The sequence below is a fragment of the Podarcis raffonei genome, chromosome 8, assembly GCF_027172205.1.
Source record: "Podarcis raffonei isolate rPodRaf1 chromosome 8, rPodRaf1.pri, whole genome shotgun sequence".
NCBI classification, from domain to species: Eukaryota; Metazoa; Chordata; class Lepidosauria; order Squamata; family Lacertidae; genus Podarcis; species Podarcis raffonei.
In genome coordinates, this window is record NC_070609.1 from 91,694,270 (window position 1) to 91,764,888 (window position 70,619).

The 70,619-nt window shown below is 44.2% G+C and overlaps 2 protein-coding genes and 1 long non-coding RNA gene across 8 annotated transcripts; 2 read left to right on the forward strand and 1 right to left on the reverse strand.

The window, feature by feature from the left end:
* Positions 1-9,588: 9,588 nt before the first annotated feature.
* VDAC3 (voltage dependent anion channel 3) lies at positions 9,589-27,132 on the forward strand. Of its 3 annotated transcripts, none has more exons than XM_053401611.1 (10): positions 9,589-9,685; positions 16,962-17,085; positions 17,984-18,055; positions 19,188-19,237; positions 22,275-22,427; positions 23,194-23,246; positions 23,559-23,786; positions 24,673-24,823; positions 26,149-26,206; positions 26,606-27,132. In XM_053401611.1, exons 2-10 carry the CDS (start codon positions 17,055-17,057, stop codon positions 26,695-26,697), a joined length of 888 nt encoding a protein of 295 aa, XP_053257586.1. In that variant the 5' UTR covers positions 9,589-9,685; positions 16,962-17,054; the 3' UTR covers positions 26,698-27,132. The 3 variants fall into 3 exon arrangements, with proteins under 3 accessions (XP_053257586.1, XP_053257588.1, XP_053257587.1); XM_053401612.1 differs by lacking the exon at positions 9,589-9,685 and adding an exon at positions 12,686-14,215; XM_053401613.1 differs by lacking the exon at positions 16,962-17,085 and having other exon boundaries at positions 9,590-9,685.
* A 2,293-nt stretch (positions 27,133-29,425) lies between these two features.
* Positions 29,426-53,808, reverse strand: IKBKB (inhibitor of nuclear factor kappa B kinase subunit beta). Of its 4 annotated transcripts, none has more exons than XM_053401585.1 (21): positions 53,658-53,807; positions 52,055-52,149; positions 51,133-51,250; positions 48,517-48,586; positions 47,186-47,274; positions 46,444-46,533; positions 45,523-45,647; positions 43,710-43,817; positions 42,603-42,732; positions 41,097-41,291; positions 40,452-40,566; positions 38,671-38,794; positions 37,662-37,813; positions 36,692-36,753; positions 34,527-34,636; positions 33,144-33,193; positions 32,325-32,424; positions 31,991-32,138; positions 31,458-31,501; positions 30,004-30,094; positions 29,426-29,665 (listed from the first exon to the last, which is right to left on the reverse strand). In XM_053401585.1, the coding sequence occupies exons 1-21, from the start codon at positions 53,757-53,759 to the stop codon at positions 29,594-29,596; spliced, it is 2,190 nt and encodes a 729-aa protein (XP_053257560.1). In that variant the 5' UTR covers positions 53,760-53,807; the 3' UTR covers positions 29,426-29,593. The 4 variants fall into 4 exon arrangements, with proteins under 4 accessions (XP_053257560.1, XP_053257559.1, XP_053257558.1 ...); XM_053401584.1 differs by having other exon boundaries at positions 31,458-31,585; XM_053401583.1 differs by lacking the exon at positions 29,426-29,665 and having other exon boundaries at positions 29,740-30,094; positions 31,458-31,585; positions 53,658-53,808.
* LOC128420133 (uncharacterized) lies at positions 35,774-37,660 on the forward strand. Its single transcript, XR_008331976.1, has 2 exons — positions 35,774-36,273; positions 37,403-37,660. It is a non-coding gene; the product is annotated as an uncharacterized LOC128420133 (long non-coding RNA).
* Positions 53,809-70,619: the final 16,811 nt, after the last annotated feature.

The following is a 70,619-nucleotide window of genomic DNA, read 5'->3' on the forward strand; positions in this document are numbered from 1 at the left end:
TGGTAGGCTTGACGTGTCCGGTCCGATTCAGAATGAGTTTTCCACCACTTGCTCCTTAGCCATCTCAGCGATTGTTTCATTGCCCTCTGCTCTGGGGAAAACCACGGGGCTGTCCAGGCGCCATGCAATCAGAAAGGGCACTTTGGAGCCAGACAGTTGATAACCCTGGTTAACTCCACATTCCAGCGGGCCACCAGGGAATCAGCTGAAAGGCCATCAGCATGGGATAAAACATCTACTACTCTCTGGAAACCATTTGGATCCATTAAGTGGCAGGGGTGGACCATCCAAATCAGTTCCACCTCCATCCCAGAGGGGAAGGGTTGTGGAGAAGTCCAGTTGCACCAGGAAGTGATCCAACCATGGCACTTCATTTGTTTTGCTTTTACTTAGTGTCAGATCACCCACATCCATAGAGGTGAACACCAGGTCTATGGCATGTCTGCGCCTATGAGTTGGGCCAAACTTATTCAGGAACAGCCCCATGGAGGCCATGCTTTCCACGAAGTCCTGAGCGGCCCCTTGTAAGGTTGTGTTGGCGTGGATGTTAAAATCCCCTAGAACAACCAAGCTAGGTGTCTCTAGGAAAACATCCACCATGACCTGAAGCAGCTCGGGCAGGGAATCCTTGGTGCAGCAGGGAGGTTGATACACCAAAAAGAATCCTGTAATGCCCCTATTGCCCAACTTCTAGAACTTGCACTCAGAAAATTGGGTCTTCCCAGTAGGATGCCTGGTGCAAGCGAATGACTTCCTAAAAATCACTGCAAACCCCTCCCCCGCCCATATGACGGGTTGCTGTGCGTAAGAGAAGGCTGGCAGACAAGCAGTGGCAAGATAGGCCCATCTACTTCATCCAACCAAGTCTGTTACACATGCCAGGTCAAGTCCTCCATCCACGATCAAGTCGTCCCCCCCCCAACAAAGACATCACTCTGGAGAGGCCCTGTGTATATATAAAGGTTTCACAAGAGCAGAATATAATAGTAGGTACAGAGTTCAGATTCCTGAGTGTCTCAGCTTTCTGCTTTTAATAAACAAGTTTCTAGACCTCATAGCTGTGAAAATTGCTTGAAAATATGGGTCATGCCTGCTGAAATCTCTGAAGCCACAGAGAAGGTTTAAAATTTGTTCTTGCATTTCCCATAACTAGCAAAATCAAAATAAATAATGCAAAATAGTAAACATTGCAGAAGAAATGTCGACGAATACATTGTGCAGATTTGTGAGACTACAGAATGGATAGCAGACTTCAACTTTAGGAGGCTGGTGCTTGCATCACTTTCCTTTACATGTGCAGCATTAGGGTTGCCACCTATAAATCTGACAAATTACAGAGCTTTCAAATCTGATAAAAGCAGGAAGTCAAAAAGGGGTCATTGCAGCAGCCATTATCTAGAGCCATGTCATTTTAAACTACTAAACAAAAACAAGACAACTGCTCTCTGTTGCCTAACCCTCCTACTTTCCATACAAAGCAATTCCAGTTTCCAGAGATCAACAAAACAACTTCATAATATTTCTGCACAGTGGTTGCTGGTCTGTTTGGGCAAATGGGACACAGCCCCAAGAACCTCAGTCTGGGGGAGCACTGTTGCACTCAGGTCCTGCTTGTGGCCCCTGTGGGGATGGCATGCTGGAGGAGATGGGCCTGATGCACTCTTCGGCAGCAAGGAGCAGGGGCACAAAACTAAGTTGGCTCTGCCTCTCCTTGGCTGATTCCATCTACCATTTCCCTATCCCCAAAATCTCTATTGTTCCTTTGCCCATAAAATCATAGACACAGATATATTCCTAAATGATGGTGACATGACAGACACACCTCTCAGAATACCCTTTGGATGCCTGTTCTATAAATGAGGTGATTGGACCGAAGTGTTGGGTGGGCTATACCACTTCAGACTGCTAAAATGGCTTAGGCTGGTAAGATAGTCGGAGCCATTCCTGGATTGGGATAGTTTGGACACAACTGTCCATGCATTGGATTGGATTACTGTACAGTAATGTGTTCTATATGGGGCTACTCTTTGAGGTTGGGCAGGAGGCTTCAGCCAGGATACAAGGTAAGGTAAAGGTAAATGACCCCTAGACGGTTAGGTCCAGTCCACAGACAGTTTTCTGAGTTGTGACCAGCATGACTAAACCGCTTCTGGCACAATGGGATACTGTGACAGAAACCAGAGTGCATGGAAATGCCGTTTACCTTCCCGCTGCAGCGGTACCTATTTATCTACTTGCACTTTTGGGCGTACCTTCGAACTGCTAGGTCGGCAGCAGCTGGGACAGAGCAATGGGAACTCACCCCATTGCATGGATTTAAACCAACCTTCCAATCGGCAAGCCCAAGAGGCTCAGTGGTTTAGACCACAGTGCCACCCACTCCCTCCTGCCAGGATATTAAACCATGCTTTCAGGATTTGCACTGCCTGCCAATCTGCTGCTGGCCCATGTATAGGGTGTTGGTATTAACATACAAAGCACTAGCAGCTCAGGAAGTTTCGTCCAGTGAGGAAAACAAAAACACAAAATTAGACAAATCAAAGTAATGGGCCTTCTTAAATAAGAACTAACAGATCACTAGGTCTGGATGGCAAGCCCCCAAGAATTCTTAAATAACAGAAATGTGCAATTGCTGATCTTCTAACAAAAATATTTTTTTATTATTTTTTGATAAGATATTTATTAAGATTTTTTATAATATTACAATAAACTGAAAAAAGAAAAAACAGAATAACAAAAATACAGAATAAAGAAACTTTTAAAAAAAGAAAAACACACATACATTTTCAATTACTTATTTTCTTTTAACTTGTTTCCCGGACCTCCTCATACCTCCCTTTTTTGTATTCCACCCCAAAATGTTAGTTCAGCAAATCCTTACCATTATATTATTACCTATTTATAATCCTTTTTTTCATATCTCTTAAAGCATTACAGCTGGAAACCACTTAATTTCAATCCAACATCATTCTAACACTCATTAATTTTACAATATTTCTGTAAATAATCTTTAAATTTCTTCCAATCTTCTTCCACCGACTCTTCTCCCTGGTCTCGGATTCTGGCAGTCATTTCTGCCAATCCCATATAGTCTATCACCTTCATCTGCCATTCTTCCAAAGTGGGTAGTTCTTGTGTCTTCCAATACTTTGCAATAAGTATTCTTGCTGCTGTTGTGGCATACATAAAAAATGTTCTATCCTTCTTTGGCACCAATTGGCCAACAATGCCCAGAAGGAAGGCCTCTGGTTTCTTCAGAAAAGTATATTTAAATACCTTTTTCATTTCATTGTAGATCATTTCCCAGAAAGCCTTAATTCTTGGGCACGTCCATCAAAGGTGAAAGAATGTACCTTCAGTTTCTTTACATTTCCAACATTTATTGTCGGGCAAGTGATATATTTTTGCAAGCTTGACTGGGGTCATGTACCACCTGTATATCATTTTCATAATATTCTCGCTTAAGGCATTGCATGCCGTGAATTTCATACCTGTGGTCCACAACTGTTCCCAGTCAGCAAACATAATGTTATGTCCAACATCTTGTGCCCATTTAATCATAGCAGATTTCACCGTTTCATCCTGAGTATTCCATTTCAACAGCAAGTTATACATCTTTGACAAAATCTTAGTTTTGGGTTCTAACAGTTCTGTTTCTAATTTTGATTTTTCCACCTGGAAGCCAATTTTCTTGTCCAAATTATATGCCTCCATTATCTGATAATAATGTAGCCAATCTCGCACTTTGTTTTTTAGTTTCTCAAAGCTCTGCAGTTTTAGTCTATCTCCCTCCTGTTCCAAAATTTCCCAATATTTCGGCCATTTGGCCTCCATATTGAGCTTTTTCTGAGCCTTCGCTTCCATTGGTGACAACCACCTTGGGGTTTTATTTTCCAGTAAATCTTTGTATCTTATCCAAACATTAAACAATGCTTTCCTGACAATATGGTTTTTAAATACTTTATGTGCTTTAACCTTGTCGTACCACAAATATGCATGCCAACCAAAAACGTTGTTAAAACCTTCTAAGTCCAAAATGTCTGTGTTCTCAAGAAGCAGCCAATCTTTTAGCCAGCAGAATGCTGCTGATTCATAGTAAAGTTTAAAGTCTGGCAGGGCAAATCCACCTCTTTCCTTTGCATCAGTTAATATCTTAAATTTTATTCTGGGCTTCTTGCCCTGCCAGACAAATCTAGAAATATCTTTCTGCCACTTCTTGAAACAATCCATTTTGTCCACAATCTGCAATGTTTGAAACAGAAACAACATTCTAGGCAAAACATTCATCTTTATAGCTGCAATTCGAGCCAACAAGGAAAGCTTCAGATTTGACCAAATTTCTAAATCTTTTTTCACTTCCGTCCAACATTTTTCATAATTATCTTTAAATAACTTCCCATTTTTTGCTGTCATATTAATCCCCAAGTATTTCACTTTCTTGACCACAGTTAAACCTGTCTCATTCTGAAACCTCTCTCTTTCAATCGATGTTAAGTTTTTCTCTAAAACCTTAGTTTTTGACTTGTTAAGTTTAAATCCTGCCACGTGACCAAATTCTTGAATTAGTTCTAAAACCCTTTTAGTACTAGATTCTGGCTCCTGTAACGTCAGTACTAAATCATCTGCAAATGCTCTCAATTTGTACTGTTTGGCTCCGACCTGTATACCTTTAACCAACCGGTCCCTTCTAATCATGTATATATCCAGGACCGATATAAAAAGCAATGGAGAGATTGGGCACCCCTGTCGTGTCCTTTTTTCTATCTTAAATTCTTCCGACATCACATTGTTTACAATTAATTTTGCCTTTTGTTCAGAATATATTGCACCTATACCATTTTCAAAGCCTTGGCCTACCCCCATCCCCTGTAGGTTCTTCTTCATAAAGCTCCAAGAGATGTTGTCAAAAGCTTTCTCCGCGTCCACAAATATCAAAACTGCTTTAGTATTTATATTCACTTCTAACTTTTCCAATATATCAATTATATTCCTCAAATTATCAGACAAATGTCTTCCCGGGAGAAAACCCGCTTGATCTTTATGAATCTCTTCCATCAATACTTTTTTCAATCTCTTGGCCAGAATGTCAGCAAAAATTTTGTAATCCACATTAAGTAACGATATAGGGCGGTAGTTCTTGAGCTGAGTCTTTTCAGTCTCTGTTTTCGGTATAAGTGTAATATACGCCTCTTTCCACGACTCTGGTGCCCTTTTCCCTTCCAAAATTTCATTGCAGACTTCCTTCAAAGGTTGTAATAGCCACTCTTTCAAAGATCTATAATATCTAGAAGTCAGCCCATCTGGTCCTGGAGATTTGCCCAATTGCATATTTTGGATGGCACCTTCTACTTCCTGTTCAGATATTTTATGGTTCAACATTAATTTACTTTCTTGAGAAATTTTTTGTAATCCATTTGTTTTCAAAAATCGGTCTATATCCATTTCTTTCTCAGGCCCTTGTGAATATAATTGTTTAAAGTACTTCTGGAAGCAGTTTCTAATCTCGGTTGGGTTATGTATGTTCTTTCCTTCTCCTTCTAAATTTGTAAAAGTATTTAATTTTTGTCTTTTTTTTTCATTTGCCAAGCCAGCAGTTTCCCACATTTGTTGGCTGATTCAAATGTCTTTTGTCTCATTTGTTTGATTTTCCATTCTATTTCCTGATTCATCATTTCCATATATTGTACTTGGTATAATTTTATTTCTCTCAAAATCTCCTGTGACTTTGGTTTTGCCCTCAATTTCTTCTCACTTTCTTTTATTTTCTCCAAAATTTTGTCTTCTCATTTTGACTTCTCTTCTTTATTGCATTCTGTTGTATCAGAAACCCTCTCATAACAGCTTTGCTTGCGTCCCAGATTACTCTTTTTTCTACGTTGGTGTTTATGTTTATTTCAAAATAGTCTCTCAAAGTTTTTTGGGCCTTTTTATAGACTTCTTCATCTCCAAATAAGGTGTCATTCATCCTCCATCTGAAGGAGCCGGATGATATTTGCTTCATCTCCATCCTTAAAGCGTTATGGTCGGAGCAAGTTTTTGGGCAGATTTCCACTTTCCTTATCTTTGGTGCCATTCCTCTAGTTACCCATATTTGGTCAATTCTAGTCCATGTCATCTTGGCTTCAGAAAAGAAGGTTCCCTCTCTTCCCAAGGGATTCTTTGTTCTCCAAATGTCCACTAAATCCATATTGTCTGTCATCTCAAAAAAGGTTTTAGGTAGTCTCCCATCCTTGGTGACTACCTGCCTTTGTGCCTTGTCCATGTTTGTAGATACTACTCCATTCATGTCCCCCATCAAAATCGTGTTATAATCCAAATAGTCCAATAAAATCTCATGCAACTTTTTAAAGAATTCAGATTTCCCCTCATTCGGTGCATAAATTCCTACGATCAAAAATTTCTCTCCTTGAACTTGAATTTCAATTGCCAAAAATCTTCCTTGTTCATCTTTAAAAATTAATTTCAGTAATAGTCTCTCCTTTGCATATATCACAACTCCTCTTTTTTTAACTTTATCCGATGAAATAAACTCCTGTCCCAATCTCTTGTTAATGGGTATTTTCCTGTGTAGCCTTGTTACATGGGTTTCTTGTAGGCAAATCAAGTCCAATTGTTCCTTTTTTAATAGGTGAAAAACACTTTTTCTCTTCCGAGGGGAGTTAAGACCATTACAATTCCAACTTAAAAGTTGCAGAGCCATGATGGTGTTACTTCACTTTACCTCCAACTGCTCCGAGTGTCTGTTCTTGTTCTGTCGGTGGTGTCTCTTTCTCTGGGCCGTGTAATCCAAAGGATAAGTTTGCTATGTCTAGTATTCCTTTTTCCAGTGCTCTTGGCTCTTCTCCGACTTCCGCTTCTTTCTGTAAATCTTCTTCGTGGTCTTTCAAAAACCTGTCTTTGTCGTTGACTGATCTTATTTTTATCTTTCTTCCTTTATATTTAAAGGATAGTCCTTGAGGAAATTCCCACCTAAAAAGAACTCTGTTACTTCTCAGCAGGGCAACTAGGTCACTGTAGTTAAGCCTTAAATCCAGAAGATGTTTTGGGATATCCTTGAATATCTCCACTCTTGAGTCATCAATCTCCAAAGTCCTTTGATAGTGCAAATTCAAAATTTTGTCTCCTCCTTTGATCGGAAAGTAATCAAACAGTCTCTCACCTTGTTCCTCCTTTGTCCTCTTCCAAGTCTAAATGCACTCACTATCTTAAATTCTTCCTTGCCCAAGTCCTGTTGCCAAAAATCTGTAAATTCCTGTGTAAGAAAGTCAGCCAAATTGTCTTTCTCACGTTCTGGTACCGCCCTAATTCTTAAATTCTTCTGTTTATCTTTCAATTCAATCATAGACAATGTCAAACCGTGGTCCTCCAATTGCTTATATACTGGTGGTATCTTCTCTTGAGTAGCAGTTGCTATGTCTTTTGCTTCTTCAGCAATCTTTCTGGTTGAAGCAGATTCCTGCAATAATTTTTCAATAGATTGTGTATTGGTAGTAACCTTCTGTCCCAAATTATTAATGCTTGTAGTATTCAGATCAATTTTAACTGATGCTTCAGATACTTGTTTATTTGTCTCAGCTACTTGCTTGGCTAAATTTTCCAAAGATTCATTAATTTTTCCAAGTGCATGTGCTAAAACATCTTCAGATGACATAACTTTTGGTTTAACCTGTGGGGGAGCAACCCCTGGTATTCCAGATGCACCAGATGTTGAGGCCCTTCGCTGTTGTGCAGTGTCTGTTCGGTATTGCCTGCCAGACCTAGTAGTCTTTTCTTGCACCGGCTCTAATTTTGCTTTTCCGTCTGCCATAACACTCTCATGAGAATCCAAGGTCGGTCCCACGGTTTGAAAGGTTGTTTTGAAAAGGAATTTTCCAACCCAGTTGTTATTGTAACAATGTCAACCTCCTCTAGGGGGACACAATAGCCAGAACTTGAAACTTTTAAAGTACAAATATAGTCCTAATAAGTCCCCCAATTCACTTAAAGAAAAAATAACAGTTTCAGTCCACTTAAAAAGTTACTTTAAAACCAGGAGAAGTCCAGAAACACTGTATCTCTTTTGCAGAGCTAGCTGTCAAAAGTCCTCTGCTTACCGATAGGCTTTCCACTGAGCGGCTTTCCTTATCTAGGGGCAGTCCGTTCCCAGGTTTAAGGCAGCGGATTTTAGCTTCCCTTTCCTCTTATTTTGCAGGTAATTAAGCCACAGACTTTCCCCCCTCCACTCCTGCAATTTGGAGGGGAGACCACTTTCTTGATGTTAGGATTTGAGCCTTTTTTAAAATGTCTTTCCAGGCTTCCGCTTTACAGTCTCTTTGCTTTGATCTATTTACAAGAAAGGAAGGCAGACTTCCTGTTTATACCTTCCCGCTTCGGTCTCAAATTAGCTTATTTTAGTCCTTTTAAATCCAATTTTTGGTCCTACTCACGAGTAGTTACTTTGAAATCCAATTGTCCCAGGAAAAAGTCAGCGCTCTCCGATCACGGCTGTGCGGCTTCGCTCCGCGGAAGAAGCAGTCGACTCTCAGCACCGTGCTGCTCCCGTCCCGCTCCGGAGCCCCTAAAGGGGTTCTTTTGCAGATTGGGGGTGAGCAAATGGTGCCCGCCGAGTCCCCACGTTCACAGGCTTCCCCCGCCTGTGATTTTTAAAGGGTCCCCGCTTCGCCGCAGCGGCAAGACCCGATCCCACGGAGCTAGTCCCTCCGAGACTCAGAGGGAATCCGCCATTAATCGATGGCGCTGACCCGGAAGTCCTAACAAAAATATTTAACCTGTTGCTAAGAACAGCCTCCATCTCTGAGGACTGGAAAGCAGTCAAGGGAACACCATTTTAAAAAAGCAATCCAGGAGCTTTTTGCTGGAAATTACAGGTTGGTTGGTTGGTTAATTTAATGTCTGTTCCAAGAAAACTGGTGTAAAGTATTGTTAAAGATAGAACTACCAAGCATATAGAAGAAAAACTAGTATAACTTCTGTAAGAGTTTACTATGTCTTGTTAACTTGAGCTTTTTAAGAGTGTCAACATGTGTATAAAGGTGATCCAGTGGACACTGTACACAGACTCTCAAATTTTTTGGACAAAGTAACTCACCAAAAACTCCTAAGCTTAGAAGTCATAGAACAACAGTTCTCTTGTGACTCAGTAATTGGTTAAGAAACGAGACAAAGCAGAGCAGGAATAAATGAACAAATGTTGTTATTGTTGGTATTATCTTTACTGTTCTCCTTTTTTATCTCTAATTTATTTGTAACTGAAAATCAAAAACAAAAAACGGGGGCAGCCCAGTCTGTGGAGCGTGAGACTCTTAATCTCCTGGTTGTGGGTTCGAGCCCCACGTGGAGCCAACGTTTCCTGCCTCGCAGGGGGTTGGACTAGATGACCCGCGGGTCCCTCCCCCTTCGGCGATTCCGCGAACAGCAGGCGGCCAGGGATCCCCACCTTGCGCCTCGGAAGGAATCTGTGCGCTTGCGCAGAGATGACGCGAGAGAAAGAGAGGCGGGGCAAAGGCTGGTGCCGCGCCTGCGCCTTGAGACGCAAGCTCCGGCAAGGGGGCGGGGCCAGAGCCGGGCCCCGAGCGTTACGCCTGCGCAGTGCGCGGAGACGGAGACCTTCAGCTTGACAAGGAGGCACGGACTGACGGAGGAGGCGGAGGCGGCAGCGGCGGGCTGAGCGGCGGCGGCCCTTGAGGTGCGCGGCGAGGGAAGGCGGGCGAGGGAAGGCGGCTCGCGGCTGGAGGAGCCCGGCGACGCCCTCGCAACGGCGAGCGGGGCCGCCTGAGGCTTCGGGCGGAGGGCGTGGAGAGGGCCCGGCTTGGCCTGGGGCGCCGAGGGCCTGTGGGGAAGCGCTGCCCCCTCGCCGCCGCCGCCGCCCTCCCGGGCTGCCCAGCGAGGGGCTCCTCTGAGGGCGGCCTCCAGGCCCCCGCCCGCCTGCCCTCCCGCCCGCCGCCTGAGGGCTGTTGCCAAGGCCGCGCTCGCAAGGGGGGAGGGGGCGGCGGCGGCGTCTTATGTATTTGGCGGTGTGAAGCGCCCTGCGATCTTCGGCATACAAAATGAGCAGAATAAACACCAATGAAGAAATTGAGGCAGCAGAACCCAAAGGGAGAAGCTGGCAGGCGGGGCGGGAAGGTTCAAGGGCAACATCTGAACATTTCAGTGTAGTATGATATATTATGGCATCAAAGTATTTTGTGTGTGGTGTAGTGGTTAAGAGCGGTAGATTCGTAATCTGGGGAACCGGGTTCGCGTCTCTGCTCCTCCACATGCAGCTGCTGGGTGACCTTGGGCCAGTCACACTTCTCTGAAGTCTCTCAGCCCCACTCACCTCACAGAGTGTTTGTTGTGGGGGAGGAAGGGAAAGGAGAATGTGAGCCGCTTTGATGCTCCTTCGGATAGTGATAAAGCGGGATATCAAATCCAAACTACTACTCTTCTTCTTCTTCTTTCTAAAAAAATTACTTGCGGAATATGAATAGTTTCAGTATGAGATCAAGACTGTCAAGTGTCAAGATACCGAGGGCACTGCTAATCGTGCTTTCCAATGTATTTCTCATCGATAAAAAAATTGGTGTGGTGCCAGCAAATTTTTATTCTGCAAGTGCGTTCCAGAGAAAAAAACTTTGAGGTTCAAATCTCTGCTCACTGGATGGCTTTGGGGATTCCCACCCCCACCCCCCATCTCTCTGCATAGGCTGCTTCACAGGGTTGTTGTCAGGTTAAAGCGTGCAGGCTTGTCTGCCATCTCAAGCTCTTTAGAGGTAGTGTCAGAAACTCAGATATATAAGCTAGGCACCAAATGGCTCATTAAACCAAGGTTATAGCCACCAGAACAGAACATCTGGTTTCCATTTTGGGGCAAGACTGTTCTAAAGTCTTTATTTTTCAAATGATGGATTGATCATGATTGATTATCAGTTAAACATCTGGCTAACAGATGACAACTTTGAGCCAGGTCAGGCTTCCTCAGCCTCGGCCCTCCAGATATTTTTTGAGACTACATTTCCCATCATCCCTGACCACTGGTCTTGCTAGCTAGGGATCATGGGAGTTGTAGGCCAAAAACACCTGGAGGGCCGAGGTTGAGGAAGCCTGAGCTAGGTTAAGAACTTTGAGAGCTTAAAGAAGAAAAGTCACTTTATCCAGGGACAGCCCACATATTCTAGGGTTGCCATACGTCCAGAATTTCCTGGACTACTGTAGTTGGAAGCACTGTCCCAGCGGAAATCAGCAAAATGTCTGGGAGAATCCAGATGTATGGTAAGCCATGTCAGCAGTGTCGTTTTTGCTGATCTCCCAAAAAAATAGCTCAAAAGTGGTATTTTTTGTGTGTCCGGATTTTCACTTTTTGAAATACAGCAGCTGTAGCCTATTCCAACCTGTTTTTCATAATGGTAACAGACCATTCGTAACATAAGAATATTATTCACAACTGTGAACTGTGGGTTGGGGTAAGTGAAGACAAGCAACAATTCACTATAACATTGTTCACTGCTCCTTCTCAGGCTGCACAGAAAAAGCATATTGGTTCCTGAAATTCATTCTGATTGTGCAGATAAAATGTAACTGATAGAATTCTGCAAGATGTGGCATTAGTGTGTGAAAACAGTTAAGACCCCAAGATTCCCAGGTATGCACTTCCAGATGGTGGTGATGTCAGGCACCATCCTGGCAGTGCCCAAGCAGCTTCACTTGGTCACAAGTGGCCAGTAGTCTGGCGCCTGGCTAATTTTGAACACTGTTTAGAGAACAAGTAGTGATGGTGGGGTGATAAAGATGCAATTAATAATTCTACATGCAGTTTATTGACAGGTGAACTATGGGAATGTGTGAAATTGCTTTGTGTGGGATCGGGTTGTTTATCAGTCTAGTTCAGGGTTAGCCAATGTAGTGGCCTCCGGATGTTGCTGGACTGAAAGTCCCATCAGCCCTAGCCAGCATGGCCCATAGCAAGGGGTGATGGGAGCCTGGTGTAGCTCATCATGGTCTCCTCTGACTGGTAGCAACTCTCCAGTGCTTAACATCACCTGCTTCCTGATCCTCCTTTTTTGTTTAAATGGAGATACCAAGAAATTGAACCTAGGACCTTTGCTGTGCAAAGCACAAGCTATTATGGTTTCTTCCTCTTCTTTTGAGCAGTGTTCAAAATTAGCCAGGCATCAGGTGCATTTTGCGAACTGTGCAGGTCCAATTGTGACCACATGGAGATCTTTGAATGCCAGGTGGCAACTGACATCTCCATCTGGCTGGCCCTTCCAGCTTTCTTAAGCAGGTAGGCAGAATAACTTAGTTATTGCATTTATCTCCCACCTTTTCCTCCAAGGAGTACATGGTTTCCCCCCACCCCCAATTAATCCCTACTATGACTCTTTGAGGTAAATTAAGAGACTGTGACTGACTCCATGTTCACTCAGTGAGCTTCATGACTGAGTAGGGATTTGAACCCTGATCTCCCAGGTCCTAGTCCGACACTCTAAGCACTACCCCACACTGGCTTCCTAAAGTACTTCTGCTATGGGGCAGCTCTATAAATTAAGTAGGTAAATAAATATGTGGAAAGCAAAATGTCACTTAGAGAAGAATCTGAAATATTTTCTTTCAGGCTTAAATTTGTTTTATTCTGGATTGTTTTATTTGATGTTTTAATGTGTTGTATATCATTAAGGGTTTTTTTTTCCTTTAAAATGTAAAGCAGTATAGAAATAAGGATAGTGCTTAGATATTCTGTTGTGGCGACCGTAACCCAGGTTTAAGGTGCCATTTGGCAATTAGTTTACATATCTGCGTTTCTAACTCTGCTTTTGGGTAACAGCAAAAGGGAATATGTGACAATAAAACCACAGTTAAAGGTGGTTTGTACTTGCATGGTGTCAGCAGCTGTTAGTAGGCTTATTGGAATTCAGTGGCTTGGTTTAAAAATGTGTTGGCCTTCCTCTGAAAAACATAGATTTTAAAATCTGCACAGAGAGAGTCTTGAGATGGTGATGCTCATTTGTACATGCATGGTATTTTCTGCTTTGATCTCTTTCAAAGAGCTCAGGATAGCTTGTACTGTCCCCTCATTTGGAGGGGGATGGTTATCCAAAGAGCTTTGAGGCTGAGCAAGAATTTTAAGCAAGGCCTCCACTATCTATGTCTGACAGACATGCTGGTAAGTTATGGATGTAAGAGAGAGCAATGTTTAACTGGACTCAAAAGTAAATCTTTGCAAGCTTAAGTCCTGGCAATAACTGAATTAGAGCATATACAGAATTCCTATTCATCCATCATTAAATGGAAGCATGAGAGTTGTAGATAGACATACAACTTTTGTGAAATCTCCTGAGGTGTCACATTCGTGAAAATGTCAGTGGAATTGCTTGGAATCTCAGCAATTGGGCATTTTATTTTAAACAAAAATACTACTATTCTGATGCAGAACTAAGGGTGGGAAGTTCCATACTGATAATTCCACAATAAGTGCTGTGGCCATAGGGCTTTTTGTGTGTGTCTGTGATACCTCCTGAAATTTGTAGTAACCCCACAATGATTGTATTGGGTGGACATAGGAGTTGCCCGGCTCTTTTGGCTTCCAGGACTATTGTAAATCTGCAGGTGGACTGCATTCAGTAGCACCTCTCAATCTTGCTCAAGTGTATATATCTATTCTTGCAGTCGTGTGTGCCCAGGTTCATCCACACGTGCTTACCTCTCTTCTTCATGGTCATTCTAATTGTGATTCCTTGCAGAGCAACTCCAAAGAGGGAGCTGCTGCTGCTGAAAATGAAAGGATAGTATGGTTAAACTCATGCTGCTTTGGTTTCTTTCTGAAATGCCAAGCTTTTAAAATGTTATCACTAACAAGGAAGTTGGTTTAGAGCTATAGGAAACGTTTTGAGTGGCAAAGATAATAGGAGCATTGGATGGGCAGGCAGATTTCCCAGGAGAGGCCAATATTACCTTATCATAGTTATAGATATCAAAGTGAATTTTGTCACTGTCTCAAGGAAGCAATTTTTTTACACCCAGGATAGACTGGAGAAGTGGGTGGGTGGTTTTGAGTGCTTACTTTAAACCCTGTTGTATGAGAACTGTAAACAGGCAGGTCTTAGCTCAGCCTTCGTCAGCCTGTTGCCTGTTAGACATTTTGGACTACAACTTCCATCAACTCCAGACAGCATAGCCATGCTGGCTGGGGATGACAGAAGTAGCCTTTGAGCTTCTTATAGTCGTGCTATGCAGCCAGGTGAGTAGCCACACACTAAATATGCTGGATATGTTGGTGCCAGCACTGAACTTGGAATGATTTGATGTCTGAATGCCTGGCATTTGACTGCAACTTCTTGAAAAGCTGCACAACAATTGCAGTTTTGGAATATGAAAATCCAGTCCATGTTTCATTCAGTATGTGGCATTGGCACATACAGAAATGGCTGAGATGTGAATCAATACAGGCTGGCTGGGCACTACACCTGATGGACGTTAAGTCTGTACAGACCCTGGCAGGTGGTAGTCCCAAGGATTGGTTGGAGCACAAAGCCCCCGCATAACTCAGTACTGCTTTCTTACAATAACTCTTTTGCCTTCTCTTCTGGTTCAGCTGAAAATTAACCAATTGGGGAACCTGTTAGAAATAGCACATTAATTGAAGCAGAGTCGGCTTCAATTTGAAAACTTAAAAAAAATAATCATGAATGAAACAATATGTTTATAAAAGCCAATAAATTAGTTCTCTGGTTTTCTCTCCACTGATCTCTTAGTCTCAAAACTGCAACACTGCAGATCAATAATGCTAAATATGTTACAATTTAATTTCCTTAAAAATACAATCTCTTATTTGAGGCAGGGGGTGGAAGAAGCCAAGATGTAAATAAACTTTATGATGATGATGATTACTATTATTATTGGCGCTATTTTTAATGTTTCTGAATACAATTTTATTGTATTGTGAATTTTTAAAAAAAAATATTGGGAAGAGCAAAAAGAAAAGAACAAAATAATAATTATTGATTCTAATGCTACCTTTGAAAACTATTCTGTCTACAACAATACAAATTGTTCTTATCTAAAATATTCCTAAAGTGCAATACTACAATGTACATGGATGGCACACAGTAGGTCGGTATCTTTCATTGGGCTGGCTTCGCTTGGTGGTAAAACATTATATTAGGCTGAAATGATGGATGCACAGTACAGAATTTCACCAGAAAAGGAAGGGTTAGGAAAAAGAAAACTGGTGATTGGTAGCTTTGTCTTTCTTGGGAGTATACATGTCTTCAGACATTTTCTTTTTCCTGCCTTGCATTCAGTTGACAAGGGTTTTTTATAGGCGCCAATTAGTATAGATCATAATTTCTGAAACTGAGGACTGGGGACCACCACTGGGCACTAGCCCACTGGAAGAAGCAAAGATCACCAGTGTTGAAGCAATGATTCTTCAACATCAGCTTCGTTGGACTGGTCATGTGCGGATGCCTGATGATTGTCTTCCAAAGCAACTACTCTATTCCGAACTTAAAAATGGAAAGTGTAATGCTGGTGGTCAACAAAAGAAGTTTAAAGACTGTCTCAAGGCAAATATAAAAAAATGTAGTATAAACACTGACAACTGGGAAACACTGGCCTGCGAGCGCTCCAGTTGGAGAACAGCCTTTACCAAAGGTGTCATGGGCTTTGAAGACACTCGAACTCAGGACGTAAGGGAGAAATGTGCTAAGAGGAAGGCACGCTTGGCAAACTCTCTCCATGATAACCCCCCCCCCCCGGAAACCAATGTCCCCACTGTGAAAAGACGTGTGGATCCAGAATTGGCCTCCACAGTCACTTAGGGCCTCATTGTTAAAACTGTGTTCATGGAAGACAATCTTACTCGGCTACGAGTGATCGCCAAAGAAGAAGAACTAGCCCACTTCCAGATCAGTGTTAGCACTGCAGTCCACCCCCTCTCACAGGGGACAGATGCAAGCAGCAGCTCTAAAAGTCATAATAAACTGGGAATAGAGAGGGTAGCTGGTATAGGAGGAAGTGAATGTACAAGGAGCAGGGAGGAGGGATGGAAGAAATTGCCTGTACTTGGGGGGTGGGAATAGGGCACAAATTATATGTGAAAGCAAAAGGGAGAAGAAATTGAAGGGGGGTAAAAATACTTTGAGAGGCATATAGGAAGCAAGCAGACAAACATAAAATAAAAAGCCATCTCCACTTGGAGAGTCCAGATTAACACATTCTGCATAAAATGGGGAGGCTGATTTGAAATACCTCCAGAATCAATGTTAATTGGACTTGAGGAAAGCTTGGAACCATGATTTATTATTGAAAGAATTAGACACAGAGAATGGTCAGGCTTAGGTTGGATCCATGCTTTTTAGTGAATCTACTTTATAGAAAGAATTGACTCACCTGAATGAACTGAAGAGCTGGATTAGGAATTGAATGGCTGAATTCAGAATGCACTGCTGCCAGTAATTACAAGAGCTGACTGCATACAGATACTCCCTTTTCCCCCAAGCAGGAGGCTTGGAGCCTCTATAGCTGGCAGGCGTTTGATAATGATAATCATAGGTGTCATATTCCCTTTTCCAAGGGAAAGGTTGGTCTGATGTATAGTAAGGTAAGGGTCTCTTCAAGTAGACCTGTCGTATGTGAATGTTATGTATAACTTATGTGTACATTTGAGAAGCCAGTAGTAAACAGTTTCCCAGTGCACATGCCCACATATACTATCTCCCTGTCCCTATCCCCCACATATTGCACATACATGCTTTTCATACCTCTGGACTTATATGAAGCGGCTCCTTCCCTTCAGGGGTCAAACCTAGTAGAGTAGTGATATTAATTAATGTGTATTTTTTTAAAAGTTTGCCTGTCATGCTGTCCTTGAAGGTTTGGAATAAACATTGCATTACAGTGAGTATAAAAGTAGTGGTTGCAGGTATTATAAGTGATAGCTTTGATCTTTAATGATGCATGCATTTCCCCCCCATATTTGACAGGTGTATATCAAAGAGCTAGAGGAGAGTCCTGTAGGTTCACGTTGAGAAGTAAATGATTTAGGAGCTAAATTGTGAAATAAGAAGTCTGCAACCATGTTCAGCTGTGGTCCTGCTAGACCCCCAGGTATCTATACGTATATGGAAGTTCAGATATTAAAGAACCTTAATACTAAGATGATGTGTTTAAAAGCAAGAGTTATGTTATCCAGCAGCACAAAGCTGGCTTGCTGATATCCCACATGTCAGACTTGCAAAGCAGTTCTGCGTTTTGACCGCTGCTATCTTCCTGAAGGTGACATTGGAGAGGAATGTGCCAAGAATAGATTTCTTCTTCAGCAAAGTTCAGAAGAACTCCTGCTATGCTTTAGGGGGGAAATGGAAATAGAAGCGTGAGAGTAGCAAGATAGCTATGCATAAGGTTCTCTGTACAGCCCAATAGGTCAACACCTCATAGGGCAGAGTCAACAGACAATTTAGTTTTTACCATTAAATTTATTTCCTTAAGACAAGGTTTTCCAGTACATGGAGTTGGGAATAATGCAACGAAACTACTTCCCCAAGTAATCAAGCAGCAAGTATCTTTAGTGGAGTTTGGCCTTGCTGTAAAAAGACTTGTCACTTCCCACAAGCCTGGCAATTTTCTGTGGGTGGCAGTGGGGTGGGGGGAGCCAATATGAATTTTGGATCAAAGGCTTTTAAGGTTGATGAGGAAGCTGTTGATACAAAGGAGCCATTCTGTTGCTCTTGGAACCATACACAAGAGAAAGAAGTTGTTGGCTTAGCAGACAGTGCCATGGAATAAATACGTTATTGAACTCAAACTATTAAATCTTTTTATCAAATTTTGGATTATTTCTTTGCCCTCGAAAAAATTCTTGATAGTCGGAAAGGAAGATTTATGAATAGACTCATGGTTCTTCATCATATGTGACATGTAAGGTAGTGGCAAGAAATTGCTGAGAATGGTGTTCATACATGCTCATTTATTTCCAAATATGTACTGGTTTTTTTGCTTCTTCCAGACCCCATGGCTATCCCACCATCCTACTGTGACCTGGGGAAATCTGCCAGGGATGTATTCAACAAAGGATATGGTAAGCAGGACCATTGCCACAAATGCTAGCATTATGCATATATTCTCTAAATATTTTGGAAATCTGTTGCTAAAGGTCTTCAGATGTGTTAAGAATGGCATATTTTTGTTCACAGCTTTGAAGTGTTCTTGCTCCTTTGCCTAGTTTCTCTATCCTTCTTCACTCTATCAATCTGTCATCCATCCTTAAGAGTTTTTATTGGATTGATGGCCTTGCTTTCATCCCTTGATGTTTTAGTTAATGCTTGTTTTATTTAAATGCTATGTTTTATTTAAAGTGTATATTCATTTTCTCAAAAAATGCAACACAACTAGCTAAAAACTAGCACTAGCAGGAAGGAAAGCCCATCTCTTAAATTCTCAGATGAATCAATTGGTTTTGAGCTGGTGCCTGCAACACTTGCATTTCAGTCTTCTGCTTTCTGACTCTCCTCATCTGACTTTGTCCATAATCTCTCAAGATGGATGAGGGCCTCCATTCTATGGTGATTGCAGATTTCACAAACTGGCATGGAACCTCCTATTGGCTCACTTTAGGCTTATTAAAGCGGGCTCTGCACCACATAATGGCTTGCATATTCAGCTCTGGGATTATCTCTGCAGCAACGCTGCAACTTTAGTGGAATTTTGAGAATATGAAGTGTGGCATAACATAGGTGAGCCCCATATCAGTTTCCCTGAGTTTAAAGGGGTTTGTTGATTGTCTTTGAGCTGTTCTTTGGAGGTACTGTACTTAAAATGCACCCAAAATGTCCAAATCTTAGCACAATTCCAAAAAGTGAACATGTACTCACATCCTGTTTATGGCCTTTCCATAGGCATCTGTTTGGCTGCTGTGGTAGTTGAGTGCTAGATCTGACCCAACAGGACCCTTCTAAAGAGATGGGAAGCCATTAGTTCCCTGAATCAGAGTTGTTCAGTCAACCAGATGTTGCCAGTGCCTGCCAAAATCTGTGGGTCTCTGTCAAGTGATTCCTAGAGTTTCCATTAGAGCTAAGCTGGCCTCTCTCTTTATTGGTGCTCATCACAAGCACCTTTTAAAGGCAGATGCACCCAGTTTGTTACTTCTTGGGCTTTGTTTCTCATTCATTTATTGTGGTATAAATAAGAAACTAATGTTTTGGCAATTTCAGGGTTTGGAATGGTCAAGCTAGAGTTGAAGACCAAGTCTTCCAGCGGAGTGGTAAGTAATGAGTACTTTGAATTATTGTTGCAACAGGAGAGTTTGTGGAGCACTAATATTACCTTTACAGCATTGGCAGAGTCAATGTACACACCTAACATTCTGCTTCTCCTGTATGTTTGGGGTGTCCTGAAGGTTATACTTAGGACCCCTCCATGCAGTATTAGCTTTAGTGTTTTGAGGCTTGACTCCTGAGTGCTTGACATCTCATAGAGCAGCTGTTAGTAAACTGTGAAGAAAGGATTTGGACTGGTGACAAATGACCTGTCCAGTTGTCTGCCATGTTCAGAATAGCTGTAGTGGGAGAGGTAATCATTTGAAGGAGTTTAGAGCTAGAACTATGGCTTAAACAATCTGACTCTGCAAGTGGAAGTGGCAGTATGGATACTTGGATTGGTTCACCTTTACTGACTTATTAAAGATGCTAACTTCTAATGTGACTTCTCCCTTTTACATGCAACACTGATTTTTGGATGTTTATTCAGCTGGTAAGAGAACCACGTATTTGCTTTCTTGTTATATATCTCTCCTTCAGGTTTGTGTACTTGGACCATGACCCACTGCCATTCCTAATCCATTCTAATGGCTAAGTAAATGTGGTTAAAGGTAAAGGGTTACGCGTCCCGTAAATGTGGTTAACCAGACACTAAATGTTGCATTGTGTACAGCTCCATACATCAGTAGCATTTGCACTTGAACTGTCAAAAGAATTGGAGACAGCAGTGTGATCACAGGCATGCTATTTTTGATAGCCTCAAATTTAGAAGTTAGTATTTCTGAGTAGTATCACTTGGTGACTAAATCTCTGAAGTAGTTGGTGAGGAACTGGTGGCTCATGGAGAGCTCCCCATCCAGCCAGTAGCATCCCTGCTCACCTTGCAGCAGGACTTAAGCTTTTTAAAAAACGTCCTCTTGGAATCCTAAACGCTCTGTGTGTGTGTGTGTGTGTGTTTGCTTGGTTGCGTTCGAGTTGTGCTCCGCGGCAACCCGGAAGTAACAGAGTGCGTTACTTATGGGTTTCGCCACTTGTGCATGCGCAGACGCTCAAAATGACGTCATGCGCAGAAGCGGCGAAAAGTGGCTTGCGCAGTCGTGCCGTCACTAGTTACATTTGCTTCTAGATGCGAACGGGGCTCCGGAACAGATCCCGTTCGTATCTAGAGGTACCTCTGTATATGAAAAGAGGGTGGTCCTGGAAGTTGCAGCAGTTTGTATATTTATAATGACAGGACTTCTTATGCATATCCATATTGCTGAAGATTTGTGAGCAGCATCTCCTGAAGGCTCTTAAGTGCAGGGATCTTGGAAAGACTTTTTAGTGTGATGTGTGGCACTTCATTGCCCTCCTTGGAGCTCTATTCCTTCCCAAGGTGTTTGTTGGTTGTCATGCGCCACCCCTTTGACCATTAGTATTCTAGTTCTTCTCAATTGTTTCAGAAAATTTATTTCTGCAAACTGCACAGTACAGGTAACTTGCATCTTATGCAGGGGTTACGTTCCTGGCCATCATGTGTTTCAACAAAATCATGTAAAGCTAGAAGGCCTCTATGCTGCTGTGGCCTTCCTTTTTGATCTGTCTGACGTCATGAAGACCTATAACTTCACATGTATGTGCTGAGCTGAAATGTCACGTCAAAAGCAGAATTTGGGGATTGGCTCAGATTAAGTGGAGCTTGGCACTCCAGACATATGGGGGGTCTAAGCAACCATCACATATGACAGTTGTAAGATGAAAAGTAACATATGTTGTGTGCATTCTTGCTTTCCCCACTCAGATCTTGTTGCAGCTGCCAGGAAAATCCTGGTCTGATCATATGACTGCAAGATTCTTTCTTTTCTCCCCACTCAGCAAACAAAGAAAGTTAAATGAAATGTTTCTCCTCCACTGGCGCCAGCTCAACCTTTTTAAAGAGGATCTAGGAATTATTTTTAACTGGCCACTACGAACACACACACACACACACACACACAAAGTTACCCAAGATATCATATCCTTCTTAAGCCAGGGAAAATCTGTGTTGAAGCTGAACCATGTTTCTGAACTAAATTTGCCTTCCCGTTTTCTTTTTTCCAATTGCTTCTCTTCCTCATTAGCTTGTAAGTTGTTGTCAGGCACTTGTATGTGTGTGAAATTGTACAGTATCTAAGGCAACATTAGCATCTAGCACCAAGAAGCTAATCACTGTACAAAAATAACTTAAAAAGATGGGCTGTGCCCACAGACTCATAACTTTAGGTTAGGCAGTTGGCTATTTATAACCCTGATCATCAGCTACTTGCCTGATTCCTGTGGCACATAAAAATAAGCTTTAGGTGGCCACAAAAGCTTATAGGTGTCTGTGTGTGCCTCTTAGGCTCTAAATAGCCAACAAAGGCATACTGTAGGCAAGCTGACTAGAAGGGTTTTTTGTTGAATAGTAACATATATAGCCTGATATGCAAGGCTCATTTTAAAAATAAGTGGTTTATAGATGCTTTTAAATAAATAAACAAACAAACAAACAATAATGACCTAGACCATAGGTTCTCAAATGGTGGTCTGCAAGCTCCATTAAGATGGTCGATGGAGCAGTTGCAGTATGAGTCTTTCAACACTATTGAAGAAAAGAAGTATTAGCCTCATGTAACACAACTTCTGTTGCCGTGTATTAAGATTCCAAATGTGTAATTCTTTTATGCACACAAACTGATTACTTAAAAGAATATTTGGAAGTAGGGCAGGATATTGATCAGGAAAGATTGAAACTATTATCAGAGAGCCCTTCAGTGAACATTCTGGTGGCTGTGTCTAGCACCCAATATATTGTAATTTTTTGTACCTTATGAAGCGTTTGTTGCTAAATTGTTGGTTCCAGACATCAGAAAGGAGAAGTTAGATGTGGTAGGACCATGAAATCCAGTGCAGATGTGAATAAATGTTACAGGGTGATTATAAAGCATATTGTGCAGGCGGAACTAAAGCTTGCATGATTTGCTGGAATTGCATATTCATTTTAAAACATGATTGCATTGTAATTCAAATGTGGTATGTTTACAGGAATTTATCACCACTGGTTCCTCCAACACAGACACAGGCAAAGCCTCAGGCAGCCTAGAGACCAAATATAAGTTCAAGGACTATGGACTTACGTTCACTCAGAAATGGAACACTGACAACACCTTGGGGACAGAACTGTCCATGGAGAATAAGGTAAGAGGAAATGGAATCATGACTTCAGCATAGCAGGTAAACTAGAAGAAATTAAACAAAGGCTTATGGGAAAAGAATGAGTTGTGTAAAATAGCTTTTTCTATGTTGTGGGGAGTTTTTTAAGTGGGGGTGAGGTATTCTGAAGTTAGTGGTTGGTAGTAATGTAATGTAGATTATATCTGGAGATATCTACAGACTATACCTAAAGATAGACACCATTGCTGAAAAGGTCCTCTCACCATTTATCAGCCACCTTACCTCTGAAGGTAGGGAAAATTGGTGTTCTGAATATACCTTGACCGTAAAATGGTGAGGCTGCTTTATAATCTATCAAAAATTGATGCCTAGATGTGCTTTTGTGAGTTCTTGAGTTTCAATCCAAGAAATATAATTAGTATGTCAATGAATTCACATATGCAGAAACAACAAGTACTTGGGCTGCTAGTTAGGTATTTGAGGCAAAAAGTGTGAGATCTTTTGAGTTATATGTAATTTGGGAACCTTCCATTTTATCACAGGTGGCACTAAATAATGAGGTAATGTATAATAGCCTGGTTTTCAAAGACTGTAACATTTGAAAACTTTTGATTCTCTAGGATTTCCATCATACTTTTTTTTTCATTTTTCTGTGCTGCAGACTACCATAATTTACAAAGAACAAGAAATGCTAAGTAGAAATGCTAAGTAGAAGCAGTTAAAGCAGGAAGAAAATACCACTTATTAAGTAATTAAAGACGAGTACTATATTTTTCTTTTTTCACTTCAGCTGGCTGAGGGACTGAAGCTGACCCTTGAAACCATGTTTGTACCAAACACAGGGTAAGTATTCATCCCTCCAGAGGGCTACTTTTAGCTGGGTGCTTTCCTCATAGGTGATGGTACCACTTGCAGACTGTTGTACTGGAGCTGCTAGCTCACATAGGAGGTGCTTTCCTATTCTTTTGCTTAAGGCTGTCTTTAAATGAATGTATTGAAATATTGACAGTGACACTGAATCAATTATGTAACATGAGGTAGCACGCAGGGGTAATTCATGCCCAGTTTTCTGCTAAATGTATGGGTTTGTAAGAAATGCCTACTAGAGGTTATAGATGGGATTAAACTTGATTCCCTGTTCTTACACCTTCCCAGGAAGAAGAGTGGAAAGTTGAAGACATCCTATAAACGGGAGTATCTAAACCTAGGTTGTAATGTTGACATTGACCTCGCTGGACCAACCATCCATGGCTGGGCTGTTCTGGGCTATGAAGGTTGGCTTGCTGGGTATCAGATGGCTTTCGACACAGCCAAGTCCAAACTTTCACAGAATAACTTTGCATTGGGATATAAGGCAGCAGACTTCCAGCTGCACACAAATGTGTAAGTATTTCTTTGTGGTCAGGAGGCCAGAATGTACAGAAACCAGAAAACATAATAAAACATAATCAATAAAATATGCAATATCAGCTTTCTGCTAAGACAGGCGATATGTATATATGAAAGGGATTAAATTTGAGGTTGTATTGAAGGTGACCTTTGCCTTCAGTCTTGAAGGTTGCAAACCAAGTCTTTGCTGACCACCTATGGTTCTTTCCCAGAAAGAGCACAATTCTTAGTCCGTAGATTTCTAGGGCATTTGCCAGGATCCAGGAACTCATTAAAAAGGAAATGACTGCACAGTTGAATTACTTTTGGTTCTCTCACATTATGCTAGCACCGGGGCAGTTAATTTGCATGGAGCAGTGTACATTCCATCATGAAGGCACATGCTGAAGCTAAGGAGATCTGGATGGGAAATGACTCCTTCCAATCTCCATTCACTTGCTCTTGCATCCAGAGTGCAGTTTAGAAAGGAACATTTCTGCTTCATATCAGAAAGTGCTTCCCTCGCAATCCAGCTGGGGAAAAAATATCATTTCTATGCTTGTCACTATTTCAGATCTTTCCCTATTCCAGCTGATAATTGGTGCATCTTCATATATTAACCTAAGTCTAACTTTAGCTACAGAACCTCTAGTCTAGTAGGGAAAATGTCAGGACAAGAAGGGAATATATATGGGTTTAACCATTTTATTCAAAATTGTTGTCAGCCACTCTTAGCCCTAAAAGCAGGGTGGGGTGGGGACGGACTAGAAAAACAGAAAATCAATACAAGCTAGCGTAAGGCTGGGGTAGAGGTAAAGAGAATAAGGGCAAATATTTGCAATTGTTTGAAAAACTTCTATAAAGGCAAAATGAAATCTTCATTTGCTCTCTTAAAAAATAGGAATGATGGCACTGAATTTGGTGGCTCCATCTATCAGAAGGTTAATAACAACATTGAAACATCTGTCAGTCTTGCTTGGACCGCTGGCAGTAATAACACTCGGTTTGGTATTGCCACCAAGTACCAGTTGGATGATAAAGCTTCTGTCTCGGTAAGAATTTTGCCATCTTCCCAGTATGTTATACATGTGTGCTGATAATTTCAAGTTAATTGTATAGCACTGTCCCATTTTCCTTGCCTCTTGGCTTTATGCCTCAGATGTCTTTGGAGCAGTCTTAACAATAGCAGAAGTTTTATGTTAACCTTTTCCTTGTGATTCTAGTATGAACCCTATATGGAACAATTTCAGTGATACGAGTTGTCAAGTGAAAGTTTCAGTATGGACTAATGTCTTATAAAAACAAATTCACTTGTTTGTTTTATGCTAGCTGTGAATTGTTTGTGTAGAATCAACTTAGGGAGTAGGAAGACTTTCACTATTTGTTAGATTTTTGGTGTATTTGGCAGTGGTATCAATCCTACGTACTGTATCGAGATCTCATTTGGTAGATAAGTCTTCATCCAGGTCCAACTTCAGGTGGAGTGAGTGCTCTTATTGAATTTCCTACATATAGAATATGTCCTCTGGGAGAAGGGTTTGAACGTAGCCTTTCTGCATGCAGGGTACTGTTTTATATGGAGCAGTATTCCACCTGTAGGTTGAGGGCTTAGGTTTATCATCTTACTAAGAATGAAGCCTTTTGTATTTTTGAGGATTTTTTTGAGGATTTTTTTAGGGACACAGGAGGCGCTGTGGGTTAAACTACAGAGCCTAGGGCTTGCTGATCAGAAGGTGGGCAGTTCGAATCCCTGTGACAGGGTGAACTCCCGTTGCTCAGTCCCTGCTCCTGCCCACCTAGCAATTCAAAAGCACGTCAAAGTGCAAGTAGATAAATAGGTGCCGCTCTGGCGGGAAGGTAAACGGCGTTTCCGTGCGCTGCTCTGGTTTGCCAGAAGCAGCTTAGTCATGCTGGCCACATGACCCGGAAGCTGTACGCCGGCTCCCTCGGCCAGTAAAGTGAGATGAGCGCCGCAACCCCAGAGTCAGTCACGACTGGACCTAATGGTCAGGGGTCCCTTTACCCTTTACCCTAAGTTTTGTTTAACATCCAATCTTCCTTCCTTCTGGGTAATGTTGACTATATTGCATGTGATCATTTCCTCTTCGTGACACACAGGAGAACGGATTTTGACTACATTGATGCTTAAGGGCAATAACATTAGTGTTTCCACTACTGTGGGCACCATTCCTTTACCCAGACTGGTGAAGGAGGGACTTTTTATGCTCAGAAAGCAGTTGCCAACATATAACTACCAGCGTCTTCCACCTCTTTGCTGATGGATCTAGTTCTAGAAGACTGCTGACTCTTCATAAACTTTCTCAGGAAAGCAAGTAAAAACTGGTAACGCTGTTGTATGTTCCTTTTTTCTTTCTAGGCCAAAGTCAATAATGCCAGCCTCATTGGACTTGGCTACTCTCAGACCTTACGACCTGGTATGTAAACTGTTGAATGTATTGAATGCATAGCTTAATTGTGCTTGCATCTTGGCTGTAGGACAAAATGAGTTAGAAAATTCCAGTGATACTTCCAGGGCATCATGGGGTAGTGGGTAAAGAACCCTGTAAAGAACAGTATGCGCCACCTTATTTTTGGATTATGCCTTGAGTAAATCCTGCCACAAAGGGAAGCTAATGTAGCCAGTTTGTGTCTAGAGAGAACAACTTGCCTGAGAAACCTCAGTGCATGGGAGTCTTACCAAAGAATTACCTTGAGATCTAGCACATGCTGGTTCTCTCAGCTGCGAGTCTTCTCTTCTGACTTTCCCCCCTGTTCTCCCTTACTGGTTGATAGTCTGCTGTATTCTCTTAATAATGGCACTGTGTTTCTCCCAGGTGTGAAGTTGACTCTCTCTGCTCTGATTGATGGCAAGAATTTCAGTACTGGCGGCCATAAAATTGGGCTGGGATTTGAGCTCGAAGCTTAATGTAGGTTTTAATGAAGTATTAGATCTTTATTTGGAAGATGAAGGAGAAAACCCCACATGTTCTGGCCTTAAACTCTTCCGTGAAACTTCAAAAAGTGTGAACTTGATATTCTTCCAAAGAATTGTTGTAACCCCCAACATTTGAAGTCTGGAGAGTGCAAACCTACCATGAAGGGCAATACTTGAAGGCATGCATGGAAGTTGTAATGGTTGTGCTACATTTCAGTTCAGTTCCTCAGTTTCTTTAAAATGTGTTCCTCAGAAGACAGCATAGCATCTGGTGAAAGGAAATAATCTCCCATCCTTCTGTGTTCCTACATCACATCCTGCATGTCCTGCACCTCACGACCTTTTGTATAACTGGTCTCTGTGCTGTAGTGAAAGCTTTGGTTTTGCATCAAAGTGGAAATAAATCAAAATCACATTTGGAAGTTACTCCTTGTATGGTTACTGTCTCTTTTAGCACGCAGCTAAAAAGCCAAAGACTAAGCTACAGTAGGGAGACAAGGAGAGAGGGTTGTATTACATTTTGCTCTCATATCTAATTGGAGGGTGGCTGTATGTAAAGCACATTGCTCTGCTAGACAAGTGCAACACCTGGCAATTAGAGAGGGACATTTGCGTTACTCTAAATGTTCATTCATTTCAGTAGATGGAAGGGAACCAGGCAACTGTCACTCTCCTCACTTGCACTGTAGGCTGGCCTGTGCTAAAGCGTTGGACTAAGTCCTGTCTGGTAGTTTCAACATGTAATTCAGCTGAGGTGCTTTGAGGTGGGGGATCCAAACAAGGGATGTTGGATAGCAGCACTGACCATTCTGGGTGGGGGGCTAGACTTTCTGCCATTTTCTTTCTTGAGTAACAAGAATGGGGGTGCCTTTGGGGAGGAGAGTACTCAACTGTGATAATGTTTACCAAAGTCAAGTATGCCATCAGTTCTCTTTGGTGTCTGTGTGCTTTAGACAAAAGGTTAGGGACATGGGGTCATATCCAGTGCTGCTGTTTCCCAAGTGCAGCAGACTTGCTTGCACAACAAAACTCTCCCCTTCCCGTACTCTCAAAATCCACTCCAGAAGATTGGAGCAGGTTTTGAGGGTGTGGGGAGAGAAAGGGGCAGTCCTGTTCCATTAGTGGAACTCTGTGTGTGTAGCATTGGACACAATCTAGATACTCCTGAGGCATATGAAGCAAAGTTTTGACCTTCAGGGTGCAGGAAAGATTAGTTTAGTCAGCACTGACTGATACAACAACAAGGGCTGAAATTTGTCTGGCCAATGTTATGACAACTAAGAACAAGTATTTCCAGGGCAGCAACTTCAGAGGAAATTTACTTGATTGGTTCAGTGTCTGCCTGGTCTGAAGTTCTTTTCACAATCTCGGTTGAGTTCTTGTGCAGCAATATGGAATGCAAAACTCCAATAGCGCTTCAGATGAGGCGTTGAAATCCCTTCCCCCCAAACCCTAGCTAGGGCTTTCTGGCATCAAGAAGTATTTGGGTAAAGTGCTTCCCCCATTGCAGCATGGCTGAAGCAAAACCTGCATTGCCTGAGAGAGAAATGTTTTGGGAGAACATTCAGTAGTTTCTCATAGCTTTGGACAGCGACTTGGTCAGGTTGATTGTAGTAGTTCTGTAACCCAAGTCCTTCAAGGCCAGTGAAGCAGCACCACCAGAATCAGTTCTGCTTTCTTGTAACTGAATTTGACACAGTATTCTAGATGGGAGTGTCGACAGTGGAAGTGTGTATAAGGTACTCTAAGCCCAGTTCAGTCAGAGTGCATCTGTAACACTTGTCACATCTCTACAATCTTGTGAGAATCTGCTAAGCTTTTTAATTTCGAGGAAAGTTTCGGAATTATAGCTTGGGCAATGAATGCCAAGGTCTGAAGAGCCAGTGCTCCAGATCTTAACTTTAGTCCATCCTTGAGTTGTGAACCCCTTCAGATGCTTCAGTCAGAAGGATACTTTGGCTATGGAAAAATGAGGACCTAACACTTCTGCCTTGTTAAGTGCAGGAAAGAACATAATTTTGTCCTTGGAAAGGCCATCTTGTTATTATCTCTCTCATTATGATCAGTGTGACCCCATCCAAACACTGGGATCCTACCAGCTTTGTTGTTCAAGGCAATGCATTTCACAGGATACGGTAGTTCTATCAGGGACAGCCAACATGGTGCTCCCCAGAGGCTGCTGTACAACATCCCTCAATTCAACCTCTGGCAAACCTGTGGAGTTGTAAGTCCAGCAACTGCTAGCAAGCACCAACCTGGTTACCCCTAAGTTACATGGTCCTTAGGCTTTTAAGCCAGTATGTTTGTAGCTGCATGCCCAACCACATAACCTGCCTTAGCTGCTTGAACTTTATTGCCTAAGCTAGACCTGGCATTGCCTCTGCTTGCACTGGGTACTGTACAACTTGCAAGGTATGGGGTCCTTTGAAGTCGGCATCACTGGAACAAAGGTGGTTACCCGTACCTGGTGACCATTAAGTTGAAAGCTAATTGCAGAGACCAACTTACGGTACTAGTGGAAGAGGTAAGCCTCCCTGAATGGCTATCCTGACCTGTAATGGTGCATACTGACCCATATCCTGCATGTATGCTATTTCTAAAACTGGTGCTTCTAAGTTTGCTTCCAAGTCTGAGGTTTAATAAATACCAAGTGGGAAATGGCTAGAGTGGGCAATTTACGCTTTAGGGAGGTCTAGAGAGAATTTACACTCAAACATAGTTCACAAACAGTATGTTTTATATATACAGATGATTAAGAGTAAAAAATGAATACAATCAGTCAGTGGGCAATAGGCATAGATTTCTCAACAAGGATAGCAGCCTCCATTCATAGCAGGCTACCAACTTTTAAAATGTTAGCTTTTAAGTGATTTAATAGTGGCCCTTTTCACATCTGGGTTTGTTCTAGGCCTTTTCCTCTTTCTTCCTCTTGAAGTTTCAACCAACTCCAGTCAAGAGCCTAAAAACAAAACAAGTGCTTATTGAGACACCTCATTCATAAAAACTGTGGCTTCCTGTCCAATTTCCTCCAAAGTATTTTTCAGCTCAGGTTAAATCCTCTCTTGTGTGACTATAAGCTAGTCTAAATAAGAGTGCTTTCTCGCTGGCTAGAAACAAGTTATTGGTGCTATCATATGGGGAAGGCCACCTACCTTTCAACCATCTAACATCAGGTGTCTGAGAGAGGGGCAATGCCACCCACTTTCAAACTGACCTGCAGGGACTGTACTGGCAAAGCATCAGTCTCTCCGCTCCCCTCGCCCCAGTCACTTTACAACAGAAAACATAAGATGTTACCATAAAGCTGTGCTCTTGATCCTTCATTGTGTGGTGCATCACATTCTCTAGCTGATTGCAGAGACTTCGAGATTCCATCAGCAACTCCTCACTAAAACAATTCAGAGAAGATTTTTAAGAATATCACAATAAAAGGAAGTGGCATAAAGGAGGTCCATTTTTTCATCACGGCATACTTTTGCCTGGATTAGCAGAGCTGCTTCATGCCTTCACTAGGCTAGTGGGAACCTATTTTTGTTGTTTTGTTTTAAAAAAGTGAATCACAAACTGCTTTAACTGCCCTCAGTTTGACAGTTTGCTGTGTGACTAAAGGGGTGTTCTTCAAAGGAAGTGTAAAGTTTGCTCCCTTTGGCTGAGAACAGATAATAAAAAGTGATACAGTGCATGTTTTAAAAATAATTCATTCCTTGCTTGAAAAAAAGCATGTACATTGCAATGCTGAACAGAGGAATGAATCTGTTTGTCTTTGAGAATGTTATCGGAAGCCAGTAAAGTATTTCCTTGTGAAGTCAGCCAGCTCCAACCAAGCATGCTACCAGTCACACACCTTTCTTCTGTCATGAGTATCCATCACCGGTGTCAAGGTAACCTGTGACAAGTATTGCCTACGAGTTACAGCACATATGTAACATACAAAAATGCAACACAGGAACTTTAGACACATTTGTAAGATGACATAGTCTATGCGTGTGCAAGGGAAACAGCAAGGGGAAGTATTACCCAGTTCAACTAACTGCAGACAAAAGGGTAATGCAGAACAGGTACCTTCAATCTTTTCAGACCCAGTACCCACTTTTAATCCAAACATGCAGTTGGGGACCCAATTCTTACTCTTCTACCATATATTTGCATGGGGCTGCTGCCCTTGTTATGACCCACTGTGGATAATAATAATTTATTTTTATACCCCGCCCATCTGGCTGGGTTTCCCCAACCACTCTGGGCAGCTTCCAACAGAATATTAAAATACAAGCTTCCCTAAACAGAGCTACCTTCAGATGTCTTCTAAAAGTCTGGTAGTTGTTTTTCTCTTTGACATCTGGTGGGAGGGCGTTCCACAGGGTGGGAGCCACCACTGAGAAGGCCCTCTGCCTGGTTCCCTGTAGCTTTGCTTCTTGCAGCGAGGGAACTGCCAGAAGGCCCTCAGTGCTGGACCTCAGTGTCCGGGCAGAATGATGGGGGTGGAGACGCTCCTTCAGGTATACAGGGCCAAGGCCGTTTAGGGCTTTAAAGGTCAGCACCAACACTTTGAATTGTCCTCGGAAACATACTGGGAGCCAATGTAGGTGTTTCAAGACTGGTGTTATGTGGTCTTGGTGGCTTCTCCCAGTCACCAGTCTAGCGGCCGCATTCTGGATCAGGCCGTGACACACGAGTGGTCCCAAGCCACCTGCTGAAGACCAGTGCAGAGGTAACCAATAACTATGAGAGCAAACCATTGCCTTAAATATTACCTTTTAATCCCAGGATCCTGTAAATTACTGTGCAGGGCTGGAACCTGCAATGAGAGTTGACCAGGATTACTAAGGCGTGATGTGCTTATGCTGTCTGGGCTCCCACTGACAGGCCCACGCACCTTGCTCTGCAGGAGAGGAAGAACACAGATCAAGCTTTCTACATGCAATATGAAGAAATACACTATTTTCATTTAAAGGCATTGCTGCCAGTGATTTCCAAACAGCTGTCAGGATCCCTGAAGAATATCAGTAATACAAAGTTCACAATGCAGGGGGCAGCAACAGGAAAGGACGGGGCATGCTCTAGGGTTATACACTCAGTTAACGTGAGGCCCAACAAGTCTGGCCTAGAGCCCTCAGAATTTGTGAAGCCCACTGGTTTCTTAGCAGGCAAGATGATGGGGAAAGGGTTCTCAGAAGATTTTGAGAGTTGGGAGGGAGCCGTGGGCACAGTTCATGCTACTTGATCTTCGCCAGATGGAGAAGAATCTAATGTTCCTAACCAGAAAAATATCTTCCACTTTACTCACACAGGCAATTTTCAACAGGTTCCACAGCTCTTTCTGCCGTTTATCCTGAAGCTCAACAACCATTTTCTCATCCTCATTCATCAGGCTCATCACCTCATCCACTTTAGGAAATAACTCCAGTGCCTTTTGCTTGCAGACAACTGTTTTACTGTAAAGAAGAGATAGTCTTCTAATCACGTGTCATCAGCTCTACTAGCACAAGGAGGGGGGAGAGACAGAGAACTCTGAGAGGTGTGGGACAATGGCAGAGTTCCACTAAACAGTATTCCCCCACTTCAACTTTATTCCCAGTAACCAGGACAACCTCACTAGAGTGGGTCTTTGGGTGTCCTACCTGAGCTGAGCATAAAGGAGGCCGACTTTCTTTTCAAAGGTCTGGATTGCTTGCAGAAGTAGCCTCACGACTTCTTGGCTGTCTCCGCTAGTCCTTTGGTCTAGACAAAAAGTATGCAGAATCAAGTGGCATGTTAGGCAGAGGGTGGGGGCAGGGGCGAGAAAGCTCCTCAAAGACATAAGAAAGGAAACAGCCCCCATTGCTGTGACTGTTGGGCAACAGGCAAAGGAATTAAAACCCTTGAACAGCTTCAGCAAGATTGGATCTATTCTGGTATAAATTAATACCCCTCTCTGGATTTGGCATCACTGCCACTAATGCAGATTAAAATCACCGCTCTATATTTGGCGGCATTCTTCAACATTGCTCAGTAAAACTTGGAGCTAACTGGTAACAGCTAGTTCAGCAGAGTGAAATGTGATTGGAATACCAAATGCTATTGAAGTGGTTGCCAGAACGCAAGTCACTGCTCTTTAGTATTCATCCCTCACCATGTCCACAAAAAAAGTGGGGCAAAAGCATGTTAAGGGGTAACAATCTTCTCATTATTAGTAACACACTATTCTGTGTTGTGTTTTGTACTACAGAAGTCTCAAAGGAGACGGGTGGGGGATGTTGATGCTAAAAGAACGGGGATTGTAAACATGCATCTCCACAGCACTGTCAAGGAGCACAAGGTTGGGGAAATGGTGAGATGAGAAAGCAGTGCTAGCACATGGTCTCTTGCGGCAATTCCTCTCCTGTGCCCAGCTGTAGTCAGTTTCCTTTGGAACAGATCATGCGGCAACAAGATTCCTATGCTACAAAGGCTTTTTTTACCTCTTGGCTTTTCCCTCAGTCTCTGGTACAAGTCCTTTGCTTGTCCCTCTCTATAAAAGAAACAGGAAAGACAAATTTTCTCCAGCGGTCGTGAGTGTAGAAGCAAGCCCACTCCACCCAACACCATGTTCAGACCAACTGAGTGCTCAGCATGGTTCAACACCTTCTGCGTGGCTTTGGGCAAAATTGCTCTCTTAGCCTGTTACCCTTCTGTAAGAAGTGAGAATCCTAGGGACTTACACACATTACAATTGGTAAAGCACTTTTAAGTTGCAATGGTAACTTCCGAGCATAGCCCCTGTACAGCTTGCCCTTCTCTCCCGTAAATCCCATTTGGCTACAGTTCAATGCTCCACTTATTTAAATTATTTACAAAATAAAATTACTATAAAAACATCATTTAACAACAACTTAAAAGAACAAACAGAATACTAACAACATAACTACATCAGCCTTTCTTTTGACATGATTTTCCTCAATGCCTCTCCTGCCCCCTTTTCTAGTACTCCTCTCTTATTGACAATGGCACTCTTCAGTATGGAGAGGGAGGGGGGAACAAGGAGCAACTCAAATTCTGTGCCATATGATCTTGCAGCCTCTCAGTGGAGTAAGTGCTGTTCATTTGCCAGTTTAGATTTAATCCCAAGGATTAAATCCCAAGGATTAACAAGACCCAGAATATTCTTAATCTAAAATGCAAATTTCCTTAGCCAGCACAAGGTTCAGCTATACATTTCTTAGAATAAAGTGGAAAACCTATCCCTTAACATTGCCACTCCAAGTGACCAGGAGGATGCTCTTTGATTGCTCCCCCTGCACACATGTAACTAGAAAGACTAGGCAAGAAGAAAAGTTCTGGCCAGTCTTCTTCATGATATGCTGTTGCTGGTTTTTTGGTGCATGGAGCTTTAACCTATCTGTAGCCTGAAATGGTAGAGTTCAGGTGAGACTCTGCTGAATGTATACAATGGAGGGAGAGAGATTAGATTAGCCTCCCCCAGCCTGTTGCCTTCCAGATTTGGATAAGTTGCACCAGTCTTTTCAACCTGGCTATGTTGTGTGTTGGCGTGGATAACCTCCTTTGGGCCGCATGACAGCCGTAGGCGTGGGCACCACCTGCATTTGTAGGGCACACAACCCCCCCCCCCAAAAAAATCTGCTGATCCCTGCGGATCAGATGAGGAGGCGAAAGTGATGGCCCCTCCCAGGGAAACCCAAATAAAAGCTATCATGTCTGACGTGTTACACATGCGTATCTGACCTCTTCCCAGGGTACATGTCTATCAAACAAAGGAGGTGATTTTATGCTGCCCCAGGATGATGGGTACTGGAGAAAATGGTAAAGGGCTAAAACAACCAAAGGCACTACAAGCAACTACTTACAGGGCATCCAGAGAGCTCCCTTGTTTCGGGCCCTGTGGGATTCTCTGCAGGTCCACAATGTCTGTCTGTAGGGCCATCGTCTTCTTCACCAGCTGCTCAACTTCCTCCTCCTTGGGAGGCAGAGGAGGGGACAAGGAAAGGACAGCAAACCAGGAATGGTTTGGTCATGTTGCAAGACATTATTTCCAGCAGCTTAGGCTGCAGGTAACCCAACTCTTTCCAGCCAGTCTTAAACAATCCCAGGCTAGCAATGAGACAGTGGTATCATGCCCAAGGAGGCTGGAGGAAATGCCCTTTTAATACCAGGCACCTGCGCTCTGCCTTCTGCCATTGACTCAAAATTCACAGCCAGAGCTGGTGTTGTGAGGGGCTTGCAGTCTTGAGCCCACCTGCTGACTCCTCAAGAGCAGCCTTCACTGATCTGGCACCCTCCAGATATTTTGGGCTACAACTGCCGTCAGCCCCAGCCATGACAGCCATGCTATTGGGGGTTGATGGGAATTGTAGTCCAAAACATCTGGAGGGTGCCAGGTTAGTGAAGGCTGCCTAAGATCCATCCAGGAGAAACAAATTTCAAAGCCAACCAACCAAGTAAAACAAACAAATATACAGATGTTTTGTTGCCACACTGTTAGCTTTTGGCCAACACACTGGAAGGTATAATTTTCAGAGCCTTTTGACAATACTTGAAGTTCTACCTCTGAAGCCAGCAAGACAGACAATGGTGTTGGCATAATTCTAGTACCTAAACCTAGCACTTCTCACCTGTGTGCTCCTCTTGCAAAAGCACAGCAGGTGCTGACAAGAAGGAAATTTGCATTCTGGTCTTCCTCTTACGGCTTGCCCTCTGCAAAGAGGCTCATCTGGCCTCCACATTAACATCTTTAAGATGATCTGGAATGTTGTTTAAGGTCTTATTGCTGTTGGGTATCTTTTTAGCCAGATCAGTTTTAATTGTGATTGTGATTATTATTTGGACTTAGCTGTTTGTTTCAAAAGTATCTCCAAATACCTTACCAGAAAAAGAGCCAAAAAGAGCATATCACAACCATCACAATGGCCCATAAAAAGACCTAGCCAGACTTCAGCAGCTTGGGGGATGTGACTGAACTAGTTCTAATGATTATTTTAAGCGGTTTGGCTGAAAGAGTTACATTTTTATATTGCTCATTTTTAACAGATAGTTATCACAGTTTATTCATTGCTTTCCCTGTTAAGTCACTTGTAACACAGTCCTCGTCAGTGGCCTTTGGTAAGGCCTCACTCTCAGCTTCAGCTCTCCATCAACCATATGGGTGCAATACCATATGCAATACCAGGTCTTACAGGGCTGGTACAAGGATCACCAAGACAAGGCTTTTTAAAGATACTTGGGACACTTTAAAGCAGGGGTGGGGAGACATCAGGCTTGGGGATCCACTTTGCTTGTTACTAGAAGACCAAGATCCACCAACCAGAACCTGATGCAAAAGATGCACAATGAAGAGAATTCTGAGCTCAGGAATTTACTGTATGTTCCAGAACAGGATGGAGCTCACAGTCTATACTGCCTGCTATCTACACTGCGGATGGCAGTGACAGGGTTCTCTGCCAGCCCTAGCCAGAGATGCTATTCGAGACTGAATCTGAACCTTTGGCATGCAAAAGAGATCCTCTACCATTGAGCTCCAGCCCCTGCCCAAGCTATTTTCATATCAAAGCTGCTTGCCTCAAAAGGTTTTCATTTCAGCAGTATAATTTAGGACAGGTAGGGGAGAGTCATTTTGCTGCTGCCATGGTTAAGCAACTGAGAGTCAGAAATGCATTTTGGTTTACTGCAAATCACTCATAGAGATCTAGCCTCTGCCCACCTCTGCTCTCAAGTACTTGTTATTGTTTATTGTTACTGGGTCCTCTTATCCTTTCTCCTCCTGTGACCACACAACTCTGTTAATCTCCAGCTAATTTTCTACCTCTTGCCCACAAGCTCTGAAAGAAACAAGGAACATCTTGGGTTTATTCCTCGTCCATTAATCTGCTGCTTCCCAAAGTCCAACAATTCAGACAGGATTGCCAAGAAATTGATCCCAGCCACCTCACAGATTATGGCCTGGTAACTCTAACCATCCTTTGCAAGGCAAAACACTCATCCAAGCAAAACAAAAGAGAAAAAAGTCCAAGCCTACCCGCCCACAGAGCTCCACAGTCTGCTCCATTTCCTTCCATGCAAGCAGCAGTTTCTCAGAAGCTGTAAAAAGAAAAGAGCTCTGGTTTTCAAGAGACCCTTCCTAGATCAGCAAAAGTATCCCTTTGAGCCTTCTCAAGGAGTCACCATAAACATTAGGTGCTGTGGCTGGTGAAAACCAAGTCTGATGGGGGAATATGGGAATTTAGGGCAGGGCTGATGCAAGACATGGTTTACTGAAAAAAGGCACTACATTGCCGAACAACTCATTTTTACAGGAACCCTTTTCTAAACTGAGCTAGGACTGAAGGGGTCTGTTGCTGTTCACACCGAGGAGGAGGTGATTAGAGAGCTCTGACATGCAATATAATAAAGGTGGGAAGTCCAAGATCAAAGGCCGTCCTAGAAGTCAACAGGAAGCCTTTGCGGCACCACAGACAAAAGAAAAGCTTGTGAAAGCAGGGAGCTGTCCAGGAGTATTCAGATTCTCATCAGACATTGAAAATGGGGTGGGAGCACATGGGGCACAACTCCTGTCACTGCAGGGAATGCGGGGGTGGGGGGTGGAGAGCAGGCCAGGAACCACTTTCCTCAACCAACGCCAAGCTATGCAATAATACAGACAAGAAGATAAACATAATTTCTTAAGCGTATAAAGCAAATAAGCACTATTAAAATTCTGTTGTTTGTTTAAATTCTCTCTCCCTCCAAGAATTCCCTGCACAAAAATATCCTGGCAGATGAAGAAGGAGAAGTTTAGCCTAACCTGCTGTCACCCAGCCCAGGCTTTCTGGCCTGGGGAAGGATTCAGACTTGCTATCATTTCTTAGCAGTCTCTGGTGGTCCAGTTTAGGAAGAAGCACAAAATGTGATACTGTAGGGAGCGTGACCTGGCATCAAGGCAAACAAAACCCAGGGAAGAGGTCTGTCCTAGCAACTGCTTTCCTATCATTAAAAACAGCCAAACTCACTGATTCCAAATTCAGTTTGCTCATTGTACTTCTCCAAGTCAATCTGGATACTGGCTTTGAAGAAGTCCAGCTTTGCCTTCAGCTGCTGCGATAGGGAGGCCATCGTGTTCTTCATCTTGGAAAGGGTACTGTTGTGGCGCAGAAGGTTCCTCCTACAAAGCCAGGCAGAAAGAAAGAGAGAGAGAGTTAGTTGCCCCCTTGGAGGCCCAGCTGACCAGACCTTGTCTGCTCCCCTTTGCTTGGGCTCCACAGCCATCATCCCCACCCAGCGTCAGCACATTGACACGGCGCACCTTTTAACCAGTAGTTCTTTCTCAGTCTCAGAGACAGTATTGTAAATTTATACGACTGTCTATCTATAAATATTCCTGGGGTGGCTTGCTAACACTGCAGCGTATAATAATATAAACCAACAAAAAGCAATAAAAAACCAGCCAAGAAAAAACAACAATAGAGACAGCATCAAACATTTACAGTCCGGATTAAACTAAAAATGCAAACAGCCTTGGTCAATAAAACCTTGGCATAGAAAAAGCCAAAGAGGAGCCAAGCAGGAGCCTGTTTCACATAATCTGTATTTAGAGTGGCATGCAATCCACACAGCTGGGGTACACAGCTGAGGGCAAAACATTAGCCCCTTGGTAATTTCCGTGTTTCTCCTTTCCTTTTTAAAGCAAGGCTTCTAGCCCCAAGAACTACAAGCATAAGCAGAGCAACAATGGGGAGCCCTCTTGAAGTTTCAGAAGGCAGGCCTTCCAGCCCCAGCCCCAGCCTCTCTGCACCCTCTCACCCTGGGCTAGCATAAGAAAAATCAATTGGCCAAATAAATATAATGCAAATTTGCAGAAATGTTTAAGGCTTTGGAACTGAAGCGTCTCTGGGCACAGAACAGGGAACATTTCCTTTGTGGTGCAGACTTCACTTAGGCTGCTCATAGAACAGGCCAGCGAGGTCTGAGCCCAGTGGACAGAACTGGCAGCCCCAAAGGTAGCAGGATCCCATCACGCACATGGCTGCCCGCTGCCCATGCTGGAGCTGGTGGAAGTCCTCATTCAGTCTTCGGATGGTATGCCAGACCTGCCCCCACACTTTGCGCAGCTGGAGGAAGGAGAGGTTCTTCTTTGGATCTTGAACTGCAGAAGAAAGAAGAGAAGGATTGACAGGGAAGAGGGACACAAGTGGGGAAACCCAAACCCACAATTAGGATTTTGTATGCTTTACATGTCAAGTGCTGGTTTCTACAAAATTAGAATATGTCTGGACTTTTTCAGGCTATCCCAGGACTTGACTGGTCTCTTAATTAGCTGGATGCTACAAAAAACTCTCTCAGGAGCCAAGTCCTGCAACCAGCAAGCCAAAACTACTCCCTGACTTGTCTCTTTCAGCCCCTTCCTGCATGGTGAACCGAATAATTAATCTAGTCAATCATAGGCGTGGGTTCTACCGCTGCCACAGACATCAGTGGCAAAAATACCCACCTGTTGGCTCATCTCCCAGGAGATGCAGACACAAGCAATGAATGAGAGAGCATCTGTAGTCTGTGTCTTACACAGTCCACCTGCCTGTCATCACACAACTTACAAGTGTCCATTAGGTTTTGAGATACGGTAACTAACTTTGTCTACACAGGCAAGGAATTCCAAAAGCTCCTTATCTTGCCTCATTTCCTGACTCTTTCAGTTCATTCCAACTTCTGCAGTAAAAACATCAGGGGCTCCCCTCCCCCCCTCCCCTGGATGGTGATGGGGAAAGGAATTATTTGTGGGATTGAGTGTAAGTAAGTTTGAACACTTTTAAGAATTGTATGAAATGTATGTATGCTTGTATATGTGTATTAATGATGAACTAATTTAACAATAAAAACTTATTTTAAAAAATCAGGGGCTGAATTAATTTGTTATCTCAGTCTTACTGATCAATATAAACGATGTTTCAAAAACCAAGCTGAGCTCACATCCGCCATGGGTCTGTGCGCTTTAGAAAAATTCACTCCTTTCCTTGGGGAGTGAAAGACTCAGCTTCAAATTCCCGCTTAGCCAGGAAGATCACTGGTGGCTTTGGGCAAGCCAATCCTTCTTAGGCTAAACTAGCTCACCAGGTAGCCAAGAAAATATACAAAAATATATTTCCTATGATGAAAAGCATGTAATGCAGAAACTGTGGAATGGCACATCTAGAGGCTGCCACCGTGTCGCCTTGTGTTCAGTGTGGTATGTATTCTGCAATTCATGTATGTACAGAAACCTGAATTGTCATAGTATGGTGGTGTCCCGAGTTCTTAAAAAAAAAATTTTTAAGTAAGTTCCTAGCCCATACGGTTGCAGAGATAAGCTTGAAAGTGTGTAGGCAAAACCAGGAAGAATCTCACCAGCCAGAGAAGACCTCAGCTGTATGAGGCCTTCTCGTGGCTGGAGGAGTGCTCACTGCCCCTCCTCAGTCATGCCAGGTAAGGAAATATAAAACTATATGCTGGATGTTTTTATGCCATAAATGGTTATTTTATGATACTTCATTTTCAACTGTATTTTATCATTTTATGTTGTAACCAGAATAGAGAATGATATATTGGGCAGCTTTTTATAAATATAGCAAATAAAACAAGGTGCTTAATTTGTACATGTTACACGTTTCTTGAAGCAGAATTTGGATTATTATTTTTGTAAGCACAGAGCACACATATATTTCCAATCAGTCACAAAGGCAGCAAGCATTCCTCACTATATATTCACCTGAAAACAATTAATTGTCCCCCCACCCCAAGTAGCACCAAAACACAGAAAAGGGTCTTACGAATACTGTTAATGCTTTCTGGATGAGGTCGGGGAGAGATCTGAGGCCTGTATGTAACTTTTCGGTTGTCGAACAGGAAGAAGAGGCCTGTGTCAGCAACTGTGGCATCATTTAGCTGCAAGGAAAAGGAAGCACGAATCCCTTATCCTGGGGCCTATAACTTGGATACATCTCCTACAATCATGCCCTATCCAAAGGACTAAGAGCGGCCAACAGAAATAGGATATTAATAGCTAGTTCTCCAAAGGAGTCACTCAAAGTCATTCTCCCAAGTGTTCTATCTGAAAGAAATAACATTATGTAGGGAAAAGATGCAGTGTTTTTAATACAATGAGAAAATTAGTACCTCATTCATTGCTACACAAGTCCTGTTCCTCATCCCTCAAGCCTCTTCTGTTTCCCTTGTTATCTTTCCTTGAGCGGTTTCCTTTGCTCACAAATTTACTCTCAACCAAACCATCTCCCACAAAAAGGGGAATCCATTCCCTTGCTTCTGCACTCCCCATCCCTTTAAAACAATGGCAATTCCTTCCAAGGCTTTGTAGTTAAGGTAAAGGACAAAATTGAAATTTCACTAGCTGGGAGTATTCCAAAAGCAACAGGAGCTAATTTGATACCCATGGGTGAAAATGTTATTGGACACACCTTGATGTCAGCCAGATACTGAGTGGCTGGTTTCTCAGAAAATAATGCCAACCCTCCTTCTTGAAGCAGCTCCTGGTCCTGCTCTGGGATGCCAGTATCTGCCTGGATCTTGGCTTTCACACTCTGCAAGGTCTCGTCCTCTGCCAGAGGATACACGTGCACAGTACCTGTTACCATGTCTAGGATCTGCACCAGCTGCAAAAGAAAAAAAACCCAAAACAGAGAGAATCTGGAACCAGTACAGGACACATCCCAACTTGCTCCAGTTTGAGAATTTGTCCAGAAATAAAGGCTACCAAGAGCAAGTCCATCCTCTCTGTCAGAGTAAAAGAAAGGATAATCGGCAGGGGTAAATTCTGCTTCAGAGCAATTCAGATTCTGGGACTCCATGCATAGGGGATGTTTTTGGCACAAAACAAGCCATTTCCCACCTGTATTCTGAGGCGGTGCAACCAGATGGAGCACAGCACCATATATTAATCTACATGACTAGTTTCTCGCCCTTTCTCTGCATCAGCCAGAAAAATAAATGTATCTTTGGACACTAAGTGGCTTATAGGGAAATTTCAAACCTACTTCAGCAAAGCTGTGAAACTGCCACTAAAATGTTTTCACACTTATCTATATTTAAATATTTGTCATGCCTCTTTCCAAAGAAAATCTCTGATAAACGTATTGCACAGTAAAAACAAAAACAAACCTAATATTTGATACATTACTCTGTAATATAATATACTGAATACAGTAATGTAACTCTCTCAACAAATAAATTTTAAAAGTTAATAAAAACTTGTCAGTTTAGCTAATTGATGGCACTGAGTAAATAAAAATATCATTACCTTTCAGAAAAACAGAAAATGCGTACACATATAATTTATTTGAGCAATTATATAGTACGCTATATACTTTATCAAGCTCACACCAAGTGACGTAGATAATAATAGAGCTTCAGGCGGAATTTGAAACACTGAATGGATACAGACAAAAATAAGGCATGAGGGAAACTGATTCACCAAAATTTTGTGAAGGAAAGGCAAGAGTAAAACGAAAAGCTTTTAGGGCCTCCCTGAATGCCAACACTGAAGGAGCCAAATGAATATTCAGTGGAATAAAGTTCTGGAAGGCCATGACCTTGTCTTGGGTGCTCACCAACCAGCCAAATGGATTTCACCAGCAGACACACAAGAAGGACCTCAAGCATAGATTTTGATTATGGGGTTTTATAGGAGTGGGAATTCTTTCAGTAATTCAGCTCTAAACCATTTATGGCCTTAAATGTTAACATCAGCTCTTCAAATTGGGAGTGCAGCAACAGCCAGTGCAACTGGCACGAAAGTGGTGCCATGTGTCCAGAACTCCTGGTGCCCATTTTGCAGCAAGAGACGTTTCTGTATCACAACTGCTCCAATAAGCCACTTTAGATTATTCCCTATTTTTTGCAATGTCACATCTAAAGGAAATAAAGCGAAATCTACAGGCACCCCCCCCCCCATTAACAACACTTACTTTTAAATTCAATATATCATCCAAAGCCTTGAAACAACCATTGGGGCCATATGTGGGGTCGGTGCCTCTCTGCCGCGCATGCCATTGGAGCATCAGCTGCAGCCATTTCTCCAGCCGCTCAGCCAAAACACTGAAGGAAGGCAGGAAAAAGAAAGCACTGGAATGAAGAAAATGCTGAGGGGGATGAGTCAAACATCTTTTCTGCAGAGAAGAGTCCTAAAAGTTATGTTTAAGTGACATAACATATTCGGCAGACTTGCTATTCTCTCTCCAGGGCTTCCATTCACGGGACCCTTAACAACAGGATGGATCCCATGTGACTCCCGCCTCCCCAATTCCCTCAAATTAACTAGTAAGCTTTTTGGGGCAGGGATCCTTTCCCCCTACAAATGCTATTCCAAAAATGAAAGTATGCATTGATGGTGGTATGTTTTAATTATAATTGTTGTTGGTTGCTGCATAAATTGCTAGACGTGGGGTTTGGAGCAAGGGAAACCCAAGTTAAAACCTCTGCTTAGCTACAAGACTCAATGGATGGCCTTGGACAAAACATTCACTCACCTAACTTGCCCCACAGGGAACAGAACCTCACTCTGAGCCACTTAGGGGGAGAGCAAGACTGAACTACAATAAATAAGCCAACTCTTCTTCCTATCATATCTCCTCTCAGTCTCCTCTTTTTCAGGCTGAACATACCCAGCTCCTTCAACCGTTCTTCATAAGGCTTGGTTTCCAGACCCTTGATCATCTTGGTCACCTTCCTCTGCACATGTTCCAGCTTGTCAACATCCTTCTTAAATTGTGGTGCCCAGAATCGGACACAGTACTCCAGGTGTGGACAAGTGGGACTATTTCTTCCCTTGATCTGGACACTATACTTCTGTATAGAATAGCATTCGCCTTTTTTGGCTGTAAATACATTCCTCAAGTCCTGGTTGACCAGTCATAAAATAAGCAGTGGAAGTTTCTTAACAACAACTCATTTGCATAAATTGCTGTCAGTTCATAACTGTGATTTGAGAGTTGCAGAACCAGAAACAAGGAAAGTCCCAGCCAGCCTGCAAAATGGGCAACCGAGTTTTCCTTGAGGTGTCAGTCGTTCCTTACCAGTTCAGATTGTTGGGGTGTGGCAGCTTGCTAGAAAATTTCACTTCTCCCGACAAGTCTTCATAGACAACAATATCCAGCTCACTTTTCTGCCGGACTTTTGCATGCCTAAGAAGAAGCACACATTGGGCTGGTTCAGACTTTAGCTTACCCTTATAACTGCACCAAGGCCTTTTGCTACAGCAGAGGAAGAATTTAGGAGCTTTCGATTCCATTTTAAATTAATCACAGCTTGCAGTGTCATCCAAACCCACACAAATTGGTTAACTGAAACATGCCAACATCAAACCAGAGTTTATGAGGATGGCTTACCTCAACCAGCCATACTAAACATTAACCAATTTGCCTGGAAGAAAAGGCAAGCTGTGGTGAAGCTAAAATGGAAGCAGCAGCTTTCAGACTGCCCCTTGTGGCCACTCCAGAGGAAATGGGAGGGAGTGCAAGAGCCCAGAGCTCCCCAAGGCCCTACCTTGACCCCAGAAGTCCAAGCAGTGGTGTCTTCCAGATTGGATCACTACAGGGCACTCTATGTGGTGATGAGGAAGCTGCAGTTATTTCAGAACGCTGCGGCACAATTGTTGACAGGAACGAGGCCTTGTCAAAATAGTACAGCTCTGCTCAGAAGTCTGCACTGAGTGCCCATTTGCTACTGGGCCAAGTTCAATGAGTCACTCTTAGAATATAAAGCCCTTAACAGCTCGGCACCCGTTTACTCGTGGGATTGCCTGACCCTTCATGTGCCCACTTGACTGCTCTGATCTGCAGAACTAGCACTGCTGCAGCTACCAAATCATATCCATTCCGCATTTTTGTGTGGCAGCACTTGAGAGTCTGCCACTCCATGCCTCCTGGCACCAGGCGTGTGTCTTCATTGCACTTCTTCCAGCACCTGCTTCAAACATTTTTTTCATCAAGCCATCCAGACACGTAAAAGCTACATGTGTTTTAATCTGTTTTTAGCTTACTGTTGATTTTCAGTAGTTCTGAATGTTTTCTAAATATCTATTTTCAGCGGTCTTTTATTGACAATTGTGATGTTTTATTTTTTGGAAACCCCTTCGAGGTTTTGTTACAATCAAACAGTCTGTGCGTTAAAGAAATAAATACATCTAAACACACTCATTACCACACAGAGAATTGTCTCTGAGGACTGTGTCTAAGAACTGAAGGAAAAGTTCTCTCCGTCTGAAGCCGATGGTGCTGTGCAGAAGACCACCTGGCTTGGCACCTGCGACATAATGAACACCCTTCTCTCCAGCCTCCGGAGTAGATTTTCAGCTTAAAAAACTAAGACTGTTCAGATTTTGTTTTGTTTTTAATCAGACACCATATGATTGTGCAATTATACATTTAAACCATGGATGGGGAACCCGTGGTCCTCCAGGTGCTGTTGAACTATAACTCCCATCAGCCCCTGCCTCCAACGGCACCTGGAGGGCCACAGTTTAAATCAGAAGTCGCACATGTAATAGTGAATAAAACCAGTATGGCAAGAAGAAAGAAGACATCCACCAGAGACAGGCAGGATAGCCAAACAGGTGAGGAAATCTTGGTTGCTGCCAAGACATGTTATTTGAAGCTGGAGCCAGGCTCACCTCTCAGATGCAAAATGTGCCTCTTTTTATACACAGCTATAGAAATTATTAAGTTATTTCTTACAGAAATTATTAAGTTATTTGTTACAGATCACCCTGATCAGCATTAACTCCTCCTCTCACCTCCCTGCCAAGAAAAATACTAACCGTTGTATTCTCAGTTTTCAAGTGAAAAGGACATTTCCTAAGAACCTCACAATGGAGCCAGAGTTACTCACCATTGCACTGGCTGCCAGGAGGGCAGAAAAGGTCGGAAGCCTGTGATACACTCAAAGGCCAATGTGCCAAAGCTCCAGTAATCCACAGTCACTGTGTATTTCTGCTGCTCCAGAAGTTCCGGGGCCTGAAACATTGAGAACCAGGAAAAGGCTAGCAGTGCAATCCTTTACCTGTCTACTCAGAAGCAAACCCCTTTGAGTCCAATGAAACTCACTCCTAGGTGGAATGCAATCCTACACCCCACAAGCTCCCAGCTTCCTAAAAAGGCTCCCTCGAACCAAGGCAGAACTTGAGATATGATCCCTTCCCTCTACTTCCTTAAGACAGATTTTATTTAAAATAGCATTTTAAATAAATTTTAAAACAGCAATGGCCAGGTTGAGGACTAAGGACAGGAAGGGCTCCATGACACAATGTAAATCTTTTGTGGAATTCACTAACACAAGATGCAGTGATAGATACTAGCTTGGAGGACTGATTTTTTTTGTAAAAAACACAAAAAATCCTATTCTTATTAATTACATTTATATATCACTCTTTATCCAAGGATCACAGTATAAAAATGGGTTCATATCGGTTCAAGGTCTGTCACTGGCTACTGGCCATGAGAGCGAAATGGAACTGCCATGTATAGAGAGGCAGAATAAGGATCAGATCCTGGGGACAAACAGTACTGAAAGGCCATCACCTCCCTTGTCCCACTTAGAAGTGTCCAGATGGACCCTTGGTCGGACCCAGGAAAGCAACATTTTTGCAACTCATTTGAAATGCTTCTGCGGGATACTGGCTTTGGCTTCCTGGTTCCTAACAGCTCAGCTTCCCATCCATTTGCTGCCGCCTTTAATGTGCTTCTTCCACTCCTCCTGCCTAATTGTGCCCTCCTGGGTGCAAGCACGCTATTTGCACTTGCAAATCCTTACCAGATACTGCAATGTCCCAACGAAGGAAGTGCAAAGGCTGCCTTGATCCAGCTCTTTGGCATACCCCAAATCAATGATCTTGTGTATTAGCTGAGAGAAAGCAGAGAGGGCAGTTGTGGTAAACAGAACTAGAACCTGAGAGCTTTGGCAAAAAACAACACCCAAATGGCTGATAAATATATAGCGCAAGCACAGAGTGGGATCAGCTCTGGATCCAGCACAATATCCCATTCATCCTATCTCTGTGCTTGGAAGAATCGAGGACTGCGAAAGTATTGTTAAGTAGTGTGATCAAGTCTGGAGAGGGTTCCCAAAAAACAGCCAGCCCTTCAGAGCTGAAAGGGACTAAGCCCTACAGCCGACAACTTTCCCAAACGGAAAAGCAGGGCCAACCTGCCACAGCCCACCATATACCAGACCCCATGATTCACACCAGAGTGCCACAACCAGAGAGCAGCTGCGCTGCAAAGAGATGTCTGCACATCAACAAATTCAAAGTGATTTGAGCAAGACCACCAGAACATGCTGCAGGAAAGCAACTCACATCACTACAAACCTCCAGCCAGTTTAGTCTTTTATTTTGTAAGTAAATATGCTAGATCAGTATCTTAGCCGAATTATACCCAACCCCTATTCACTGAGTCTTCTCAAACAGCGCCTTTGGCAGGAGGGATACAACTCTGCCCAGCACCCTGCATTCGTGGTGACAGGTGGGGAAGCTTCACAGAAGAGCATCACCCACCCTCTCTTTTCCTTGTTGAAGGACAATGTTTTCTGGTTTCAGGTCTCTATGGATGATCCTGTTCTCGTGAAGGTATCTGAGAGCAGAGGCTGAGACGGAAGGGGGGTGGAGAAAGAGGGAAAGAGAGAGGAATGTATTGTCATGACCAAAATCTATCCGTATGAATCAATTAGTGCATTCTGTTGTTAACTCAGAAAAGCAGCAGCAGCAGCAGCACTGTAAAGGCTCAGAGCCAGTGCCGGATTTACGTATAAGCTAAACAAGCTATAGCTTAGGGCCCCACTCTCTTGGAGACCCCCAAAAAATTAAAGGAAAAAAACCTGGATGTGCATTTCCAAAATATAAGGTAAAAAACAAATAAAATAAAACCTACATACAGCAACAGTGGCAAATGGCTTTAGATACCTATTAGGTCCATAAATTACCATATAGCATATATTCAACACAAAAAACAGACCATTTGTTTTTGACAAAGGACAGCTGGACATATAAAGGGCCCCATTACCTTCAGTAGCTTAGGGCCTCATCAAACCTAAATCTGGCCCTGCTCAGAGCACCAGAAGTGCAGCGTCTGTCATTAGAAGCAGAGCAGCAGAGTTTGCGTGTAGCAGCCAGAAGACACAAGCACAAGGTGCAAGTAGCCATCCAGCTGGGGCCATCCAGACCAGCTGCTAGAGCACATTTCTCCTGAGAATCTGTTTTGCCCTGCCCTGATTTCTAACTCCTACTCTAGCCAAGGGATAGAAGAAAAAGCCCTTGCATGTATGAGAACATACTTTTTTTTTATAAGGACATATTCAAAAGATGAGATAGTACCCGAGACATAAAATATGATAGGCATCTGCAACCACACCACCCAGGGGGCACCAAATCCTCATTGAAATGAGGAGTTCTTGCACACACCTGTTCATTTCAGTGCGCTTGTTCCCTGACAGGTGTTTGCATCTCACTATGCTGTCCTTAAGGTAAAGGTAAAGGGACCCCTGACCATTAGGTCCAGTCGTGACCGACTGGCCGAGGGAGCCGGCGTACAGCTTCCGGGTCATGCGGCCAGCATGACTAAGCCGCTTCTGGCAAACCAGAGCAGCGCACGGAAACGCCGTTTGCCTTCCCGCCAGAGCGGTACCTATTTATCTACTGCTAGGTTGGCAGGAGCAGGGACTGACCAATGGGAGCTCACCCCGTTGTGGGGATTCAAACCGCCGACCTTCTGATCGTCAAGTCCTAGGCTCTGTGGTTTAGCCCACAGTGCCACCCACGTCCTTAATTCCACTCAAAACCCACCATCTGAGGCTCCTTACCTCCCCACAGGGCCACCTCTGGTCACTTACCAATGTCTGACAGCAAGATAAGGATAGCTCTCTCCCGCAGGCCACAGCAGTTCTCAAGCTGATTCAGGTGCTGAAAGGTGTGACAAGAGGACATGAGAAAGGTTTCTGTTGAGCTTCCATATGTGTTAACCATTATGTGGTTAAACGGTTTTAAAAAACCCAACTTAGACTGAGTTTTGGACACACGAAAAACTTAAAACAAATCCTTATTTCTTGATGAATAGCCTTTGGACTACAATGTAACTTAAATAGAAACTCTTTTTAGAGAAAAATTTCCTCTGAAAGCATTTTATTTAAAAAAATCTGATTTAAATCAAGAAAATCTGATTTAAATAAAAAAATCCATTTTAATGAATTTTCTTTAAAAATTTATTGATTTTTATCCACCCTGGTGGGGATTGTACCTGAGGCCTTGGGATTATCAATCAATCAATCAATCAATCAATCTTTATTACGGTCCAGAGACCCAACAAATCATTACAAATCAATACACAATTCATACAGCCTACCTCCAGGTTAAACAAGCATTTTGTTTAGAATATAGGGCTCATTTGTTCTTGCAACCACCGATAAAAACTTTGCCACTGCTAACGTTCTAGCATTTGTCCGGTCTTCCAGTAGGAACCTGACATAGTGAGCCTCTGATTTTCCCGGGAAAGGTACCAGCAAGGGTAGTATCAGTTCAGCCCTGGCCTGCTCATATTTTGCACAATGCAACAAAATATGTTTTATGGAATCGATGTCTTGAGCACACGAGCAAAGTCTGTCCTGGTAGGGAACTCCTCTCAACCTGCCATCCAACACTGCAGAGGGAAAGACATTTAGTCTGGCTTTGGTGAAAAGCCTACAGTAGTTTGGTACTGTCAGATTTTTAATGTAAGATGTTGACTTAAAGACATACCCATATTGAACTCCTACTGCCAGCGGACTACAGACTGCGTGTGATCGAGATCGCAAGTCACTGTGTGCATTATCCCATAATCTTTGCTTTAAAATCTTTTGGACGCCTTCATAACCCAGGTTGGGAGGGAGACAGACCAATAGAGGTGGCTTTTTTAGCCATGGTTTTCTGCAATTTGCTGACAAATTCCGCATTGGTCAAATGTTGGTACAGACCCTTCCCTAGATTAAACACTGAAATCCTGAGCCCATGTTTTAGGGCAGCCCACCACGCTCTAGCTGAAATTGGGCATTCACCAGCTTCTAACAGAAGGACGGAGTTGGGGACGCAGTTGGGTACCTGCAGCAGAGATCGTAGAAATTTTGCCTGAAAGCCATCTAGCTTTGGCAGGTCCCCATTATGCCAGACATTCCCTGCGTACAGCAGTTGGGAAACGGGCTTTGCGTTGAAAACCCTTAAGGCTGCTGGAACATATTTGCCGCCCTTTGTGAAGAAGAATCTGAGTATGGCTAGCTTTGTAATCTCCGCCTTTTGAAGGGAGGTTTGCCAATGGTGCTTCCAAGATCCTGTATGATGGAATGTGAGCCCTAGATAACTGAAGTATTTTATCTGTTCAAGGTTATGGCCATCCAACACTCATTTAGACCGGGAAAATCTTCTTTTGAAGACTAAAATTTTAGATTTTTCATAATTAATGGATAAACCATTTCCAGAACAGTAATCAGATAATTTCCTCAGCAGATAATTCAAACCCGGTCTGGAACGTGAGATGATGGCTGTGTCATCAGCATATAACAAGAAGGGGGTGGGATTATCAGCACCACGCTCTAGCCAACTGAGCTATCCTGAAGGCACAATATCTCCACATCAGGGGAAAGAACACACTTTTCAAAGTAGCTTTCCACAGAGAAATTGATACAGTGGAACTTTCACTCATGCTATCCTTCACCTGCATTCTTAAGTAATATAAGTAGAATTAAGACATTTAGGACAATTAAGTAAATTAAGACATTTAGGATTTTAATGCAACAAATAACATATTTGCCTCTTTCCCCATAAGAACATAAGAGCAGTCCTTCTGGCATCCTGTTTTCCCCAGTTTCTCTACCCTCCGGCAGAAACCAACCATATATTTCTAGCAACCTTCTCTGGGAGCAAGACGGCAACTGCAGCAGGAAGGTATTCAAGCAGAATTCACAAAAAGTGTCCTGCTGGATCAGGCAGACGGCCCATTTGGGTCTGCCTTCTGTTCTCCTGCGGCCACCAACCAAATGCCTCTAGACGCCTGCAAGCCGGACCTGAGCGCAGCAGCAACTCCCCCCACTTGTGATTCCCAGGAATGTTCAGGGCCTCCTGCTTCCTCCCTACAGTGGAGGAAGTCTTGACCACCTGCCTCTCCACTAGCTAGGCCTCAATGGGCATTCAAGCATAAAACAGCACCAAGACTCTATCCCTGCTCTCAAGGGCTTTGGAACTGGCCTATCACTTGCTGCCTGCAGATACTCGTGTCTTGAATGTAAGCTTAATCATAAATATCTCTTAAATGATAACTTCAGAAGAACTAATGGGTGGCACATTATTTGAGAAGAATGAAGCTCCTCCCTCTGTGCCACAAACTCAGGCAAAGCCCTCACTATGACTGGGAGTACAGAGCAGCCGTTTGATTAAACCCAGTCCATTTTCTCAGTCTCCCCCCCTTTCCGCCCCTCACTCACCCTCCTGAGATCTCCTCCCTGGCAGTACTCCATAGCCAGCAATGGCAAGTCATTCAGGGCAAGGTTTTGCATCCCTTCTGGGACATCCCGGGCAGCCACTACATTGGGGTGGTTTAGCCTGAGGAGAAGAAAACACAGTAAGATCTCAGGTGGATCTCTCACTTTACCTTTAAGCAGTGGCTTTCTAACTTTCTGAGAAACACTTTCTACATTGGCCTCTCTTGCTATGCAATTCCTGAATGTCCACCATGAAACGAGTGTAGAAACAGATCCTGGAGCATATTCTTCAGAACAGGTCATCCTGCTGGGCCCCACAATCCCCCCCTGTGAACTGACAGTGTGCTCTAAAACATTCTCCTGGAGCTTCATGTTGCTTCAGGAGGTGGGGGTTTTTTAGCTTTTTAAAATCAATGTCCTTACCATTCTCATCAAGAAGACAAAAACATGAAAGAAGATTCTGCATATTAAAGTCTTTGGAGGAAGAATCGTGCTGAGCAGAGTCCCACTGGGGCCTGCTGTCACTGTCAGTCAGCTGACTGGTACTGGCAGCAAATGTCACTTGCCACTTTAAGGCTCCTGGCTGTCCTTTGCAGTGTGTCTCTACCTGTGCTTCCCTTAATGCCACATATGGCTTGGGCAGGTGGGCACAGTTTGGGGGAAATGGCCTTGTGGACCAGACTGGGACCTGTGCAGGGCCTAATTTGGCCTGTGGACCAGAAATTCTCCATCCTCACTTGGAAAACCAAAGCCTGGCTTAATGCTGCAACACCTTCTTACTCTTCTGTTCTCAAGATGGGGCAAACTAAAAGATAACTCTGTAAATAAACAGGATTAAAATCCTGATGCTAAATGCATTTACTAGAAGGCAAAGTTCACTGCCCACAATATTTACACAAGCCACACACTTTCCAATACCGCTCACCGTTTCATGATTTGTATTTCTAAGCACCATCTTTCTCTGTTGCGTGGGCTGAGCTCCTGACGACACTGCTTGATAGCAATTTCTTCCCCACTCTCCTGTTAAAAAAGGGGGAGTTTATTCATGTGAACCAAGTGCTCCGACCTTCAAACTCTCAGAACCCTGACAGCGTTAGTACTGCTGCAGATGCTACAAAATTCCTATGCCATTCTTATATGAATCTGAGGAGAAGAAGAGGAGGAGTTTGGATTTGATATCCCACTTTATCACTACCCGAAGGAGTCTCAAAGCGGCTAACATTCTCCTTTCCCTTCCTCCCCACAACAAACACTCTGTGAGGTGAGTGGGGCTGAGAGACTTCAGAGAAGTGTGACTGGCCCAGCAGCTGCATGTGGAGGAGTGGAGACACGAACCCGGCTCACCAGACTACGAGTCCACCGCTCTCAACCACTACACCACACTGGCTCTCTGAGGAGAAAACCAAGTGCAGACTCTATCAAGATTATTTTACAAATGGCCCTTTTGTTGTATATGCACACACACAAGTTACTGAAGCCAATCTACTCAGTAATAAATCTGCCAACTGTTGGTCAATTTACTAACTTGCCCTGTTTCAGAAGCCAGTGCTGGAGCAGTTATTGCAGAGTTAATGAACAGAACACAGAGTCAGAGCAGTTAGGAAAGAGCCAACAGCACTGGACATTGTTCAGCATAGAGTTTTTTGTGGAATGAGCACAGAGGTGTGTGAATCTGTAAATGAGGGTGGTATGCTCCCTGTACGTCCTTTGGTAACCCCACGCGTAGAAGTGACCCCCATTGTGGCGATTGGCTTTAGCTCAGTGGTGCAGCAGCTGCCTTGCACGCAGAATGTCCCTGGTTTGATCCCCGGCATCTCCAGACAGAGCTGGGAAGGAGGCTCTGGTCTCCAGCCCTGAAGAGCGGCTGCCACTCAAGCGTCCACAGAGCCAGGCAGACCAAAACTCCGACTTGGTGCAGGGCTGCTTCCTATGTTTTATGTACCATCTATCTGCAGCCGGGGTTTTTTTTATTAAAAAATCCTATGTGGAAATACCTTGCAGGTAGAAATGTTGCCATGTGAAAGATCTCCTAAAAATCCAAGAGTCCACACACTCAGGATCCACACTGCTGTTTTAGGTGAAAGGGGATCTTGGATGTCTTGGCACAGCAGCGCCGCCCTAAAAGCGCAACGAGAGGCAAATGGCGCCTTCAAGTGCCATCGGGCCCAGGACATAATTGTGGATGACACAGCACACATCGGGCCAAGCTGCCTCTTTTTAATATCTCTCTGGAGTTTACCGAGGTGGCCTCCTGCCCGGGGGGGGGGGGAGAGGCTGCCACGGAAGAAACCACAGCGGGAGGCGAGGCGGCCGGCAGAGCAAAGTCTTCTCCTTTCCCGGGCAGCGAAGCCGCCGCCGCCTTCCGAGGGGCTCTTTCTAAAGGCGGACCTGGACGCGGCCGCCGGACTTCAGAAGCGGATCCCGGAGGCCTCCGAGGCTCCCCTTCTCCGTGTCGCAGGCCCGAGAGCCGCGCGCGGGTACACGTGTGCGTGTGAATGCGCGCGTGCGTGCGCGCCTCTTCCCCTCACCTGGTTCTGCCAGCGGAGGACGTTGCCGAAGCCTCCGGTGCCGAGGCGCTCGCGCATCTCCCAGGGTCCGCAGCTGCCCTGGGGCTGCAGAGGCGGCGCCATGGCCCAGGCCTCCCTCCTTCCTTCTCGGCCCCGCCGCGGCTTCCGCCTTGGCAGAGAGGCGCCAGGGGGCGGGCCGGGCCGGCGCTTAAAGGGGCCGCCGCCGCCGCCTCCTTCGCGCGGAGGGAAGGAGGGCTTCATCGCCGCCACCCCTTATGGGAGCGCGGAGAGCAGAAACAAAGAAATAGCCCCAAGGCTCAAACCAGAATGCGATTCAAATGCCTGCTGGGATTTACTAAAGAAAGGCATCAATCTTCGGTCGGCTGGCGAAGTTCCGCAGGGAGGGCGAGCGCCCCGCCCCGCCGGGAGGCCCTTCCCTAACACCGGGCGCCCCGCGCTGCCCCCTTCCCCGCCGGGCCCGGGAGTGGGGGCAGCCAGGCGGCTCCCTCTGTTCCTCTGCATGGAAATGCAGACTTCCTGGGCAGCCGGGGGCACAGAGCCACCAACTCCGCTCTCCGCAAGTTGGCCTGCCTTTGCAGGCATGGAGAGGAGTGCAGCTCGGCGCCCCCTCAGCCTCCAGGAATCCCAGGAATTTATCTAATTAGCTGGCCACTTGCGAAAGGAAAGCAACACCCTTTGGCTTAGGCTGGCATTTGCGGAACCTTCCAAGGGAGACAAGAATGCATCACAGAAAGAAGCAACAGACAGCAATGGTAGCCTGGCAGGGGGGAGCAGGGGGCATCTCCTCAATACCCACCGTATAGCTCCAATTCAGGAAGAATGTGGGGAGGGTGGTACATTTCTGCTGGTAGCAACAGGGTGTCTTTGTGGTCATTGGGATCCCGGTAGGAGACCATGTGCAATCAGGGTGGGGACAGTATGTGTGATGCTGAGAGCAATGAGTAGTTCTGGCAAGAGCTGTTTGGAATCTGCATTCACTGAGTAGGTACAAAAGTTCCACCCACAGCTGCTTTCTCAGGAAATCGTTCAAGCCTCTCTCCCACTCCAGCTCACAAGACACAATAACTTGGGTAACATGTGATACTTGAACACCTGCCTCCAAACTTTTGTGGGCAGGAGCATCACCTGCCCGTATGATACTCAAATATCTTTCAAATGAAATGGCAGCGTTCTCTTTGACTGTATTACAAAGCTAAAAGGTGCAAAGGCTCAGGGGCGGAGGAAGGGGGGGCGGTGCACCCTGGGTGTCACCACTGAGGGGGGTGACAAAATGCTGGGTGGCACTCACTGAGGGGCCTGCGGTGCGCCCGAGCCATGCGTCTCTCCTGGGAGTGACGCGGTGGCACATGCGCTGCCCCAGGTGCCTGATCGGCTTGCTCCGCCGCTGCAAAGACTTGGCAAAGGATTTCTAAACAAAATTTGGATTGTTGGTGGATCGGATGGTCAGTCTGCGCAGGCGATCAATTATTGGAACACCTAATGTTCCTATTGTTACCCATATTTTCACAGCAGAGAAGGGCTGTAGCCCAGTGTTATGCTGAGATGGCGAGATTATCCTGGAAAATTCAGAACCAGCAGGACCAGACTTTCCTAAAGGAATGGAAGCTTTCAACGTATTTGGAAAGTAACTGTAACCAATTGACATTGCTTGTAGGGTTAAAAGAAGTTTTGTAAGTGTTGTAAATAAAAATATGCATAAAATTCCTATCACATAAGGAATAATATATAAATTATTGTGAAAAGAATTAAGAATAGGTATTAAGATTTGAATTTATAGCAATAACTGTAGTAACAAAATGCATAATTAGAAAGGATTTTAGAAAACCATCAGTTGAGGTTGAAGGAAATCTAAGGCTGTGATAGCCAAAGATTTTGAAATGATGTTTAAAAGCATAATATGCTGGAAAATATGTGTAAAAACCAATAAAAAATATTTATAAACAAACAAACAAATAAAAATAGAGTCACAGAATTTAAGAGTTGGGACCGACCCCGAGGGTCATCTAGTCCAACCTCCTTCAATGCAGGGATCTCAGCTCAAGCATCCCTGACAGATGGCCAGCCAATCTCTGCTTAAAAACCTCCAAGGAAGGAGAGTCCACAACCTCCCGAGGGAGTTGGTTCCACTGTCACAGTTCTTACTGTCAGAAAGGTGTTCCTGAGGTTTAGTCGGAATCTCCTTTCTTGTAATTTGAAGCCATTGGTTGGGTCCTTCCCTCCAGAGCAGGGTAAAACATGCTTGCTCCCTCTTCCACGTGGCAGCGTTTGAGATATTTGAAGATGGCTCTCCTTTCTCCTCTCAGTCGCCTCTTTTTCAGGCTGAACATACCCAGCTCCTTCAACCGTTCCTCATCAGGCTTGGTTTCCAGACCCTTGATCATCTTGGTCGCCCTCCTCTGCACACGTCCCAACTTGTCAACATGCTTCTTAAATTACGGTGCCCAGAATTGGGCACAATATTCCAGGGGCAGCAGAGGAGGAGGCAGCAGCGAGAGTGGCGGTGGGGGAGGGGTATTTTCTGCTTTGCCTCAAGCAGCAAAATGTATTGGGCTGGGTCTGTCCCAGGTCTGATCCTTGACATCTTAGGTAGGAAATGTTCCTAGTCTGCACCCAGAATATAGGAACTCCTTCTGTTGAGTAAGAGTCACTGCCAGTCAGTGTAGGACTGTAGTTCTCAAACTTTTTTCTCTGGGCCACACTTTCAGAATAAAAATTTGCTCTCATCACACTGAATATATTTGCATCTTTTACTCGTTTTTTTACATATGATCGTTGGCATTTCTGCTGTTCCAAAAGCCTTTCAAAATATTCATGTTTGCCAGATTTCCATATTTTGACGTCTTTTCATCTTGTTTGGGCCCATATTGGAATTTGAAAGCTTCTTACCACAGATCAAACCTATAGGCTGAGGGACATTGTCATCTCCATTCCACCTGAAACTGAGACTCAGATAGCTATCCATATATTGTCCTTCTTTGGAGGTTTGCTTGGGCCTGCTACTGGTGTTGAATAAAACGGGCCTCTCCAGCACTCTGTATGAATGGTGATTCTCGATCAGAACTAGGATGGTCCTCAGTATCACTTGATGCTCTTGCTCTCATTTTGAAAAGATACCTATCCATATTCTGCAAGTGTGTGTGTGTGTGTGTGTGTGTGCGCGCGCTATATTATACTACACATAAATGTTTAAATGTTTCTTTGATTGTCCTTGAATCTTCTTGCCACACTTGTCATCCTGCTACACCCTTTGAGACCCACTGGTGTAGACGATACTAAATTAGAGGGACCTGTGCTTTGAACCGGTACAAGGCAGCTTCCTCAGTGCCTTAAAAGAGCCACAGTGTGTGTTTCAGAGACTGATTGGAGAAGGGTTGCAAGGGGAAAGGGGCTTCAACGTCCCCCCCACAAACAATTGTTACTCAAGCTGATATTAGAATGGGGGGAAAGGAGGATAATTTTTTTCTACTGAAGGTCTAATAATCTTCAGAGAAGGTTTAATAACTATCTTTGAGAGTCTAGAAGCCATTTCGGCAAGCAAACTATGTAACTTAATACAGAATAATAACCACAACCAATTTAATTGTAAAAATGCTGCAAAGGAAATGTTTTACCTTGCTCCCCTGCTGTCCTTGCTCCAATCAGATCTGGATTAAATGCCACACCTGCATTTAAGGTTAAAAAAGGGGGGCTTTGGGAGCTCCAGTCACTGGACTCCTGCATTTTATGTGGTTTGCGCCTCCGCTTAGGCCAGGTGCTCCTGTTTATGGAAAAGGTTTCTCTTTGAGGGCCGTCCAGGCTGTTGTCTGCAGGAAAGCACGAGGGCAGGGATTCTTAGGGCTCCACAGCATACCTTTCTTTCCTCTCTCAATAGCAGGAAGGCTCCCACCTCGCTTCCAGCTGTGACTTTTGTTCATTCCACGTTGGATAACATCACATGCCGAATGTTGGTACAGTTTCAGTTTGGGTTCAGCTCAGAGTTTCCTTATGGTGGGAACCATAATTTGGAGTACTGTGAAGTTAAGGTTGTCTCACCTCAAAAAAGATATTGTAGAGTTGGAAAGCGTTTAGAAAAGGACAAGCAAAATGATTAAGAGGGTGGAGCTTACCCTGCTAAAACAAGTTTGCACCTCTCATTGAGTTTGTAGACATACTTAAGGTGCATATGTAAGAGACTCGTTTATAATTATATTTCTGGAATGATTCAGGGCCACCAACTCTATGGGGACGAGGTGCCTTTGCTCCCCCAATATCTGTTGGCTGGCCCTGCTGATTGGGCGCAGGAGTCCAAGCATGGAGCAGAGCTTCAGTGGCCAGTTCAGTGGCCAGGAGAGGAGGGGCTGCTGGCCATTGAAGCCACAGCGCTCTGGGCTGACAATGTAATGTCCCGCACATTGCAGGCCAGGCACATGACGTCAGACACAATATTGGGCATAAGTCAACGCCTCTGGAATAATAATAATAGTAACAACAACAACAACAACAACAACAACAACAACAACAATAATAATAAATTTTATTTATATCCCACCTCCCCCAGCCAAGGCCAGGCTCAGGGCGGCTAACAAGCAATAATAAAAACAAGTTGAATGAATACAACTTAAAAACAAGATTAAAATACAACATTAAAACATTAAAATGCAGCCTCATCACAGGAGGAGAAAGGAAGAAAGAAAGAGGGGGGAGGGAATCCAACTGACTCCAAGCCAAAGGCCAGGCGGAACAACTCTAAGAACAGGCCCTGCGGAAAGAAATCAGATCCTGCAGGGCCCTGGTCTCAGGAGACGGAGCGTTCCACCAGGCCGGAGCCAGAGTTGAAAAGGCCCTGGCTCTGGTTGAGGCTAATCTAACTTCCTTAGGGCCCAGGACCTCTAGGAATGATTCATGTTCTTATGTAGCTGCATTGTTTTATACTTTCTGGATGTGCCATGATCATACTTTAAAACAGTTGTGTTCCAAGTTATAAATCAAGCACTACTAGGAGTTGTTTCTTTTTGTTTTCCAACGTATTTATTATCTATTAAAAAAAACTGGTGTGGCACAAGCAAATTTTTATTCTGAAAGTGTGGCCCAGAGAACAAAGTTTGAGAAGCACTGCCTTATGGAGACTGACCTGATACCTCCTGTTAGCCCTGCCACTCTAAGGAGTTGAAAGGACCACTGCCCTATTCTGCAGCCCTGGGAATGGGGAAGGCTCGCCGGGAAGGCTGGCCTTGGAGCCAGGGTTGTTGGGCAGTCCTCCATCTTCTGGCCTGGATGGTCCATGAGGAGGGGGCACTGGCTCTGTCTCTTGTTCCTCTGAGTCTGCCCCAGAGCTGCATTTTCATATCATGGACCAATAACATGGCCGTCCTTGCCTCTCCGTGTAATTCTGATTGTATGGGGAACTGGAAAAATCACGTAGGGCGCCATCTGTTATGGTAAAATCTGGGTGCGAGGCTGCTCTGCCACCCAGCTCGTCGGACTAAGTCCGCGGGTCCCTGCGGAGGAAAATGAGCTCAGCCGGAGACAGGAGCAAGCTGCAGAAGATCCAAGTTTATTGCGCAACAGGTTCAAGGCGAGATTGAACAGCGAGAAAGGGGTGACATGAACTTTTAAAACTTCCCTCCATGTCCCAGAATACAGTGCAAAATACATCCCAGTTACATCATGAATACATTAAGAGGAGGTTGGGTTACACAGGATTAACATATGGAGGAGGGAGGGGGAATATGCAGAGCTGGAGATATGCGCAGATAAGCACATCCTGAGTACCAGTGATGAGAAGACAGTGGTCCATGTATGCATAGTCTGCCACCCGGCATTGCCCGGAGGGAAGGCTTGGCAGAGTGATTTGACAGGATTAGGGTCTTGACACCTTGCTTGAGGGATTATGGCGGACAGGGGAGGTGTCATGGAGTCCTAGAGAAATTGAGCAAATTGGCACGTTGATTTTCTATGAATTTTATAGATTTTAGTCCCTTTTGACATTGACAATTGGACTCAGAAATAAATGGATATATTGTAGCGAAGAAGAAGGTGAAGAAGACATGCCCCCCCCCTTCCGTATCAGGCTTAAATGAGTTGATTGTAAGCTTCGTAGCACAGGGACCTGCCTTCATTGCTGCACTGCACTTTATTTTATTTATTTCATAAAATGTATACACCTCAAAGCAGTTTACAAAAAAATGAAACAATACAATTATTGGTAAAACAGTTAAAGCAACTATTTAACACATTCAAGAATTAAAATTGGGGATAAACTGAAAACCAAATAAAAAACACACCAGCCTTCTACTTATTTGGGCACAAAGAACAGAGGGCTCAAAAACGGGCTCTGAATACCAGTTGCTGGAAGTCTCCCGCGTAGAGAGTGCTGATGGACTGAGGTTTGGCTTATGGGTTTCCTGGAGTCATTCAGGGGCCACTGTGAGAACAGGAAGCGGGGCTCGATGGGCTGTGGGGCTGATCCAGCAGTCAGGCTCCTCTTATGTGCCTATGCTTTTATTTTTTAAAAAAAGAATGAGGATGATGCAGTAGTAGAGGCTTTTGCCCCGCCCTTGGCTTCCATAAGGAATGTTAAAATGACACCGATAAGAGGGGTAGGGGTGAAAGACTTTCCGGCTGCATTCATATCTACTGGGAAATGCCATTTCAGATGTGTGCTGCACAGATAAAATGTTCTGATGTCATCCAATTGCTTCATGGAACAGCAAGTTCTCAAAATATCACAAAGATTACATGGTTCTTTGATATTCTCCAACATGGCTTGGGAATTAAGCAATGGAAGCAGCATTTTGTTGCAGTGAAACTCATCAGTAGCAACTGATTGAGAAAATGTGAATTTGTAATTGACCAGCAAATTCCTCTTTTTCAGTTCTGCCCTGAGCAGTGAAGCGGAAAGGATTCTTGCAGGCCGGTAGCCAGAAGTATTGTGGTGGGGAACCCAAAGGAGTACCTGGGTCCTTGCAGACATCCTTTTCATTATGCACTCAGGATGTGCTCAGGATGTGGTCTGGGTGGTCATACACATGCCCACTTTCAACACCATTTTATTTATTTGTTTATTTATGGCATTTATATATCACAGAATCATTAGCATCTCTAAGCAGTTGTGGTGTAGAGCTAACGGTTATATGGCTATTTCAACTATAGGCTGCGCTGTGTCCAGCTGAGGCTGGGAGTCAATGCAGCTCTTGTGCAAGGTTCTTTTACAATGAAGCTGGTCCTCTGCTAAGCAGCCATTTGCAACCGACTTCTTCTCTTCAATAGCCTTGCAGCAGCAGCAGCAGCACTGTATTGTTTGCTCCTGCAAAGGTTTTGGGGTGGGCCTACTTATTCATTTCCAACCAGTGCATACCTTGTAACTTTTCATACCACAAATGTTCTGAGGGTGGTTTTTTTGTCAAGCTTTTGTTGTACAATAGCCCACCCCCCTCCCAGACAGCAATATGGTAGCAATCAGAGCCCATCCTAGAACAACTGATAAACTAGAATAGATCCACCACAAACACCAGTTTGGAGAGGCTGGAGGTGGAGGACTGAGGCAGAACAGTCACGTCCCAAATGCAGGCAACCTAATATGTTCAAATTTATGAAATAAAGTCAAATATTCATAAAATAGCATTTACAGTGCAATCCTATATTCAGAATTAAATGAGTTCAATCCTACTCCGAGGGGAGTGTCTATAGGATTGCAGCCTGCAAATTACAAATAAGGGCCTGGGCTGTGCCTGTTATCTCAGTGGTTCTGCCCATTTTGGCCCAACTCTTGACCAGTCGAAGCCTGCTTACTTCTTAATGTGCTTAATGGGTGGAGTGAGGCATGCACACTTTCCCCCGCATTTATACCCATGAAAGGGTCAGGGACTAGAGCAGGACATGAATGAAATAACCTTCTCTCACTCTTGTTCCCAGCAACTGGCATCCGAGGCAGCGTACAACCATCATGACTTGCAGCCACTGATTTGAATAATGCCCACCATGACATCTTGTAGCAAATTCCATAGTTTAACTATGTGCTCTGTTAAAAAAAAAAAGGAGTTAGAACATCTGCTTTGCACACAGATGGTCCCAGGTTCAACACCGCAACTCAGTGAGATCTTGTTGCTTGGCTAGAACAGGAAGCCCTTGTATACTTCCTGTTCTAGACGAACCAGTGGCCAGCCTGGGTGGACTGAGAAGGTGCTTCACAGGGAATCTGCCACCTGCTTTCCTTTCCAGGTGCACAGTTGGGAGTGCTCTTTAAGGCTCCTAGTTGTGCACTGGCAGCCCTGTCTCTACCTGCCCTCACATCTAACATCAGGTATGCCATCAATTGTGAGGCAGGTGAGCATAGCTTAGGGAAAATACCCTAACAGGCCAAATTTGAATGCTTGGTTTGTCGAGTTTAGTCCCAGTGCATTTCTTATGTTTCCAAGGAAGACTGCCGCCCTGTTCTGGTCCCACATCGGAGTCTAGGAAGCAGGGAAGACATCTCAAGTGAGCCATTTCCTCTGAGGACTGAGGACTTTTGAGCAAGGCAGGCCTGTTTTCTCAGCACCGTGGAGAGCTCCTAGGGAACAACTTGCTCTGCCTTCAGTAAGCTCTCCGGAGTGTTTGTTGTGTTCCTCTGTGCAGCAAGGCCCAACATGGGTGTAAGTAAAGGTTCTGAAGGCTGTGCTCTGAAGAACAAAGCTCTGTAGCTGCTCCAGCAAGGAACAAACTGAAACTGAGTCCATTTACAGAAGTAGCAGCAGGTGCAACATAATTGTTAGCTCCACCTGTGCTGCAAGATGTTGCCCTATCTAAAGGGGCCCAGCCTCCTCCAGTAATCTAGTAATCTACTGCAACAAAGTGGGGGAAGCCCCAGGTCGGTCTTGTTCTTCTCCAGCGGAGTCCTCTGAGTCAGAGAATGGCAGTGCCACATCCCCAGGCAGGAATGGGTGGGGCACTGGCCCCACAGATTCACCTGAGAGCCTTTGTGGGGCTGGCCCTGCTTACCCTTCCACTTCAGAGTCCATGCCCTCATCTGGAGGCAATGACACTGAGACGCTTAAGAGGGCCAGCCCCCCAATCCCTGACACACAGAGGGCTGGGCTGTTTGGAATCCCTTGTGGGTTCTGTGGGCAAGGTCATTATCATGGGCTGAATTGGACAGGTAACGGCCTCTGTGGCCTCCCGACTGGCATGCTCTCTGTGCCAGTGAACTGGTGACGCAGGGGGAGAGGAGTGTGGTTCCCTGGGGTCAAAGAAAGGTGCCTGTGTTTCTCTGATACCAGCATCAGGCTCAGAGTGAAGAACCCGATTTGGCTTCTTAGCTAATGACATGGCAGCTTTCCACTTGGCGTCCTGGTTGTGAAGAAGGGCCCCTTCCGTCACCAGAAAAATCAGCTCCCTTCCCAGCGCCAGAGTTCCAAGAGGGGATCTTCTTTGAAGCTGCCCAGTCTTGCTGATTGGACCTGATGGGCTGGACTAGATGACCCTCTGGATCCCTTCTAACTCTGCAATTCTGTGATTCATTGGTTTTTTAAAATGTATTTTTATTAAAGATTTTCTTGGTTTACAAAAGTATGTGCAATGTCTCTCTCTCTTTTTTCAAGTAACATTTTTTACAGATTAGTTTCATTTGTTGAAACATTAGGGGGAAAGAGGTGGAGGGGGAAAGGTGGGTGGGGTCAGGTGGCAATGTTTCTATTTTACTTAATATATGTATGGGGTTTGTGTCAGCGTCGCTTGTGCAGGTTCTCTGCTATTTGCTTGTGTTCCTTTGGTGGCGAGAGAGGTTGGGGGTGGCCTAGGGTGTGGCTGTTCATTTGTGATTGGCTGTGGTGGTCTTTGTTTTCAAGTATGAGTGGGGTGGGTGGGTGTTTTGGATCAGGATAGCCATACAGTGGTACCTTGGATTAAGAACTTAATTCGTTCCGGAGGTCTGTTCTTAAACTGAAACCATTCTTAACCTGAAGCACCTCTTTAGCTAATGGGGCCTCCGGCTGCCACCACGCCACCGGAGCACAATTTCTGTTCTCATCCTGAAGCAAAGTTCTTAACCCAAGGTACTATTTCTAGGTTAGCGGAGTCTGAAACCTGAAGCGTCTGTAACCCGAGGTACCACTGTATTGATTTGTATGCTGTTGGTGGATTTTTGTTACTGTCTTGTTGGGCTGTGTATGTGATAAAGGGGAGGCGTCTTCTTCTATTTGTCCCCATGTCAGTTTCAGTTTGTTGGATAGTTTTTCTAATAAGGCCGTTTCCCATACTATTTGGTACCATTGGTCCATGCTTACTCCTGACAGGTCATACCAGTGTCTGGTTATGATGTTTCTGGCTGCTGAGTTCTGAGTTCTGGTTACGAGTTCTTTGTGGTGTAAATGGGCATTATTGTCTTGGTTCTGTGATTCATTGTGAGTAAACTTGAATGAGTGGAGTGAATATGTTAGGATTAGTTCAGTTTTAGAGCCACAGTGACTGGATTTATTTTGCATTCTGTCTGGAGCTTCTGCCTGCTTCCCCCCTGCATTTGCTCCAGTCCCCTGGTCATTCTGAGTGCCATTTCTGACTTTCCCCATCTCTGCAATATCTCTTTTGAGTCTGGTTGCACTTTGTGAAGCTACAGGAATTCTGATGCTAGATTTATTTGCCCCATATGTCTGTGACATCTTTATCTTGCTCATTTGTCATCAGCTCCCATCTTAGCCCACTTCCCCACAACTTTTAAAAGCTTTCACATGGTAACATTTCAAAATCCAGTTGTAACAGTCTATTATTTGTACCCTGACATTTTCAAAAGTATTATTGCAAGTCACAAGGCTCTTTGTACTGGAAATGGAGTCCTCCTCACTGTTTACTTATTTCATTTTTTTTAAAAGAATATTTATTAAGTTTTCCAATTTTTTAAAACAAACAAACAAACAAACAAAACAAACAGAAACTGTTTACTTATTTCATGCCAACAACTTATAGGTTAACTTGTACAGTTTCTCCTTGGCATGAGGAAAAGGTGATCATGATTCTAGTTGTTGAATCACTGCCCGTTAGGAGCAATAACTAGATCCAGATACATTATGTGTCTCTGTGACTCCTATCAGATTGCTGTCCTCTGACGACTCCCCAGTGTTGTGATAAGGCCTAGGACTGACGTGGGCAAAGCTACAGATGGGGCACACATGGAAATCACGTCATCTTTGGAGATTCACCAGGATTTCCTCCCTGCGAAGCTAGGGCATGACATTTCATCCTAGGGTGTTCCAGCTTTTTTCCTGATGGAAAGAGCCCTTTTCTCTCCCTGGCTTCCCTGGATGAGCAATTGATCTGCAGTTTTTGCATAAAAATTGCTGCTGAGATCCAAAGTGAGATTTAAGGTGAATCAGCTTTCCTGTTGTTCCTGTGTGGTTATCGCTGCAGCAAAGCATATTTTCTTCCACAAAGTGACAACCTTCCCATCAACTGTGAAATGGTGGGCAGGGAAAAGGTGAAAAACACCTTTTTTAATGTGTTGATTTATACACTGCTTGATTGCAATAAAATCTCAAAGTGGCTTACAAAAAATCACTTGCACTATTTCTCTACGCAAAAGTGTGCCCTCCCCCCCCCATTTTGGCTGCACACACACCATATATTGGAAGCACAGTTAAAGCACATGCCCCCCCCTCAGAATGCTGGGAACTGCGTTCACCCCTGCATTTCCCAGGCTTCTTTAAATGCATGGTACATATGCAGCCTTTGTTTACCGAAACTGGCTGTTGGAGATTTGTAACACACTTTTGCATGCCTGCTGGGCAGTTAACCTCTCTTGCCTTGCCTTCTAAAGCAGGATGTGTTTATGAAAAGCAGGATGTTGCTGGCTTTCTATGCTGGCAATAATGGTTTACTTTCCCAAAGTCTTATTCTTATGAAAGTTCAATAGAATGCTTTATCTCACAATAAATCTGATTCCACTTATATTTTCCTCTACTAGTGAACTTGCCTGTCTCTGTTCCTTTTCACTGTGCTTTTATGTGTGTATTTCCCCATCAGATTAGTTTCCACACTTCTTGATGCCAGCTTTGTAATACTGTAGATTGGGTTTTAGAACCTTCCAGTTTTTAGCAATAATAAGTCTTGAACTGATGAATTTAAAAGTTGCCAAGTATTTGTCCATCAAATACAAGTAATAAAGCCAATTCTGGGTTGGGCTGTAAAAGGGGATACAAACTGAACTGACTTTAATGTGTATACTACAGAATCACAGAGGGGGGATCTCAAAGTGATCTAGTCTACCCACTGCCTAGCCTACAACATCCTTGCTAGGTGGTCAGCCAGCCCTCTGCTTAAAAACTTCTAATGAACATTTTGTGAATGCTGTGTTTTCCACCATTTATTAACTGCTTTGAGTATAAATGAAGAGAAATGGAAGCAAATAAATATAAAAATTATATGTACCAACCCTTCCTGCTAGGTAGTTTCTCACTCTGTGCACCGGCTGTTGGTGTGTTGTTGTTGTTGTTGTTGTTGTTGTTGTTGTTGTTTCTAGCCTCCGCCTGTCTTGACTTGAGACAATGGAGTGCACCTCTGGGGGTGAAGTCAAACCGCTGCATTAGTGGCACTGAACTGCCACATGTGCCTAGGTGTGGCTGGTGGTTGCTGCCTCTGTTCCGATGAACTAATCAATTGAAGAAGATACCAAGTGAGGGGAAAATTGTCTGCTTTTGTGCATCTTTGTGCTTTTTGAAGCAGACAGCTTAATTTTTTAGCTTTGGCAACAATCCAAGCCTAACCATATCTTAAGTCCAAGGAAAGACCTCTGGTGTGTGCCTCTGATTTCTGCACTATTTTTATGTACTGTACACTGGCTAGCACCTTCCAATGAGCTCAATGAGGCTGGTGACACACACAGCTGGCTCATTGAATGAAATGGATAACCCTTGATAACCCTTTCCTGTTAAGCCACCCTAAGGGCTTCTCAGACTTTTGGTATCACAACCCACAAATCCAGATCTACCACTCTCTGCTGCCTTGGTCAGACCACACCTGGAATACTGTGTCCAATTCTGGACATACCACAATTTAAGAAGGATGTTGACAAGCTGGAACGTTGACAGGTGAGGACAATGCAAATGATCAAGGGTCTGGAAACTAAGTCTTGTGAGGAGCACTTGAAGGAGCTGGGTAGGTTTAGCCTGGAAAAGGAGGTGGCTGAAGAGATATGAATGACATCTTCAAATATCTAAAGGGCTGTCACATGGAAGATGGAGCAGGCTTGTTTTCTCCTGCTCTGGAGGGGAGGATTCAAACCAATGGCTTCAAGTTGCAAGAAAGGAGATTCTGACTAAACATCAGAAAGACCTTTCTGACAGTCAGAGCTGTTTGACAGAGCAACAGACTCTCTCAGGAGGTTGTGGCCTCGCTTTCCTTGGAGGTTTTTAAGCAGAGGTTGGAGGGCCATCTGTCACGGATGCTTTAGCTGAGATTCCTGCATTGCAGGGGGTTGGACTAGATGACCCTCGGGGCCTCTTCCAACTCTTATGATTCTATGGTATGGTGAGCCATCAACTTAATTAGCACAAGGGCAGAGGGTGTGCTTACAAATAAGAAGGTGGCAACCTCTTGGTGCTGAGGCAGCCATTTCCTGCTTGATGCATCTAGCATGGCCATGACCCAAACCCAGAGCCAGTGTTTCTGGAGGCATCTGGGCCACAACACGGTGGTCGGCTGCTTTCCTTTGCTCCTTCTCCAGCCCAGCAACTGTGTGCCTCTTGCAGCCACCACCCTAGTTTCCCATGAAAAGCCAGCAGAATATTTTTGCTTGCAGCCTGGCTCCTCTTGGTAGTGAGTTATTGGGACAAGTCAAAGGTTTTCCTCTTTGCCGCAGTCGGCCTGGACTTTCTCTGCCCGTGCAGCACCTGGGACGTGGAGGATGACGCCCTGTTTTGACTCCCCGCCGACCATGGAAGGGGTTTTCGTGGAGTCCTCAGCTGAAGGCCTTGGAGGCAGTGAAGGGGGTCCCCAAATACAGCAGGAGACCTCACCGCACCCCTGCTTCTCATTGGAATAAATGACCATACAAGTTACCCCGCTCAGATAGTCTAAATTGGTAACTAATCTTTCCCCATATTCTTAAAACGAAGCCCAATTTCCGTAACGCGCCCGAATCACAAGAGGCTCTGAAAGTAACCACGGAGCCTTCAACGAAGAACTCTGCCCCGGCGTGGCCTGAAAGGGCTGGGAGCCTCTCTGCCCCCGAGGGGTCCTCACCCCCCGGCCCGGCCCGGCCCACTTCCAGACGCCGCGCGACGGAGGGACTCGCGGCCGCCGCGCCCCGGGAAGGGGTCCCCCTCGGAGCCGGCCGGTCTCTCGGGGGAGCAGCGAGGGCCTCGCCGGCCCCTTCCTGGAGGAAAGGGGCGGCCCGAGGGGGTCGCCGGCGGCCTCCGCCCGCCCCGGGGCGGCGCCGGCAGCTCAGGGCTCTTCTGGCCCCGCCCCCGGCCGCCCGAGTCTTCAGAATGAGCCGCCACGGGAGCGCGAGGCGCGGACGCCCAGCCGGCAGGCAGGTGAGTGAGTGAGTCCGGCCGGGGGCCGCGGGGCGGGAGCGGAGCCGGAGTCCGACTGGGACGGCGCTCCGCACGTGCTGCTTGTTTCCGAGTCGAGGAAGGAGATTTCAGGGGGCCGCGTGAAAGCAGGCGTGGGGCCGGGAGGGGGCGGCCCTTCGGGACTAGGGGCCGGGATGCCCCCGTCGGCCCTGGCTGCGCGGGGCTGGGGCGCAGGCAGGCAGGCAGCCCCGAGCGAGCCCTTCCCATCACCAGCGCCGGAGCTTCGACCGGCTGCGGGGCGTCGTGGTCGAATCCGCCCTCGGTGGGGAAGCCCCCGACGCCGCCTCCCGGCAGGACGGGCGAAGCTTCTCTTGGGCTCCGTCACTTCAGGCTGCAGGTGGGGAGGGCTGCTTCTGTGGGGGACCCTGCCTTGCCAGGAGGGGGAAACGGCTTGTCCGAAGAAGCCTACACAGAACCCGGCCCTCTAACTTTCTGTGCGCGGGGCGAATGCCCTGAGGACTTCCACGTCTCGCACTCGGCATCCTTCTGCCACGAGCACCGGGCATAAATGGATCAAGACACAAACTGATCTCTCCTCTGGAGATTTCAGTGCCACTGAAAGTAGCCATCACGGCTAATAGAACTGAAAGCCACACTTTATTTTGTAAATAATTAATTCTATTTCATAGAATCACAGAGTTGTAGAGTTGGAAGGGACCCCAAGGGTCATCGAGTCCAGCCCCCTGCCAAGCAGGAATCTCAGCTAAAGCATCCAGGACAGAACTGATATTCTGCTTAATTTTTTTTAACCACCTCCAAGTGGTTTATAATTAAAAATAAAATATCCAAATTATCATCATACATCTTTACAAGTACATATAAGTGGGAGGGGGAAAACTCCCTCCTCTCCTTTTTGCACAGACAGCACTCAGGAATTTGAGAGTCACTTAATGTTGTTTTGTCTTTCTGAGGGTTCTGGCTGCCTTTGCAGAAAATAGATGTTCCCAAACGGCCATCCAGTCCACATGGTTTTAAACTGCCTTTGGCACTGGATTTACTATCTTCTCCTTTGTTTGTAAAGGCAACAAAGGTTCACCAGACTGCAGAGAATGCTTCCTTTGTCTTTCGTCCTCTGGTGAGGCACGACTTCTGGGTTGGTTTTTTGGTTAAAGCCAATTTCTTGGACTCTCTGTTATGCCATTTCTGGATGGCTATTCCTTTTCAAGTCTTTACTATTTGAGTCCTTTCTAGAAAGCAACACTTTGAAAGATGTGTTTGTGCTCTCTTTTGATACGTTGCTAGTGAGCCGTACCCATAATGCGAAGACTGTAAGGGCAGGAAACCTTTGAATGAGAAGAGAGATAAAGAGGCAGTGAAGAGAGACGCCAGGCTGTCCAGATGCATCAGTGTGATGCCCAGTTGCTCCCACTTAAGGTTTTGTAGTGGGCCCCATTGCAGTGGGTGGATCCCCCAGAGCACAGGACACAGATGGGCCAAGGAATTTTGTAAGTGTCCCAGACTAGGAACCAGTTCTTTAAAAACAAACCTTCTGCTTTCAGTCTATTTAAGAGCATCTTACAGAGCTCCCAATTTCCATTCAGGCTCGGCCAAGTCCTACGCTGGAAGCAAGAGCGTTGCTAAGGGAACTACAAGAGGCAGCTCTCTCTTTTTGGCTCAATAGGTTATTTCTCCTTCTTTCTAATACAGGATTGTATTCTATACAAGCATCAGGCTGACTCCCTTCTGGTGGGGCTGATCCTTGGAGCTGGCTGGCAGGGGCTTTGTTTTTTTTTAAAAAAATAATTTTTTATTAAGTTTTACACAAATATCTCCAATTAACAATTCCCAATTAACATATTTTTCTCTTTTGGACTTCCCTCTGCTTCTCTGACAATCATCCGTATTTGAATTTATTATCTACGCATTCCCAAAATTAATATCGCCTTTTAAGATACCTTTACAAACATTTTTGCATTCTTGCAATATTCCTTATTCTTTCACAAAGCTTCTTTAAAACCCACTAGCGTTGTTTGCTCATCACATACACTTTTCAAATACTCAGAAAATTTTCCCCAATCCTCAATGAACTTGTGATCTCGTTGGTATCTTATTTTTCCAGATAGTTTGTCCAGTTCTGCATAGTCCGTTAACTTCACTCTCCATTCCTCAAGAGTCGGTAGTTCTTCCTGCTTCCATTTTTGGGCCATTAATATTCTCGCTGCAGTTGTTGCATACTGAAAGAGTTTATGATCCTTTCTATTTATTTCATTTCTTGTTATTCCTAAAAGAAAGGCTTCTGGTTTCTTTACAAAATTATATTTCAACATCTTCTTTAACTCATTATATATCATCTCCCAGAACCCCCTCACTTTCTTACATTCCCACCACATGTGAAAAAATGTTCCTTCTTTCTCTTTACATTTCCAACACTTACTACAAGTTTTAAACATTTTTGCTAATTTAGCAGGTGTAATGTACCATCTATATACCATTTTCATAACAT

Bases quoted from the DNA above. Each gene is read 5' to 3' on its own strand.
- IKBKB (XM_053401583.1), bottom strand. From the start codon at position 53,759: ATGGCGCCGCCTCTGCAGCCCCAGGGCAGCTGCGGACCCTGGGAGATG. The intron at 52,150-53,657 runs GTGAGGGGAAGA...CTTTTTTAACAG, and splicing joins TCCTCCGCTGGCAGAACCAG to GAGAGTGGGGAAGAAATTGC. The intron at 34,637-36,691 runs GTAGGCTTGGAC...CTGCCTCCCAAG, and splicing joins CTGTGGAGCTCTGTGGGCGG to GAGGAGGAAGTTGAGCAGCT.
- VDAC3 (XM_053401611.1), top strand. From the start codon at position 17,055: ATGTTCAGCTGTGGTCCTGCTAGACCCCCAG. The intron at 18,056-19,187 runs GTAAGCAGGACC...TGGCAATTTCAG, and splicing joins TGTATTCAACAAAGGATATG to GGTTTGGAATGGTCAAGCTA. The intron at 23,247-23,558 runs GTAAGTATTCAT...ACACCTTCCCAG, and splicing joins ATGTTTGTACCAAACACAGG to GAAGAAGAGTGGAAAGTTGA.